This window comes from Apium graveolens, chromosome 6 (assembly GCF_009905375.1).
Source record: "Apium graveolens cultivar Ventura chromosome 6, ASM990537v1, whole genome shotgun sequence".
Taxonomy (NCBI): Eukaryota; Viridiplantae; Streptophyta; class Magnoliopsida; order Apiales; family Apiaceae; genus Apium; species Apium graveolens.
In genome coordinates, this window is record NC_133652.1 from 86,350,866 (window position 1) to 86,422,954 (window position 72,089).

At 36.0% G+C, this 72,089-nt stretch overlaps 3 protein-coding genes across 9 annotated transcripts; 1 reads left to right on the forward strand and 2 right to left on the reverse strand.

Moving 5' to 3' along the window:
* Window positions 1-1,351: 1,351 nt before the first annotated feature.
* Window positions 1,352-10,087, reverse strand: LOC141667013 (uncharacterized). Of its 7 annotated transcripts, none has more exons than XR_012552448.1 (10): window positions 9,380-10,087; window positions 9,176-9,274; window positions 8,808-9,010; window positions 7,990-8,183; window positions 7,714-7,822; window positions 7,292-7,602; window positions 6,014-6,376; window positions 5,512-5,593; window positions 3,801-5,390; window positions 1,352-1,850 (listed from the first exon to the last, which is right to left on the reverse strand). XR_012552448.1 is itself a non-coding variant. In XM_074473300.1 (9 exons), the coding sequence occupies exons 1-9, from the start codon at window positions 9,454-9,456 to the stop codon at window positions 4,072-4,074; spliced, it is 2,721 nt and encodes a 906-aa protein (XP_074329401.1). In that variant the 5' UTR covers window positions 9,457-10,087; the 3' UTR covers window positions 3,020-4,071. The 7 variants fall into 7 exon arrangements, 5 of the variants coding, with proteins under 5 accessions (XP_074329401.1, XP_074329400.1, XP_074329404.1 ...); XR_012552447.1 differs by having other exon boundaries at window positions 1,352-1,854; XM_074473300.1 differs by lacking the exon at window positions 1,352-1,850 and having other exon boundaries at window positions 3,020-5,390; window positions 6,014-6,340.
* Window positions 10,088-31,601: 21,514 nt separating this feature from the next.
* LOC141667177 (large ribosomal subunit protein uL5c) lies at window positions 31,602-33,922 on the forward strand. Its single transcript, XM_074473569.1, has 3 exons — window positions 31,602-31,907; window positions 32,505-32,705; window positions 33,423-33,922. Exons 1-3 carry the CDS (start codon window positions 31,674-31,676, stop codon window positions 33,762-33,764), a joined length of 777 nt encoding a protein of 258 aa, XP_074329670.1. The 5' UTR covers window positions 31,602-31,673; the 3' UTR covers window positions 33,765-33,922.
* A 1,161-nt stretch (window positions 33,923-35,083) lies between these two features.
* LOC141665288 (uncharacterized) lies at window positions 35,084-35,845 on the reverse strand. Its single transcript, XM_074471267.1, has one exon. The coding sequence runs from the start codon at window positions 35,843-35,845 to the stop codon at window positions 35,084-35,086; it is 762 nt and encodes a 253-aa protein (XP_074327368.1).
* Between the last annotated feature and the right edge of the window lie 36,244 nt (window positions 35,846-72,089).

Here is a 72,089-nt window from a genome sequence, read left to right on the forward strand (position 1 = left end):
TTCGATTAGGTTTGGATTCCTTTCCTTTAGGAATAAGCCATGTTGCTGATAAGTCAAAATCAGATTCCATAATCAGCCCTACTGTTTTCCAGACGGGTGCGCTTCTAGTGTGCATGCATAACATGACACCTAAAATATGATGAATCCCTAATTTATAATAAAAATCTTCATGAATCCATCCATATAATTATCTTGTAAATGTATGTTTTCTAGACGAGTGTAATTCTAGTGTGCATGCATAACAGGACACCTAAAATATGATGAATCCTTAATTTATAATAAAAATCTTCATGAATCCATCCATATAATTATCGTGTAAATTTAAGTAATTATTACGTTTAGAGCGATAGATTTCCATTTAAAAGTTATTCCTTGAAGATAGAATACATCCTCTTTTATTTTGGAAGGTACAAAATACTGATATCGTGATAAGGGGTACGCAGAAACACATGTACCTTATCGACCTCTAATTACAATACTTCTCCTGACCCTTCGAGGCTTATCCTAACACACATCTTCTGCATCTACCATGATCACGTATATTTTCGGTTGAATCCCTGTTAAGGAGCTCCGGTTTTATATATGCACCCCGAAATTTATACAACCGGTGGAACCCTAACTTATGGACCCCTGATTCATACACGAACCTCGACATGTTTCAATTAACTATTTTATAGGCCTAAATTATATTGAAATTATTCTCAATTAATAACAATTAAGTCCAAATTTTTCATGAGCCTTAGATCGAGTTCACGTGAGATTTTGGGCACAATAGTATTCAAAAGTCCATGATTTTATTTTATTTGATAAATTGGTGAATTTTGATAAATTTGATATTATTTTTAATTTTGAAATCTCTTTAATGCATGAGATTTTGATGCATATTTGAAAAATTTCACAAAATTATCAAAACTCTACTAATTTTTATATCAACTAGTCGAAATTCGCGAACTATTAAAATGAACTATTTTTTTAAATTCATGAATTATCATCAATGCTTGAGAATCTGAACTGAATATTTCTCCTAAAATATAATTAAATAACTTAATATGGCATGCACATCTTTTTTCTTAAATTACGCCATGCACGTATGCAGTATTAACAGCCCAAGATTATTTCAAAAAAACAAACAGCCCAAGATCAATAATTTGGCGCACTTTTAATAAATTTCTGAACTTAATTAAGATTTAGAATTAATCCATTAACACAGCAAATCCGTCCCACTCTTTTATTCTCTTAGGCAGCATTGTAGCAAAAAGGATGACTTGAAAGATCATCTAAACTCTAAACTAATAAAGTTATTTATTCTGACAGATAAATAAGAGAATAAACTCAGTCACAAAGTAAAATTTAGATTAAGACATAAACAGCTGTTACATTACATAATTCGAAGGAGATACTTAGTACACAGTATGTCTGTTCTGCAATGCTAGTATAAAACTCGACCAAACTTGCGTTTTGGCATCAGTTTCGATTTCTTCATCGTCTTCTTAACCTTGACCTTTGAACTCAGTGGCCTAGGTTTCGTATCTTCAATGTTCCCACACAAATCTTGCGACTCAATCACTTGAATCCTTTTTCTTTTTTATTCTCAATACTAATGTACGAATCTCTCATCTTCGTCCTCGCCATATCAAACTTTGTTTGCATGTATTCCCCAACATTCTCGAATTTAGTTCTGTCACTTATTTGCTTTCTATCCAAGCTCGCGTTATCATAGTTATGCTCAATTTTATCACTTTTATTTGAGCTGAAGCAATTCGAGATTTTTTCCTCGGGACAGATGCTTTCCTGCATACCTCTGACGGTTTTCAGTTGTTCCTCGTTCTTGATCATCTGCGATGATGTCTCTGACTTGAACATCGTTAAAAGGTCGTATTCAGTACACATGATTTTGAGTTAATCGGTAGAATTTGACGAGAATCCTGCAGTTAACTATCTATGCTTATATTTTACCTGGGCTGTGTAGTTGAATGTAGCGACCAACTTATCCGAGATATTTATATATATAGACAAACTTAAGTTTCTACTGCATGTGGGAACACTATGTATCCTGTTCTTGGTATAATAGGGAAATACTATTGTCAACGTCCTTAGCCTATTATTCAAAACCTAATCAATTATTAATAAGAAGACCGAGATGATGAGTGCGATATGTCAATTTCCCTTCCCCTTTATAATTTGTATCGCTACTCATTATTATATTCTATTTGCACAAATTATAATACTTGAAAAAAACTTAAATTTATTAGATCTTCTACAAATTTACATTGCTTGAACAAACTTATATACTGTACCTCAAAATCTCAGAACTCAAGCAAGGTGTTAATTTTTTTCAATATATGTAACTATAGTGTATGAATAATATATCCGCATAATGTGCAGTACTTTTCCAGGTCTTAATCCTTTTTCCCCAGGACCAGATGACATGGCTGCTATTTTTGCCGCAGCTCAAGCATGAAAATATGATAGTTCTCACTTCAGACGGTTCAGAGACTGCCTTGCACCATCACTAGGAACATATAAGTCTATGGAAGCTCTTCAGCTCCTGTCCCCCTCGAGGAAGTTTCGACTTATGGTGTGGGAAATTAATTAGCAAAAAAAAAATCTCTACTTGTACGGCTTGCACTTGCAGCAACTTTTTTTCCGGTGGTAGATTATTACGATTTTTAAAAAAAATGGGGATTTGATTAAAGGAATTTTTTTAGAAACAAGTATAGGTTTCTGGTTGGGGTTTTTTTCAGAAAGTTTCGGCTACTGTTTGGAATTTAAGGAATTGTAGGCGAGGACTATGCAGACTGTGGGAGCATATCATAGCAGCGAGAATATCTAGAGATTAGGGGATGGGGATCATTCAGAAAGCTCACTTAGGCTGGAAAATATTTGCAACAGACATGCTGACTAAAAGAATATGTGCATTATTATCTCAAGCTACAGGAACATCACTAGCATTTTTCGGCATTTGTTTTCGTTCTTTGGGCCTTCTATGGTCTACTTTCATTTGATAGCATGGGTCATGGGAAGAGCAAAAACACACTAGATTCTACTGTCAAACAAAACCTTATCACTTGCTTGCACGATTCCTCCACGAGCATTTATAACAAAATGTTGGGAGTTGTAATCTACAGTCAAGTATTAAACTAGCCACATAAAACGTTAATCATGATAACTATCTAAAAGGGGAACTCATATCTAGCTCATGATTAGACATTCCCTGACCATTAATTGCATGGTTCTGCATCTGTTTCAGATTTGCTCTGTGTTCAATGCTGATTAGCCTGTGGAGTGAGTCAGGACGATTGCTTCTTTCATAGACATCAGGCGCTCGAAAAAGAAGTGGCAAAAGAAGAATTAGTAAGCACAGTTGTGTGTTAAACAGGTCAAAGAACATTATCGCCCTAAAAATAAACATCGAGAGTTGCATAAGGTACAATATCCTCCGTGTAAAGATCACAAGTGAAAGTCAACAAGATAATACCAGCTATCTTGTTACATACTAGCTAATTTTTTGATTGATACAGAGTATCTAGTTAATAGTATAGAACATTATAACCTCAAATTTGTGCCAACATTAGCGATCCTATTTGTTTATTAACCATTTACATGGCACAGACCCCTTGTTTACATTCTACACGGAGATTAAGCACTTAATCGTTCAACATATTATCTTCCAAATTCATATTCACTTGAGAGTAATTAATATAATCTCGCAGTTAGAACTAAAAGTTTGTGATTACAAAACGTGAAGCAGGGAAAGATTTATTTATGCAAATATAAGAATTCATGTAATTAGACTTTACCAGGCAGTTGCATCCGTGGGCCACTAATATTTGGTCTCCGTTGACCAAAAGGGAATCCTTGCATCAGGTTTCTTTCCTGCATTAAAGCATTGAGCTGGTTGCTGAGGTGAGGAGGTACTGGTCCACCTCTGGGGTACTCATGCAGTGCATTTGGAGGAAAATTTTGTGGCACTTGCATCTGCTGTAGCATTTGATGATGCATCGAAAGATCAAATTCAATTGGAGCAGAGTGGTGCTGATGTAAGGGAGGACGAATCATATTTATAGGAAACTAATAATTGATGCGGCCATCATGGTCATGGCTGATACCTTCTGGAACCATAAATTTCATCTCGGAAGTCATGTGAATAGGATGATAATCTGGAGGAGTAAATATTGGTCTTCCATTACTCATTTGTGGGGAATGAAATTGTGGCGGAGATGCTTTGGCATGAAGATTCTGATACTGTATCTCAAACTCGGCAGGGTCACAAGGACCACGGTTTAAATGAGGTCCTTCTTGAGCTCTGAAAGACCGTTCATCTTTGTAACCAGCATTAAGAGCTGTCAATTTTTCTGCAATGCCAAATGATGTGTTGGATAAAATTTCACTGATATTCATATTCCCGTCAGGAATATATCTCGATTTACTGGGGTTCAGTTGATCACCAACAAAAAGTAAACTTTCCTCTTCAGGTAGCTGACTTTGAACTACCCCGTGCAACCCATGTTTAGCTCTGCCCTCATTTCGCATTCTCAAGGATTCTATATTAATATAAGGATCTGTATGCCCTAACCATTTTTGAATTTCTACCGGCTTGGTTTTCTGTTCTGGATTTGATGCCAGCCTTCTGTTTTCAAAATTTAACCGGTTGAATTCAATTTCATCTATAGTAGCAGGATGTGATCCATCATTTCCAACATGAAAAGATAGTCCACGAGGCTCATTATCATCATATTTTGCTGCCCCGGCTATGCTTCTGTGCTCAGACACCGGTGCTTCAACTGACTGCAGCTCCTTCATGAAAGCAGTTCCAAAAAGTGCTTCAAGGGTGCTATTTTTCCCGGAGTCTTGAAGAGGTTCTTCATCTGCCTTTCTTGACTTGTCAATCGCAGTACTAGTAATACGTACTTCAGTAGTACGCGGTTGTCCAGATAATCCAATCTCTTCATCAGGGGATGGGGTCATATCTTTCAGATTTTCATCTTTCTGTAACAGTGAAAGTAGATGCAGAGATGCATGACTGTCTACACTAATTTTTGGCTGCATCTCCGCAGCATCAGTGGCACTGTTGACATATACAGGTGGCTGCAAAACCGAACTGTTCTCACTATATTCAGATAAGATCTTTCCTTCAAGATCCTCACATGTAAGGACTGCAGGAACGGCCTCAATATTTTTTTGATTGTATGACTGCTCAAATATCCCAATTGTGGCAAAAGATATGCTATTAGATAGATTATTAAATTCAGAACTCCGGTGCATAAGTTCTGGTGGAATGCATTGTGTGGCTTCCACATCAGATGCTTGTACTCCAGCTTTCCCACCACTCACAATCAGTGAAAGCAAGTCATCGGGGCCAACGGATGTGTGTTGTTCTGGCGGCTTTTCTGCACGGAGAATTAAATGATAAAAAGAAAGCTTACAAAATGATCTTTATAAATAGATGCAAAACTCAGTTACAATTTTTTTTGCTTATTAGAGGGTAGTAACTTGTAGTTTAAAATATACCATCTTCAAGAAACCAGTGAGAAAATTTGGAAGATTGGACCATATTAGGGATCTGCTTGACATCAGGTTTGCCATCATAAAGCTACAAGGAAGCAACACACGAGTCAGATTCTAGCTTACGAATTAGATTAACCCATTGATCCACCTTTGCTCAAAAAACATAGAATATACACATAACCTAATTCAATTTCCCTTTTGCGAGTAAATTAAGCCAACTAACAAACACATTTTATTTTCTGATACCTGTATACCAAGAGGTAACATAGTTTTCCAAAGTGGAACTATTACCCACCAAAAACAATATAGAATTGAGTACTTTTGATTTTATTACCTAAAAAGAACACGTACGTGTGGGTTTATGTGCATAAGAAATACAATAGCTACATAAACCCATCGAGTTATTCTAACTAGATAAGAATCAAGACAAAATTTGAACAACGATGAATCATTAAGAACAAAGAGAAATAGGGTCAACAAAAAAATTCATCAAGAACAAATATACCTCTTTCAGATTTGCGGAAGTGTGTACTGTTTGGGAACTACTAAATAGCTTATCCAGGATTGACCTTGATTTATCCTCATTGTAATCGCAAATAGTGTTGTTCATTGTCACCTTGGTATTTGAATGAATCATTTCACCATCATCCAAAGATTTGTTGGTTTTCATAATACTAGAATTGCCATACATTTGATTTGTAACTTTTAAATCAGAAAATGGTTTAGCCATCAAGTCAACCTTAAGCTGTTGCTCATTCTTAACCAGCTCATGTATTACTCGTCTCTCTTCTTCCTTACTGGGAATTGCTTCTTGCACAGGTTTAGCTGTGGCCTGCAAAAAACTTTCATGAAGCTCCTGCTTACTAATCTGCATGTAAAGAAGCAAGATTTAAATCTCCGTCACAAACCATAAAGTTTGAAGTTATGTAAAATTTATTTGGCAGTGAACAAGCAGTCCGACCAACAGTATAGGGGAGAAAACAATGTAAGAATAAGGTGGAACTGTAGAAGTGTCCCTGAACAAAGGTGATTATTTAACCTCAGAGAGAATGTAGTTTAGAGCTGATAATCTATTGCTAGAAGTACAAATGTGCCGTGAGGAGAACAAGGGTTCTGCGACGTCCAGACCAATACTCAGGTCACTTGTTGTAAATTTATACTATAAACTATACCCAACGGTGTCCAATGTCAGATATCAATCCTTTGCATTGTTTCTGAATCTAGCTTCCTGCTGCAGTGTACTCTACCGTGTCTATTATATAATTTCTTCATTGTGCCAATGATAGATTACAACTTTTCTCTCCAGAAGCTCATTTAGATAATATTACAATCATCAAAAGGATGGGTGGAGTGGTTTCTCCTTCATGGCAGCAGATAGGAAGCCACATTATCAAGACTAGTCCGATGGATGGGTCTTGTGCGGTACTTCTCTGCTCAAGGAATTGATAAAATGCCAACCAAGCAACCAGCATCCACACTAATTTTCACTAAGAAGCTTGAACGAATTGGACATGAACTAATGATTAACTGACTGTATTGAAGTCCTCAAACATAACACGAAGAGGGAAAGTAAAAAAAAAAGATATCTATACGAGACTATGAGTTCAATGTCTATCATATATGGAGGTCTGCACACCCACCACACCAAAAAGATTAAAGTTATCTAACACAATAATATGACCAAGCCACCAAAATATTTTTTTATTACGCTGATACACAGGTTGCAATAAAAAGGCTTGGACAACAAAATCATTGTCTAAAATATTTTAAGGACAGGACTTACGACTTTCTCTTGTGCAGAAGTAATAACTTTTGGTCCGGAAAGTTTCTCCAAAGTTGTGCTTGCAAAACCAGGAGGTACAAGTGGTCTGGGTGCAGAAGTATTTGATAGAGAATTATTGCCAGAGTGAGTATTTGATAGAGGTTGACTTCCAGAGTCGCATTTACTGTCTTGCTTCAAAGCTCTACCCTCTGTGGTTTGTTCAAGAGAGGCAGCATAAGCTGTGAAAAAGTCATCTTTTTGCTTATCAACATGCATTTTCTGCTTCTCTTGTAAAACTTTTTGTTGTTCCTTCCTCATTAATTCAAAGGAAGCTGAGAAGAAAGTCATATTCAATTTCAGTCGATAGCAGATAATCCAGCCAAGAAAAAAGAAGGAATGAATATGTAAACAATTTGGAAAATTAATAATGACATTAAAAAAACCTTTGCGCTTCTGTTCCTCTTCTGCCCTGTCCTCACTTGTATAACCCGTAGAACCAAAAGTTTCATCATTGATTGAATCACTAATTTCTCGTCGAGTGTGAGGAACCGCCTGAGTACAAAACAAATATAATCTTTGGTAAAACCAGCATAAAATAACCTTCATTGAGGTGATAATCCCCATAGTTATGTAAATTGGTATCATGTGCAGAGTAGATAAAAAATTGAAGTAGGCCGCGACAAGATCATAGAAGGGAGAAATATTATAACAATTATTACCTTATAAGGACGAGGGGGATGATACGGCTCGTTACTTTTCTTGAGCTGAAAGTGATTATTTCCTTGAACCTTTGAAGCCATCATTCCAGTTGCATACCCAGAAGGTCTTGGTAAAGAACCACTTCCAAGAAGCCCATCATGATCAGTGCTTTGCCAAGAGCGTCGAGATGGGTTTCCCTGCTGCCTGCTCGACTCTGTAGAACAAATTAAATATTCTGGACATAAGTGAATGCTTTACCCACCAGAGCAATCCTGTCTCATAATTTTACAAGTTTGATTTACTATTTCATTATTTTCTTTAATTTAGGAAAGTTCAAGCAAGTAAGATTTCCAGGTAATACCAACCACTCAAATATGTAAACATTACTGGGGTTACCCCTAATGAGGGATTGGTAAACTAAATATTTCTATAAAATAAGAAACTATCATGAATCTGCCAATCTGGTAAGAATACATAAGTCTTGCAGCATATCATTAATTATTTTGTTGATATCATGATCACCATACGATTAACTTTGGAAAGTTGGCTTCTGCTGGTATAATTTATGCAAAAGAGGTTAGGGAAAATATACAATCCCGTTTAAGATTAGTATCCTAGGAAATTCATAACCAACTACATATATAATAAATTCGAGATTGAAATTTACAACCCATTCGGTAATTATCCGACTGGGAGTCCTCCAAAACATATATTACGCTATTCCTTGTAGTACTTGTTCAGGCTCGCAGAGGAAAAAGACAAAAAGGCTCTAAGATAGAAATTAGATGGTGGTGAATTAACTTAAAGAATATCGACTGACTACAGTACAAAAACCAACCTGAATCTCTATCAGACTGAGAGTCACTGTCTTTATCGCTTTGTCCAGAAGAACGACTTCCCCACTTTCCATATATTCCTCTAGAGTAATTACTTGAATCACCTCTAGTTGGTGGTGACGAACTGTAATCGCCACGTCTAGAACCTAGCAACTGGAAGCTACCAGGACTTGGGATTTTTTGTTTTGTGGTGTCCTCGGACTCACTGATATTAATTTTTAAAAACAAAGCAACAGTTAATGGCATGCACATAACCACTAGAGCAGGAGCAAACAAATGTTAATAAGTTGATGCCCTCACTATAACAGTGATCATAAAATGTGGAAATTTAATTGTACTTGTTGATAGCGAAATCAGATAAATTTCTTGCCCTAAAATTGACCGATCAAATCCTGTTGGCAAGTTTTTGCATATTTCCAACTGACTCAAAGATAAAAGAAACTTTCGCGTATAAGAAACCTCATTACACCTGCGACACAATTAAAGAAAAAAATTTGACCAGCTTTAAACACGTTCAAATTAAAGTAAAAAAATCTAGAAAAATTAGGTGAAGCAAATAAAGCCAGTGAATTACTTATGTGATTCATCACGAACTTGAGACGCATTTTCTTGTAAACTTTGATCCTCAAATTCAAAGCTCATTCTGTTCATTTTCTAGAAGAAATATACTACTTCCACAATCTCGCTACAACCAATGCAATCTCCCAGCCAAAGACAGCCTCAAACCCCACTAATAAAAACCGAAACCTCGAAAAGCTTAATACCCAAATCGCAAAAACAAACCTACATAACAATTCAGTTGAAAATACATGACCACAACAAAGCACCTCCCAAGGCTAATCAAATTAATTCCCTCATTTAACCACAACTAAAACTCCACGAAACGGTTAACACTCTATAGCTTATCGAATCTTGAAAATCGAAATAAATCTAAAGGCACTAAATTACAAGTGAAACAACTGATCCAGCTCTATCTAAACAATTGAAACAATCAAATTCCCTAATAATAAAAGTTGTCCAGTACAAAATTAAAGACCTAATAATATCATGCTACAAATATTCATTGACCAAGACTAACACTAATTATACAATAATGAAATGAAGTTAACTAGATCGAAAAATTAAAGTTAAAAGAATGATGAGAACTAGGAGAATTAAGGTTTGTTGAGTAGATCGTAGAGCTAGATGGATTGTAGATAGTTAAAATATTTAGAGCTTCAAAATTTTATGGAGACAGACATAATACAAGTATCAGAGAGATATAGACATAATACAAGTATCAGAGAGATATACAGATGCTATAAAGCAGCTTCTTCGACTTGGACTAATTATTTATTTATTTATTTATTTTATATTTGGACTTTAATTCTGATGTTATTGTAATTTGTTGCTAGGGTAAAATCAAAATTTGAAACTTAAAGTATCATCATATTGTCGTGTACAACCTATTTGTGAATGACTTTTCCTTTGCACAACTTTTCAAGTCCACAACCTTTTGTCTTTTCAAACTTTAGATCTTCCAAACCTTTGGTTTTTCATTATCTTGTAACTTATGATTAGATGGCCTATATAAAGGTTTGTTTGTACATTGTTTACATACATGAATAAGATGAAAATTATCCTCTCCAAAGTTTCTCTCTAATTTCTAGTATATCTATTATATAAATATAACACGTTATCAGCACGACGTTCTTATATTTAGCGTATCTGTTTTTCTGGTGGCCGGGAGTCGATCTTTTAAGGTACTTTATCTCCTTACTTCTTGTAACATGAAGTGCGTGCTAATAGTAAATGTTCTGAGCACGCATGCTGGTACTGGGTAGGCATCTTACGCCATAAGTTTCATGTTCTTTATATGATGGCTCACTTGTTTTCTGTAATGCATGTGTAATTACTTGTCCTTAGCATACAAATACATGACATGTGCGTCATGATTTTCTTGGCTTGTGAATCACAAGTGACATGTGGTGCTGTAGCTTTTAAACTTGTTCATTTAATTTTCTGTATATATGTTTTGGGGTCTTCCTTTTGCTTTTGACTACCAAAACCTATTGCCTTTTCCTTTAGTTGGTGGAGTTGGATTTAGATTTGGTAACTCATTCACTCTTATGTTTGTACTATGGACTCAACGATTATGGTTCATGCAGTTTTTATAGTCTTATTATTTCCTATTATTTTCTAACCGTGTTATGATAATTAAGGTGAATATATAATTTTATTATATGTTCTGTATAAAATATTTTATTCCACTTATTTATTAGTGTTCTTATCATCTTTGTTATAATTTGCTATTATTTCATATGATTTTTCTTTTAAATATAATTATTTTAAATATTTGTGATTTAAAAAAAAATATGTATTTGTAATAGATTAATGTGCACATACTTGTCCCGTATTTTTATGAACCAAGTGTATAACATATTTTTAGTATGTACATTATGTTTACTTGGTAATATATTTTAGTGACATGTTTGATCCTTTTATACCATGCATATAAATTCTGGTGTATTTTTAAATATTAAACCGAGGTTTATTAAAATTGTTATTCTCTTATTTTGATCTTTTCCTGCATAATATACCTTGTACGTAGCTTTTGCCATGTTAAGGATTTTATTTATATTCAATTGATATGCCTATTTTTAAACTTATACACGCATTTGGTTGTCAATTTTTTGTTATTTTGTGAATATATGCTTACTTCTTAACAACAATGGCTCGTGTATGAATGTGTATTCTTTAATACGTGTTTGCTTTCATGAATTTAATTTAATTATATTTTTGTAGAAAGAAAAATGTCAAATCTCACGAAACTTGAATTCAACGCACTTGATATCACCGGCAATAATTATTTAACGTGGATTCTTGATGCTGAAATCAACCTTAATGCTATGGGTCTTGGAGACACCATAAAGGAAGGAAATGTGAAAACTGAGCAAGAAAAGGCAAAAGCCATGATATTCCTTCGACATCACCTTCATGAAGGCTTGAAAACTGAATACTTGACTGTTAAGGATCCGTTAAACCTTTGGTATGATCTAAAAGAGAGATATGATCATCAAAAAACTGTGATACTCCATAAGGCTCGCTATGATTGGCTACACTTGCGCTTGCAAGATTATAAAAGTGTAAGCGAGTACAATTCAACAATGTTCAAAATCACTTATCAACTGAAATTATGCGGTGAAAATGTAACCGATAAAGATATGCTGGAAAAGACTTATTCCACTTTTCATGCCAACAATATGCTCCTGCAGCAGCAATATCGTGAACGAGGGTTCACGAAATATTCTGAACTTATTTCTGTCCTGCTTCTTGCTGAGCAAAATAATGAACTTTTGATGAAAAATCATCAAGCTCGTCCAACTGGTTCCACACCATTCCCTGAAGTGAATGTTGTTACTAATATTGATTTTGGACGAGGACGTGGATTTGGACGAGGCCGTGGACATGCCCGTGGACGTGGTTTTGGGCATGGTCGAGGTCATAAATATCGAAACTTCTCAAATTTTAAAAGGAAGCCTCACCACCAGAAGTGGACAAAGAATGATGAAAAGCCTAAGGGAAATATGATGGGTCAAAGGGTTGAAAGCATTTGTAATCGTTGTGGAATGAAAGGGCACTGGAGTAAAACATGTCGTACCTCCAAACACCTTGTTGATCTCTACCAAGCTTCTTTAAAAGGTGTTGAGACTAATTTTACTGAGCAACATGATCCTCTGGGTCTTTCCCAGCTTGAAACTCACCTTGGTGGAGATAATCAAATTGATCCACTCAACTCTACTCACATGGAAATGTCTGATTTCTTTGGAGATGGCAATATGGAGGTGGCCAAATTTGCAGGTGATGATGCCAATTAAATAAAAGGCCTTGTTTTATTTTATTAAGTGTTTATGTATTTACGGATGAACTATAAACTTTTTGTTTGATCTGTTGCTTAATTTCAAATCAATGGAATGTTATGAGATATTTTATTTTCTAATTTTGCTTTATTTTTTAGAAGAACGTGGCTAGCAGCCTCTCATCATATGTCATAAAAGATGAGGAATCACTTTGCTTAGCAGACAGTGCAACAACACACACAATCCTAAAAAATCAAAAATATTTTTCGCATCTAAAGTTAGCTAAAGCTAATGTGAACACCATATATGGTGCATCAGATCTTATTGATGGCTCTGGAAGAGCAAATATAGTGTTACCTAATGGAACACGACTTACTATTGATGATGCAATGTTTTCCATCAAATCAAAAAGAAATCTTTTGAGTTTCAAAGATATACGTAAAAATGGATATCACATAGAGACAACAAATGCAAATGATGAAGAATTTTTATATATCACATTAGTTATCTCAGGGGTGAAGCAGCTAATTGAAAAGCTCCCCTCATATAAATCTGGATTGTATTACACCTTCATAAATCCAGTTGAATCATATATGGTGGTGAACAAAAAATTAGAGGACCCAACTAATTTTATGATGTGGCATGATCGTTTAGGCCATCCGGGTTCAACAATTATGCGGAGAATTATAGAAAACTCAAATGGACATCCTCTCAAGAAAAAAATTGTTCCTTTATCTAAAGATGTCCCTTGTATTGCTTGTTTTCAAGGAAAATTGATAACTAGACCATCTCCTGTGAAAGTTTCAATTGAATGCCCAAAATTCTTGGAGCGAATACAAGGAGATATATGTGGACCAATTACCCCATCTAATGGGCCATTTCAGTACTTTATGGTACTCATTGATGCATCAACACGATGGTCGCATGTTAGTTTATTCTCCACTCGTAATGTTGCTTTTGCACGACTCCTTGCTCAAATAATTCGGTTAAGAGCACAATTCACTGATCATAATATAAAGAAAATAAGATTGGACAATGCAGGGGAATTTACATCCCAATCTTTTAATGATTATTGTATGTCGATTGGGATTGAAGTGGAACATTATGTTGCCCACGTACACACTCAAAATGGTCTGGCCGAATCTTTCATCAAAAGGCTACAACTGATTGCTAGACCTTTACTTATGAAAACGAATTTATCAAATTCTACTTGGGGACATGCGATTTTATATGCGGCTTCTTTGGTTCGGTTACGACCGACCTCTTATCATCAATATTCCCCTATGCAACTTGTAAATGGTACAGAACCGAATGTCTCTCATTTAAGAGTTTTTGGGTGCGCAGTTTATGTTCCGATATCCCCTCCCCAACGAATAAAAATGGGACCCCAAAGAAGATTAGGGGTATACGTTGGGTTTGACTCCCCCTCAATTATTAAATATTTGGAGCCCATGACTGGTGATTTATTCAAGGCAAGGTTTGCCGATTGTCAATTTGATGAGACAGTTTTTCCTGCATTAGGGGGAGATAAGATAAAATTTGAAAAAGAAAAGCAAGAAATTTTATGGAATGCAGCATCCCTTTCTCATTTTGATCCTCGTACAAATCAATGTGAACTTGAAGTTCAAAAGATTATCCACCTACAAGAAGTCGCAAATAGATTGCCTGATGCATTTACTGATGTCAAGAATGTGACAAAGTCACACATACCAGCTGTTAATGTTCCTTGTAAAATTATACTTCCTGAAGAAGATAATAAAATCATGCTAGCAAATGAGTCTAAAACACGCCAGAAACGTGGTAGACCTATTGGATCCAAGGATAAAACTCCAAGAAAAACAAGGAAACTTGATAAGGAAGTTGGTACATCAAATGACATCATAGAATTGATCACTGAAGAGACATCTTCTAAGGATGATCAAACACTTGAAATTGTTGACAATGAAGAGATCTCGATAAATTATGTCATTTCAGGAAAGTGGTGGAACAGAAAAGAAATTGTCATGGATGATATATTTGCATATGCAGCTGCACTTGACATTTCTGAAAAAATTAAGGATCATGAACCTAGATCGATCTATGAATGTAAAAGAAAAAATGATTGGCCAAAATGGAAAGAAGCTATTGAAGCAGAACTGAAATCACTTGAAAAATGCCAAGTTTTTGGACCTATTGTCCAAACACCTGCAGGTATAAAACCCGTCGGATATAGATGGGTATTTGTGCGTAAAAGAAATGAGAAAAATGAAATTGTGAGATACAAGGCACGCCTTGTTGCTCAAGGCTTCTCACAAAGGTCGGGAATCGATTATGAAGAAACTTATTCCCCGGTAATGGATGCAACAACATTCAGATTTTTAATAAGTTTATCAATTCTAGAAGAGCTCTGAATGAATTTAATGGATGTTGTAACTGCCTACTTATACGGGTCACTCGATAGTGACATTTACATGAAAATCCCTGATGGATTAAAAATGCCTGAAGCATATAGTTCAAGACCCCGAGAGATTTACTCAATTAAATTACAGAGATCATTATACGGATTGAAACAGTCGGGTCGTATGTGGTACAATCGTCTCAGTGAATATCTTTTGAAAGATGGATATACTAATAATGTAATATGTCCATGTGTTTTTATTAAAAGGACAAAATTGGGGTTTACTATCATTGCAGTATATGTTGATGATTTAAACATCATTGGAACCCCAGATGAACTTCATGAGATGATTGGATATTTGAAAAGAGAGTTTGAAATGAAGGACTTGGGTAAAACAAAACTCTGTCTTGGTTTTCAAGTTGAACATTTATCTAAAGGAATCTTTGTCCACCAGTCATCATATTCTGAAAAGATTCTTAAACGGTTTATTATGGATAAGGCATATCCTGTGAGTACACCTATGGTTGTACGATCCTTAGAAAAGAATAAGGATCCATTTCGCCCAAGAGAAAAGGGAGAAGAACTTCTTGGTCCTGAAGTACCATATCTTAGTGCCATTGGTGCACTAATGTATCTTGCCAATTGTACACGTCCTGATATTGCATTTTCTGTTAACCTTTTGGCAAGACATAGTTCTGCTCCAACTCGAAGACATTGGATTGGTGTGGAACAAATATTTAGATATCTTCGAGGAACAATGGATATGGGTTTTTTTTTATTGTAAAGTCTCAAAAGTGGAATTAGTTGGTTATGCAGATGCAGGATATCGGTCTGATCCACACAAAGGGAGATCTCAAACAGGTTATGTATTTACATATGGTTATACCGCAATATCTTGGCGGTCTACAAAGCAGACTCTTGCAGCAACCTCTTCAAATCATGTTAAATTATTGGCACTACATGAAGCTAGTCGGGAATGCGTGTGGCTAAGATCTTTGGTCCATCATATTCGGGAATCATGTGGTCTTTTAGTCAATAAAGGAAGCCCTACTATTTTATTTGAGGATAATGAAGCATGCATCACTCAGACTCGAGAAGGTTACATTAAAGGAGATCGAACAAAGTACATTGATCCAAAGTTCTTCTTCACCCATGAACTTCAGTAACGAGGTGAATTTGATGTTTGTCAGATTCGATCATGTGAAAATCCAGCAGATTTGTTCACGAAAGCACTTCCTACATCTTCCTTTGAGAAAATGATACACAAGATTGGAATGCGTAAACTTCGGGATATATTGAAATGAGAGGGAGATATGATATTTCTTTTACATTACATTATGTACAACACATGTACTACATGTACTCTTTTTCCTTCACTAGGATTTTTTTCCCACAGGGTTTTTCCTAGTAAAGGTTTTAATGAGGCATGTTGTTCGTATAAGTCATTCAAGGGGGAGTGTTATGTACAACCTATTTGTGAATGACTTTTGCTTTGCACAACTTTTCAAGTCCACAACCTTTTGCCTTTCCAAGTTTTAGATCTTCCAAACCTTTGGCTTTTCATTATCTTGTAACCTATGATTAGATGACCTATATAAAGGTTTGTTTATACATTGTTTACATACATGAATAAGATGAAGATTATCCTCTCCAAAGTTTCTCTCTAATTTCTAGTATATTTATTATATAAATATAACACACATTTCATAATAAATTGTGATAATTTATTATTTTTGGCATTAATAATTTTTTGTTTATCAAACATTAGTTTCTGTTTAGAAAAACATTTCAGAAATTTTGTATTTAACTAGCTATGGATGACGATTAGTTGTTACGTAACGAATTGAGTAAATAATCTGTCTATTACATATATATAATATAATAACAGGGATTTTGTAACCTAACGAATTGAGTAAATAATCTATTAGATATATAATATAATAACAGGGATTTGATTATTAATTTAATTAATATGACGATTATACCCCTATATTAATTTTAATATATTATTTATTTCACCTCATCATTTATTTATTAAGAAGTTATTAATTGATATATAATTAATATGTTCATACATACATTAATACATATATATATATACAATAAATATATACATATATATAAACTGATATATATATATGCATACATACACACATACATATGCATATATACACACATATCTACATAGATATATACTCGTATATTTTTATTTATTATCAATTTAACATCGTCTTCCAATATAATGAAATGACCAATTATTTTATTAAATAATATGAAATAAAAAATAAAATAGACTATTTATATACATATATTCGACTTATACTTCACTATTATTAATAATTATGTGACATATATCATGTACTTCCACCGTCCCATATATTGTTAACATCGTTAGAAGGTTTGTTGAACAAATTAATTTATATAACAATTATACCCATATATTAATATATATATATATATATAATATTTAATTCACCTCGTCATTCATTTATTAAAAATTATCAATTGTTGTATGATTAATATGTACATACATACATACCTACATATATACATACAATAAATATATACATACATATATATATATATAAATAAATTAATACAGGGACATATACACACACATATACTCGTATATTTTTATTTATCATCAATTTAACATCGTCATCCAACAACATTGTCCTCCAACATAATGAAATGGTGAAATATTATATTAAATTCAATGAAATAAAAAATATAATAAATTATTTGTACATATATGTATGATTTATACAACACTATTATCATTTTATGATATATATGATACACTCACATTGTTCCATAGGTTGTTAACATCGTTGTTTGTTAATATCGTTGTTACACGCAGAGATTAAAAAAATGAATTACGTTGAAGAAAAGTTAAGAAAGCAGGAGTAAAATTTGGAGCCATTATAAAAATAATATGTTATTTTAGCAAATATTAACAATCTGTGGGAACCTCTCAAAACAAAAATTATTAGGACGGAGAGTATCATATGTCATTTAGTGAGTAAACTTACAGTACTGACGTCAATTATCTATACAGTATATGTGACGCCCTCCAAACCCGGGGTCTAGATTTGGGGGTCACTCGCCAATAAACTAAAATAAAATAATCACAGCGGAATAATAAAATAAATACGACCCCTTTACCTGCACTGGATCGATCACAGGTTATAGTATGGAACAGGCACTACTACAAATCAAGTGTTATTACAAACCATAGTCTAATTAGTTTTACAGATTATTCAAATTATATTACAAACCGCTAGACTATCCAAGCGTCCCAAAACAGTCTACCTGGAAACACACCAACTATTTACAAACACACGACTTCTGGTCAAACTTGGAACTTAAGCTTGCTCTGGCCTAACTGAAAGAATCAAGATAAGAAACAAGTATGAGCGAAAGAAATGCTCAGCAAGTAGTAAATAGCTTATGATTTGGAATAACAACAGTATATCTGATGAACAAAACCAACTACAATAATTGAGCAGTATCAAAACTGATATAAATTTGATAATAAACAACATTTGCAATATATTATGTTTTGGGATTGGAATCCTCGAACGACGGTGTGTTGCCGCCGGTGATCAGCCGCGGAGCAACACCGGTATGCCGAAACATATCCAACTAAACAAAAGGTACCCAAGGCACATATTGGCCTAGCAAGGTGTTATATCCTGTATAACACATAGCTCACACTGGACCGCCGCCACGGCCTCTTACGCAACCATCCAACCCATAAAACCATTTTCCGTCAAAGGAGTCGAATCAAATGACATCCTTAACCACATAACTCCCCATTTCTCATGGTCCGGAGTTTTCTCAACAACCAATGGCGAAATAACCAGAACAATTAGTTATTCGCTAGTCTCAATTCAAAGCTTCACTGTATAGAGTAAGTTATAGCGAAATGTAAAAATATTTAACTATTCTGAACTTAGAATAGTAGAGAAATTAAAAGGATAAATTTAGAGTCAATAACACTTGAATGGCATGTGAACATATAAATATTTGCATAATAAGATTCAAAATAAACGTCACTGGAACAATAAGTGAAGTTAGGGTACTTGCCTGGTATGCTCAATAATCTTTTACTTTAACTCTGTTTCTATCTGCTGGCTACTATCTCCGTCTAACACTTGACTGCGCTCCTTGCTACTTGATTCTATAAACAAAAGGACTATCTTAATTGACAGATCTAAACTTAATCGACGTAACTATACGTCTTGACATCTACCCGATCGTTTATAACTAGCATGGCATTTTAAAACTGTAACAGACAACATGTATATCACGTATCACGTAATCATGGTATTCGTATAACACGTGCTCACATATTTCATATAATACATAAGTCAGATCATTATGAGATACATCTCAGTGCGTTCAGAATAAAATTTAGGTCATTATTAGCATTTACCGACCAAATACCGACTTAAACTGATACACAAATCAAATGACATTGCAATACAAAAGAAATTAGGTCTCAAAAGTATTTTTATTAAAAGCGCAATATTTTTCTGAATCTGTACGCGTTCGTTTCGTATTAAACGGACAAACGGTTGATTTATTATGAATTTTTGAACATTTTTCGGAATAAAACGGGTCTCCGAATCATTTAATAATTAAATAATAGGGCTCGAACACTCGAAAATAATTTTGTAAAAATTATCGAGTTTGGAAAATAATTTAAAATAATGTTTTAAAGCTCGAAACTATTTTTCGGAATTTTTAAATCAAAAATAAATAATTAAATCTAATTAAATAATCAATTAAAATTAATTAATAACTAATTAAATTAATTAATCAATTAACATTTAAATTAATTGACTAATTAAATAATTAATTATTCACTAAAATTAATTAATTAAATAATTTGGATTTATTTTTGAATTAAAATAAATTTTCAGAATTAAAATAATGATTTTTTAAAATAAAAATAAATTTTCAGAAATTAAAAATAGGATTTTTGAATTATTTGTAAAAAGAAAATCCAGAAACAGCTTTTGGTTTTGAAATAGCAGAAAACAAAATCAAAACCGGGTCAAACATCAAACCCATCGGGTCAAAAAAGAAAAAAAAACCGGGTCAACAAGAACCCTAGGAACAAGCCGGAATTTTTGCAGAATCCGGCGAGTTCCTTGAGTTCCGGCGAACCCCGACTAGCCGTCATATCCTCTCATTCCAGGCCGTTCTTTAGCTAATTCATCCAGAAATTAACTGGGCAACTCACAGTGAGTCACCACCGCAATAGACGAGCTCGAACTCGTCGATTCCGATCAAATCGCCATGGAAGCCGGCGAATACTCAAGGTTTTCCGGCGACTTCAAATCGGACACAATAAATTTAATCAAAAATACCATTAAACTCAGAGAAAGACGATCTATAATTCTGCGTAAACCAATTCAATAAACAAGTAACAATCAAGAAACCCCCAAATTCGGGTATAAACCCTAAATTACGGAATTAATAAATTACCCATCGTTTGAATGATTTGAGGGCATAAACAGAAAGAACATGAAAATCTGAACATTTTGGTTACTCATACTTCAAATTCTGAAATCTGCATCACCCTCAAATTTGGGTTTGATTCTCAGAAATCTTCAAGAACACCAAGAACACATATTCAAGAAATTTTCAGAAATTAAAACCTCAATTTCTATATGATACCGAACCCTATTTTTGAAGTATAATATACCAAATCGACCAGAAAAATATGCTCTTCAACATGGAAGCATCAAATCACATCAACAACATCAAGAACAAAAATTCATCATTTAATTATCAAATAATTCGATTATAAATAATTAAATAAGAAAATTACAGTGATTTCTGGGCAGAAACTGATGACTGATTCAGAAAGAAGATTTCGAGAGCTTCGTTTTGATATGCTGCACGCCCGAATCGGAGTTCGATAACGCCTTCGTTCGTGTGTTTGATTCTCGGGAACGTATTGGTTTTCTCGGGTTTTTCTCTGTATTTACGGTGTTTTTAACTGGTTGCAAATGAATAAACGGAATAAACGAAATAAAAAAATAGGCTATTTATATTTATGGAATATTGGATCGTTCTGGATCGTTTTGGATCATTTTGGATCATTAAATTAGTTGCTTAGCCGCTAAGTAACTGCAATAACGATCCGATTCAATACCAAAATTGGATAATTATCAAAACCGGGCTTTTTATAAAACACCATATATGAACATAACGTAAAAATATCCCGTCTTTCGAGATTACGGGTTTTATTGATTACCGAAATAACTATCGTATCGAAAATATTGCGCCGGGCCGCGCACGGGTCAAACCGTAATCCGGATCGAAAAAGTCAAAACACGGAAAATGTCCGGAATTACCAGATTAGGTTAGGAAGGAGTTTTCGGAAGAGTTTCGGGTTGTAAAAACGCAAAACGGTTGAAGTTTGGAAGATTCCCGGCTTTATAAAATAATTTTATAATTATTCTGAAAATAATTAATAATTCATAAATCATTATAAAATCATATAACACTCCAAAAATTACCAGAAAAATACCACAATTATCTATATTTTATTCTGGACATATAAAAATTCAAATATTCAAATAATGTCACATATAACATTCAGATATCTATTCTACTTTTCAGATAATTCACCAAAAATTTACATAAAATCACATAAACAATTCCAAATAATAATAATAATATTTGAAAATATATGGGATATTACAATCTACCCCCCTTAACAGGATTCTGTCCTCAGAATCAGCCTAGGAAAACAAATGAGGATACTTGGATTGCATTTCGCTTTCCAACTCCCAAGTCGACTCTTCAACCTTGGGATTCCTCCACAAGACTCGCACTAAAGATACAGACTTATTCCTAAGTACTCTTTCTTTCTTATCTAAAATCTGCACTGGTTGCTCTACAAAAGATAAATCTGGTTGGATCTCGATTGGCTCGTATTCTATCACATGGTTCGAATCAGGCAAATAATGCTTCAACATTGACACGTGGAACACGTTGTGAATATGTTGCATGTGAGGGGGTAACGCTAATTCGTAAGCAACCTTTCCTACACGCTTCAAAATCTCAAAAGGGCCAACATAACGCGGACTCAACTTTCCTTTTTTTCCAAATCTTGATAAACCTTTCCAAGGTGAGACCTTTAATAGTACTGCCTCTCCAACTTCAAATTCCATATCTTTTCTGGTAGGATCAGCATATTTGCGTTGACGATCTTGAGCTGCTGTTAATCTTTTCCGAATGAGTTCTATTTTCTCCTTCGTCTGTTGGATCAATTCTGGACCCAAAATCTTTCTTTCACCAACTTCTTCCCAACATATTGGAGATCTGCATCTTCTACCGTACAAAGCTTCATAAGGTGGCATTCCAATACTGGCATGATAGCTGTTGTTGTAGGAGAATTCAACTAATGGCAAATGCTCGTCCCAACTACCTTCAAAATCTAGTGCACATACCCTTAGCATATCTTCAATAGTCTGAATCGTTCTTTCACTTTGACCGTCTGTCTGCGGATGATACGCGGTACTCATGTTCAGCTTCGTTCCGAGACAATCTTGAAAACTTCTCCAAAATCTTGAGTTAAATCGAGGATCTCGGTCTGAAACTATGGATACTGGAACTCCGTGTCTTGTCACAATTTCTTTAAGATATAACCGTACCAATTTATCCATTGAGAATCTCTCGTTGATAGGAAGAAAATGCGCCGACTTCGTCAATCTGTCGATAATAACCCAAATAGCATCATGATTCGCCCTGGTCCTTGGTAATCCAACTACGAAATCCATCGCTATATGCTCCCATTTCCATTCTGGAATGTCCAATGGTTGTATCAGTCCACTGGGCCTTTGATGTTCCGCTTTGACTCGCTGGCAAGTGTAACACTTACTTACCCATTCTGCAATTTCCTTTTTCATGCTTGGCCACCAAAAGTTTTCTCTTAAGTCTCTATACATCTTCGTACTCCCGGGATGAATTGAATATCTAGAGTTGTGAGCGTCTCGAAGAATTTCATCTTTCAGCTCGGCTACATTGGGTATCCATATTCTGGAAGCGTAGGCTATCACCTTGTCATGCTGCATCAAAACACATCCCAGTCCTTTGTACGATGCGTCACTATAAATTACAAAATTTCCTTGATCATCTGGCAAGACTAGCACTGGAGAAGATACTAATCTATTCTTTAATTCCTGGAAACTTTCTTCGCATTTCTCATCCCATTCAAATTTCTGATTCTTCCTGGTGAGCTTTGTCAATGGCGTAGCTATCTTTGCAAAATCTTGCACAAATCTTCTGTAGTAACCTGCCAATCCCATGAAACTTCTTACTTCCGTTGGTGTTTTTGGCCTCTCCCAGTTGATTATGGCTTCAATCTTTGCTGGATCCACTTCCACTCCTTTATTGCTAATCACGTGCCCAAGAAATCGTACTTCTTTTAACCAAAATTCACACTTGGAAAACTTTGCGTATAACTTCTCTTGTCGCAGTATCTCCAGAACTATCCTCAAATGCTCTACATGCTCCTCTTCTGTTTTGGAATAGATCAAAATGTCGTCTATAAACACGATCACGAATTTATCCAAATACTTCTTAAATACTCGATTCATTAGATCCATGAAAGCTGCTGGTGCGTTGGTTAATCCAAATGCCATCACTAGAAACTCATAATGCCCATATCTGGTTCTAAATGCGGTCTTCGGAATGTCTTCAGGCTTGATCTTTAGCTGATGATATCCGGATCTTAAATCAATCTTAGAAAACCATACAGCGCCTCTCAATTGGTCAAACAAATCATCGATCCTTGGTAACGGATACTTGTTCTTAATGGTTAGCTTATTCAGTTCTCGATAGTCGATACACAATCGCATACTTCCGTCCTTCTTCTTGACAAACAGTACTGGTGCGCCCCATGGGGATACACTGGGTCTTATCACTCCTTTCTCTAAAAGATCTTGCAGCTGAGTTGCCAATTCTTTCATTTCCACTGGTGCCATCCGGTACGGAGCTTTAGAAACTGGTTCTGTTCCGGGTGCTAGATCAATTGCAAACTCAATTTCTCTGTCGGGAGGTAATCCTGGTAGATCGTCTGGAAAGACATCTGAAAATTCGTTGACAATTGGAATCGCTCCTAGTGTTGGAACTTCCTTACTGGTGTCTATCACATGGGCCAAATATGCTTCGCAATTCTGTCGTAATAACTTCTTCACTTGAGCGATCGTTAAGAACTTCTTCTCTTGCTTATTTCCTCGAAATATTACCTTCTTCTTACTATCCAGGGTCTGAAGTCTCACTTTCCTATTCTTACAATCAATCTGAGCGTTATTTTCTGACAACCAATCCATTCCTAAAATAACATCAAATTCTCCCAACTTAAAAGGTATTAAGTCGGCATAGAAATGATGTCCTCCTACCTCAATATTACACTTCGGGCACACTCGGTCGACGGAAACTTGATCCTTATTAGCTAACTCTATCATTAATGCTTGTTCTAACAATTTAACTTCACAATGCAGTTTATCGACAAAACTTTGAGAAATAAATGACCTCGTAGCTCCAGAGTCAAATAAAACTTTAGCATCTATGGAGTTGACTGGAAGCGTACCTGCCACCACGTCTGAACTCTGAACAGCATCCTTCATAGTCATATTGAATGTCCTAGCCTTCGGCTGGTCCTTTGTTGGTGGTCCTTCAATCCTTGGCACATTAGCAGTTGGTTCAATTGTCTGGCAGTCCCTGGCAATATGCCCCATCTTTCCACATTTAAAGCACACTGTCCCTGATCTCTGAGCTGTAGCCTGACTTCGACACTCATTAGCATAGTGTCCCTTCTGATTGCACTTATAACACAACACATTAGCCTTACAAATCCCAAAATGCCTTCTACCACAAAATTTGCACTCTGATGCAGGTGGACGATTGGGTCTCTGTTGATTTGAATTCTGAAAACGGTTGCCTTGTCCTCCATTTCCTGATTGTGGTCTCTTGAATCCCACATTCCTATTACCCTGAAATCCTGGCCTTTTGTTGAAATGGCCCTGAAAATTACTTGACTGCTGACCTCCCTCTGAGGTTTCCATTTTCCTTTTCTTCCCATCATTTCCTTTCTGAGACATATCACTCCTACTCTCAATCACCATTGCTTTCTGCACCATTGCCACATATGAAGTCAATTCAAACATGGCCACCCTATTCTGAATCCAAAATCTCAATCCCTGTTCAAACCTTCTTGCTTTCTTTTCATCCGTATCAACCTGGTCTGGCACGAACCTTGCTAACTCAGTAAACTTAGCCTCGTACTCAGCCACAGTAAGATCTCCCTGGGTCAAGTTCAAGAATTGGATCTCCATTTGATTCTTCATATACCTCGGGAAATACTTTTCCAGGAACAACTCTGTGAATCTCTCCCAAGTTATAAACTCACCTCCTTCCAATGCTCGCGTGGATTCCCACCAATAGTTCGCCTCGCCCTTCAGAAAGTAGCTTGCAAACTTGGTCTTCTGCTCACTTCCTGCTCCGACTAATTCAAAAGCCTTTTCCATTTCCTTGAGCCATGCATTGGCTTCCACAGGATCAGCACTTCCCTTGAACTCAGGTGGCTTCACTGCTTGAAACTGCTTAAAAGTCACTGCAGGTGGTGCTGCTCGCTGCTGCTGTTGCTGCTGCGTAAGATGTAACATCTGCTGCTGCATCAGTCCCAACATCTGGATAATCGCTGGATCTGTACGGCTCTCGGTACTACCCTCTCCTGAATTATTCCTTCTCTTTGGTGCCATTATTCTGGTAAGAAACAAGCAATATATATAATAATCTGTCAAGCATTGTGTCAAATATGTAGCAATTCCTTAGCATATTAAAGTTCGCAAACACTATCTCTTCTCAAAATATCATAAACTTGCTACCATATTAACACAAGCGACATGATTATCACATAATCCTGCTTATTATCTCGAGAATAATAACATAAAGAAAATTTACTCCGAATTATCCAAACCTTATAAATCCTTACTTAAAATCTCAACTAAACCAACAAAATAACAGGGCAATGACACAAGGCCTAAAGCTAAACGCAAAACAGGAAACCTAACAACTTAACTATAACCCAACCCAACATCCTAAATTTAATCCTATAAAAGCTAAACTACACGCGCCTATCTTATGTGATCTTCCTATGACTCATCTATGACAATCCTACGCCTGTTTCAGTGACTATAACTTGTAGCTCTGATACCAACCTGTGACGCCCTCCAAACCCGGGGTCTAGATTTGGGGGTCACTCGCCAATAAACTAAAATAAAATAATCACAGCGGAATAATAAAATAAATACGACCCCTTTACCTGCACTGGATCGATCACAGGTTATAGTATGGAACAGGCACTACTACAAATCAAGTGTTATTACAAACCATAGTCTAATTAGTTTTACAGATTATTCAAATTATATTACAAACCGCTAGACTATCCAAGCGTCCCAAAACAGTCTACCTGGAAACACACCAACTATTTACAAACACACGACTTCTGGTCAAACTTGGAACTTAAGCTTGCTCTGGCCTAACTGAAAGAATCAAGATAAGAAACAAGTATGAGCGAAAGAAATGCTCAGCAAGTAGTAAATAGCTTATGATTTGGAATAACAACAGTATATCTGATGAACAAAACCAACTACAATAATTGAGCAGTATCAAAACTGATATAAATTTGATAATAAACAACATTTGCAATATATTATGTTTTGGGATTGGAATCCTCGAACGACGGTGTGTTGCCGCCGGTGATCAGCCGCGGAGCAACACCGGTATGCCGAAACATATCCAACTAAACAAAAGGTACCCAAGGCACATATTGGCCTAGCAAGGTGTTATATCCTGTATAACACATAGCTCACACTGGACCGCCGCCACGGCCTCTTACGCAACCATCCAACCCATAAAACCATTTTCCGTCAAAGGAGTCGAATCAAATGACATCCTTAACCACATAACTCCCCATTTCTCATGGTCCGGAGTTTTCTCAACAACCAATGGCGAAATAACCAGAACAATTAGTTATTCGCTAGTCTCAATTCAAAGCTTCACTGTATAGAGTAAGTTATAGCGAAATGTAAAAATATTTAACTATTCTGAACTTAGAATAGTAGAGAAATTAAAAGGATAAATTTAGAGTCAATAACACTTGAATGGCATGTGAACATATAAATATTTGCATAATAAGATTCAAAATAAACGTCACTGGAACAATAAGTGAAGTTAGGGTACTTGCCTGGTATGCTCAATAATCTTTTACTTTAACTCTGTTTCTATCTGCTGGCTACTATCTCCGTCTAACACTTGACTGCGCTCCTTGCTACTTGATTCTATAAACAAAAGGACTATCTTAATTGACAGATCTAAACTTAATCGACGTAACTATACGTCTTGACATCTACCCGATCGTTTATAACTAGCATGGCATTTTAAAACTGTAACAGACAACATGTATATCACGTATCACGTAATCATGGTATTCGTATAACACGTGCTCACATATTTCATATAATACATAAGTCAGATCATTATGAGATACATCTCAGTGCGTTCAGAATAAAATTTAGGTCATTATTAGCATTTACCGACCAAATACCGACTTAAACTGATACACAAATCAAATGACATTGCAATACAAAAGAAATTAGGTCTCAAAAGTATTTTTATTAAAAGCGCAATATTTTTCTGAATCTGTACGCGTTCGTTTCGTATTAAACGGACAAACGGTTGATTTATTATGAATTTTTGAACATTTTTCGGAATAAAACGGGTCTCCGAATCATTTAATAATTAAATAATAGGGCTCGAACACTCGAAAATAATTTTGTAAAAATTATCGAGTTTGGAAAATAATTTAAAATAATGTTTTAAAGCTCGAAACTATTTTTCGGAATTTTTAAATCAAAAATAAATAATTAAATCTAATTAAATAATCAATTAAAATTAATTAATAACTAATTAAATTAATTAATCAATTAACATTTAAATTAATTGACTAATTAAATAATTAATTATTCACTAAAATTAATTAATTAAATAATTTGGATTTATTTTTGAATTAAAATAAATTTTCAGAATTAAAATAATGATTTTTTAAAATAAAAATAAATTTTCAGAAATTAAAAATAGGATTTTTGAATTATTTGTAAAAAGAAAATCCAGAAACAGCTTTTGGTTTTGAAATAGCAGAAAACAAAATCAAAACCGGGTCAAACATCAAACCCATCGGGTCAAAAAAGAAAAAAAAACCGGGTCAACAAGAACCCTAGGAACAAGCCGGAATTTTTGCAGAATCCGGCGAGTTCCTTGAGTTCCGGCGAACCCCGACTAGCCGTCATATCCTCTCATTCCAGGCCGTTCTTTAGCTAATTCATCCAGAAATTAACTGGGCAACTCACAGTGAGTCACCACCGCAATAGACGAGCTCGAACTCGTCGATTCCGATCAAATCGCCATGGAAGCCGGCGAATACTCAAGGTTTTCCGGCGACTTCAAATCGGACACAATAAATTTAATCAAAAATACCATTAAACTCAGAGAAAGACGATCTATAATTCTGCGTAAACCAATTCAATAAACAAGTAACAATCAAGAAACCCCCAAATTCGGGTATAAACCCTAAATTACGGAATTAATAAATTACCCATCGTTTGAATGATTTGAGGGCATAAACAGAAAGAACATGAAAATCTGAACATTTTGGTTACTCATACTTCAAATTCTGAAATCTGCATCACCCTCAAATTTGGGTTTGATTCTCAGAAATCTTCAAGAACACCAAGAACACATATTCAAGAAATTTTCAGAAATTAAAACCTCAATTTCTATATGATACCGAACCCTATTTTTGAAGTATAATATACCAAATCGACCAGAAAAATATGCTCTTCAACATGGAAGCATCAAATCACATCAACAACATCAAGAACAAAAATTCATCATTTAATTATCAAATAATTCGATTATAAATAATTAAATAAGAAAATTACAGTGATTTCTGGGCAGAAACTGATGACTGATTCAGAAAGAAGATTTCGAGAGCTTCGTTTTGATATGCTGCACGCCCGAATCGGAGTTCGATAACGCCTTCGTTCGTGTGTTTGATTCTCGGGAACGTATTGGTTTTCTCGGGTTTTTCTCTGTATTTACGGTGTTTTTAACTGGTTGCAAATGAATAAACGGAATAAACGAAATAAAAAAATAGGCTATTTATATTTATGGAATATTGGATCGTTCTGGATCGTTTTGGATCATTTTGGATCATTAAATTAGTTGCTTAGCCGCTAAGTAACTGCAATAACGATCCGATTCAATACCAAAATTGGATAATTATCAAAACCGGGCTTTTTATAAAACACCATATATGAACATAACGTAAAAATATCCCGTCTTTCGAGATTACGGGTTTTATTGATTACCGAAATAACTATCGTATCGAAAATATTGCGCCGGGCCGCGCACGGGTCAAACCGTAATCCGGATCGAAAAAGTCAAAACACGGAAAATGTCCGGAATTACCAGATTAGGTTAGGAAGGAGTTTTCGGAAGAGTTTCGGGTTGTAAAAACGCAAAACGGTTGAAGTTTGGAAGATTCCCGGCTTTATAAAATAATTTTATAATTATTCTGAAAATAATTAATAATTCATAAATCATTATAAAATCATATAACACTCCAAAAATTACCAGAAAAATACCACAATTATCTATATTTTATTCTGGACATATAAAAATTCAAATATTCAAATAATGTCACATATAACATTCAGATATCTATTCTACTTTTCAGATAATTCACCAAAAATTTACATAAAATCACATAAACAATTCCAAATAATAATAATAATATTTGAAAATATATGGGATATTACAGTATAACTCATCAATCACATTTCTAACACATGAATACATTTAAAAAATTAAAAAATAAATTAATAATTATTTTATATTTAGAGTGATTTATATACATAATCACTTGTATTTATTTTACTTTCTAAATATTAAAATATTACAAATACTATTTAATTATGAAGTGACAGAAAATGTATACTAACATAATTTATTATTTCCTGCAAATGCACCATTACAAACATATCTGTATCACTCGTGCTCATATGTATATATAAATAAATTATTTATCCATTAAATAACAATATATAAGTGTATGGTCAGTTTCAATTAACACAAAGGTCCGTTAATTACACCGTTTATACTAGGGTCGTTTGGTTCAGAAGTTGGTATGAGTTTGAAATCAGGAATCGGGTTAAGCAGGTGTGGGGACGAGGAATGATTTCTAATATTATGTGTTTGGTTCAGTGTTGGAATGAGTCTGTTTGATTTTTAAATATAATCGACATCTCAATTTTGAGTTTATAATTATATATGTAAGTACACATTGTACATTGAAATTAAGTTTCAACATAATTTACAAAAAAAAAATTAATAAAAAGTATATGATTACTAAAATTTAATTTAACCAGCTAAATAATAATTTAATATTTTTTAATAAATTAAATTTTACTAATTGGCATTAAATAAAAAAAATTATCATTTTATTAAAAATTAAATAATATATCAAATTTAAAATATGTCATTAAAATTATATTTAATTACAAAAATAAATATGAATAATAAAAATAAATCTGATATCTGATACCCCTTTTCCAGACCCACGTCCCCTAAGATATGATTTCCAGAGGGTTTCAACTAATAAAAATTAGAGTTAATTGCACTTTGCACCCTACTCTTATGTTTCAAAAACAAATTTGTACCAGAACTTTGGAAAATTCAGTTTGCACCCCTATACTTCAACTTTGGGATTTATTATGCACCCCTTTTCAGAATTTTGTTGAATTAGATAGGGGCAAAACCGGAAATTCAGCAAAAATATTAAGTAAATTAATTTCATATCTTTTAAAATAATGTTAAAAATTGAATTTTGATACAAATTGTAAGTTTTTAATTTTTTAAATGATAATAGTAATTTAAGTTTTGATTTCATTTTATATTATTAATTCTAGTATTTTGTAATTCTACAGAAAAATATTTTAACAATTAATTTTGATTATATAACTAAATTTAATTAAGTAGAGTTATAAAAATTTTGAAATTGATATTAAAAAAATGATAATCGAATGTAAGATTAATAGTGTTATTTGAAAATTAATTTTTTTTTTTATTTTATAGTTGCTATAAAATAATATACAATTTTTAATAATACTTGAACAAACTAAATTTTATTTTGATCAAGTATATTGTTGAATTTCCGGTTTTACCCCTACCCAATTCAACAAAATTTTGACAAGGGGTGCATAATGAATCCCAAAGTTGAAGTATGAGGGTGCAAACTGAATTTATTAAAGTTCTTGTATAAATTTGTTTTTGAAATATAGTAATAGGGTGTAAAGTGCAATTAATCCTAAAAATTATGAAACAAACATAAATATGAGTTTAAAATATTTTTACTGGTATTTTACTTTTACCCCTGGTGTCGTTTTGGGTCATTATCCTCATCATCTCCAATTGGCTCACTGCTACTACTTATCCACACTTTAATTTTGTTGTAAAAATCATCCATATATCAAAACACTACAATACTAATCATAAGCTCCCCAACAATGGCGTCTCCGGCGCTTCTCCACTCCTCTGCCTCCTCTTTTTACACCCACTTCCCCTCCAACCAATCTATCATCCGCTTACCTTGCCGGAACAGTTTCACGGTCAAGGCCGAAACAAACATAGTACTGGTCGACAAATCTCAGGCGGAGACAACCACTCGTTTGAAAAAATCTTATCTTGAAACCATTGTTCCCCTTCTTAAAGATGAGTTTTCTTACACTAACATTCATCAGGTACTTACTTGTTTGTTTTCTGTATGTTTGAGCTTCAATTTAGGACTTCAATTTCTCACTCTTCGTAATAATTTATGTAATATATTTGATATTTGACTGTCTTCAACTATCTGCTTTAATTAGGTGATAAATTAGGTTTTCTTTACCGTGTTTATCGAAATCAGTTGGTGGTTTTTAAAGTTGTGTAATTTTACTTACAATGTGGACATCGATGTTCGTATTTATGATTCGCTGACAAAGTGCAAATGTTGGAAACAAGTGACAACTTGTGGTTAAGTTGCTGACAAAATCTTAAGATTTAGAACTTGATAGGTTTTTTTGGCAAGTTCATCATGAACATGGAAAGCCTGATTGCAGTGCTGTTAAGGGGAGTATAGTCTATGATTGAAACAAGGGTTATGCTTGTACTTTTGTTGTATGCTTGACAGTCATATGTACAGATCCATATTAATTCCCTACCACCTGAATAAGTGATTTTACAGCTTTTTCAACCTGATAATTTGTTACACTTTTTTTTTTTAAATTGTAAGCTTTAGGTTCTTGTTACCTGCAAACTTTATACTTATTTACTTAACCTTGGTATTGGATTTGACATAGGTTCCTAAAGTTAAGAAGATTGTCATAAATTGTGGTATTGGAGATGCGGCACAGAACTCTAAGGGTCTGGATGCGGCAGTTAACGAACTGGCATTGATTACCGGACAGAGGCCTGTCAAGACACGTGCAAAGAATGCTATTGCTACTTTCAAGATCAGAGAAGACCAACCGTTGGGAATTGCTGTCACTTTGAGAGGAAATGTAAGAATTGTTTTTTTATATTCTTTTAAGGGCTTTCATTTCTTTTTTTCATGATATCTTTTAGTTAGTTATTGATTCAACGTGAGTTTTATGGAGTTCCCAAAGGGTTGAAATTATTCTTTACCTTGAGTTGGAACACAAGAATTGGTACTATTTGATGTCACATAAAGAAGAATGTTATATTTTTCTTTTAGATAAGTGGCGATTCATTCAAAGAGAAATCAAAATTGTAGGTGGATTTTTTTATGTAACAGCGCTTGAAATTTTGTATTGGTTATTGTTGTTAGACATAAGAGACACATTGAATGACAGATGTAAAACTTGCAAAGATGTGTGAACTATTAACTGTATTATTCAATATAACACTCCAATACCACCAGTGGTTGCTAAATATCTTAACTCAAATGTACCGATTCTAGTTGCATATACACTTATGGTTGCTACAGATGAGTATTTAAGGCTTTACATCTAGCCGCTCCTCTAATATATATATATGTGTGTGTGCGCGCGCACGCGCGCGCTCACGCATGTGTTTTCATGTTACACAATGATGTGAATCTTTTATACTGTATATTATCATAACTCACTCATCTTCAATGATTTGCTGCTAAGAATGAAACTTTCGAAGCTTTTTGTATAAACACATATTTCCTAAGTTTTTTAATTTTTTCAAGACAACTTATCTTATTCGTTGTCAATGGTGATTGATTATATCAGGTGATGTACTCATTTCTGGATAGGCTAATTAACTTGGGGCTTCCGAGGACAAGGGACTTCCAAGGTGTGAGCCCCAACAGCTTTGATGGCAACGGCAATTATAGCATAGGATTTCGCGAGCAAAGTGTGTTTCCCGAGATTAGTTACGATGCGCTAGGAAAGCCAAGAGGAATGGATGTTTGCATATCCACAACAGCTCCAACAGATAAAGAAGCTCATAGACTTCTGGCTCTTATGGGAATGCCATTCAGAGAAGGTGCTGTTTCCTCAAATGTGTTGCGCAAGAAGAAGTTGAAACGTCATCATTTCGACTCCAAGGCAAAGCAAAGGGCTAGGAGATAATAATCTCTTCACTAAATACATGTTTCCCTAAGAAATCTTACCTGTAATTTCTTAAATTTTGTTGGATTAATCTGATCAATTTACCATTTGTATGAGTATTGTAAGCTTGACTTTTTGATGTTTGAAAATGAAACTTGTAAGCTGCTAGAATCTGATAATTTGAGTTGCCAATGCTTGTTATGTGTCCCTGTGAAAAAATCGTAACTACAGTAGTCATTCCTCGTGGAATGATCAGAGAGGAGACCTAGAAATATTTTCATTATGCAATTCATATTGTGTATTACGGTGAGGTTTTCACCCCAAGATTGTGATGTTTATGCATGCCCTACCTGTCATAAGATTGTTTAACGGTGTCTAGTGTGAATGGTTCGATCTCCTACCGGGAAAATGAATTTTTTTGTCACCCAACAATAGTTGTGTATTTATAAACTTACCGCTCAATTATAATTTTTTTATATTACTCACTAAAGTTAGGTTCAGATTTTTTTTAGTTACTAACGTGAGGTTCAGATTTGATTATTAGTATTTTGTCAACTTTTTATAGCATTATTAAAATATAATGATAACTAATAAAAAAATGTACGCATGTATGTATATGCATTGTAAATAAACGCATAAAATCAGTTCATATACGTCTATTACTTTTTAGGTGAGGTACCCGTACTAAACTCAAAACCAAAATATTAGGAAGATGCATCCCAATCCGTACTAATTTTTTTTTTTTTCTAGAAAATTGAAAATTTCATTAAAACTTTAAATCACTTTTCAGAACACGATAGAATTCCGGGGAGACATTTCCCCTATTCCACGTACGATCAGCTATGGAACTGATTTGTCTCGCTAGAAAGTGAGCCAATTTGTTCGCTCAACGTTTTACAAAATGCAACGTGACTTGACGAGCTTTTAATTTGGACACTAATGATTTACACTTTTCTACCACTCGACCAAGGTAGGAAAGAGTAACAGAAGAACATCTGATCGCCTGAACAATGGCCAAGCAGTCTGTCTCGACCACAGTTGGTTGTGTGGAGTTTTCCTTAATCCAACTTATCGCTTCTTTTATGCCCAGTGCTTCAGCTAACTCAGGACTTACATTTCCTTGTCTGCAGCTAGATATAACAGTTATCAATTCCCCTGCATGATCGCGAGCTACCATGGACAGACAGTACGCGTTTGAACTTTCAAATAATGCAGCGTCGACATTGATCTTAACATTTCCTTCTTGTGGGTGTTCCCAATGCTCTTTGCCGTCCTCTTGGCTCATAAAACCTAGAGAATGATCAAACGACCTATCTTGAGCATAATCCATAGGTTAATAGTTAGTTTTGCCAACTTGCATACTTCTGAAAACTCTGATCCCTTCTGGTTCCATACATCTCGTTTCTATTATTCCAGATCATCCAGCACATCATGATGATTTCCTGGTATTTACGAGTGCTGTATTGTTGAGAGGCTGCAGATATCCAAGTACTGAAGCAGTTAAGATCATTGTTGTGCACTGTTATGTTTAGTTCCTTCCAGCATAGCCCTGTAAAAGGGCAAGACACCAACAAATGATATACTGTTTCTTTGCTTTCATTGCATACTGGACAATATTCAATCACTGGGACTCTTTTCATAGTTAGCTGATCTTTAGTTGGTAGTACATTTCGAACTGCCCTCCAAATGAAGTGCTGTACTCTTAGCGGTACTTTTAGGTTCCACATTCTTCTCCACCATTCAGCATCTGCTTCATGACTTGCATTTCTGTCTTCTTGAAGTAAAGCGTATGATGATTTCACAGTGTACTGACCCATTTTTTCCTTGTTCCAGAACCAAGTATCTACTTCTGTTGTGTTCAATGGGATTGATAGTATCAGCTGAATATCTCTGTCCTCAAAAATATCATGGATAAGGTCGATGTCCCAACCTGGATGATCCAGACTCATTAGTGAGTCAACTGTTTTACCTTGTAAGGCTTCGTAGACTATTTGAATGTAAGGTTCATGTACAGGAAGCCAATGATCCTTCACGATGTCAATTTCTGTTCCTTTACCCACTCTGCGAACTGCACCTTGTTTTAAAAGGACTTGAGATTCCATGATTGATCGCCATATGTAGCTCGGATTGTTACTCACTTTTGCTTGCAGAAAGGATCCATTTGGATAATATCGTGCTTTATATACCTTACTCACCATGCTATTCGTATTGACAATCAACCTCCATCCTTGCTTACCAAGTAACTTTTTATTGAAGTCCTGTAGTTTTCGAAAACCTAATCCTCCCAGGGATTTTTTTCATACACATTCTCTCCCAACTTAGCCAGTGTATCCCTCTATTATTCTTTGGTCCCTTCCACCAGAATTTATTCAGCATTTTCTTCATGTCTATACACAACTGTTGAGGTAACAGAAACATATTCATGGCATAGTTAGGTAGTGCTTGAGCTACAGTTTTAATCAGTATTTCTTTACCTCCTTTTGATATAATTTTTTTCTCCCATCCTTGAATTCTTTCTCGTAGACAGTCTTTCAAGTATCCCAAGACATCTGATTTCTTTTTGCCTAGCATGTTAGGGAGACCTAGGTACTTCGTGCCTGCATCAGCTTCTTTAAACTGTAACATATTACAGATTACTTGTCGAATTTCACGATCTGTATTTCGAATAAAGAAGATAGATGACTTGATGGCATTAATTTTCTGCCCTAAAGAGTTTTTAAATACCCTTAGCACGTCCTGGATATGATCTACTTCATTCTCTTTAGCTTTACAGAAGATGTAAGTATCATCAGCAAAGAAAATGTGGGTGATTTTAGGAGCCCCTCTTGTAACCTGTATTAGATTTCCTTCCCATTTCTATTAGATTTCCTTTTAGTTTCCTTTTTATCCTCAACCACTTTGAGCCTATTCTTTAACTGTTCTAAGGTCATGTGTCCTATATTCACCTTACTGAAATCTTTGGATGTGCTTGCTTCTTCTTTGACAAAGTTCTTGGAAGTTGAACCAAACTTTTTGTTGAGTTTCTTTAGATTTTCACTATTAGAAACATCTGCCTGTTTTAATTGAGGAACCTTCAACGGATGCTCCTTTTCTTCCTTCAACGGATAATTTTCATCATCTGTTGATTCCACATCCGTTGACAGCCCATCAATTAATTCCATTTTCTTTTTGTTTTTATCCCAGGCAGTTTCACAAAATGATTCAATTCCTTGGACCTTGACAATTTGAGCACTAACATCCCTAGATGTCTTCCAGACTTTAATCACCTCTTGCTCTCTCTCTAATTGATTAGAAAGTATTTCTACTTTCTTAACAGATTCAGCTAGTTCATTTTCAACAGATATACAATGTAGCTTAGTTTTCTCTAGGTCAATCAACTTATCTTCTAACACAGCATTTCTATTACTTAAAAAAAAATTGTTCTCTTTAATCCTACTATTTTCTTTAGCAAGAGATTTAAGAGACACACGCAAATGATACAGTTCAGTAGACATGTCATTAAAAGCATCATTGCACTCTTCTTTAGTAAGCTGTGTTAAATCAGTAGTGATTACCTGGTTGCTTGATGAACTAACTTCATTTTCCTCAGAATCAGCCATGAGAGCCAAGTTGACATATTCCACATCTTCATCCTCTTCTTCTCCATCAGCTGCCCAGTCTTTTTCTTGAGTAATGAAAGCCCTCTCCTTTTGCTTGAGCAGATCAAAATATTTCTTTTTGTAATCTACTTGGTCAAATTTCTTCTTTTCAGAAGTTGGCTTTCTGCACTCACTTGCAAAGTGTCCACTTATACCACAATTGAAACACTTGAACTTGGATTTGTCCACCATGTTCTTATGAGGTTTAGTGGCTCTAGTGTTTTTCCTAAATTTCATCTTTGCAAATCTTCTGGACAGAAATGCAAGATGCTCATCAATACCATCAGAGTCATCTTGGCTGGAGTTGTCTTCATTCTCAGCAACTTGCTCCTTACCCTTGCTTGATTCTGATTTGCTTGTGCCATCTTTGGAGTTTAATGTTGATCTCACAGTTTCTTGTCTGCATTCTTTCTCATTTTCAGCTACCAAGGCAACTGAACCTCCTTTCTTTCTTCCCTTCTCCAATACCTCATCCTGTTCCAGCTCTAGTTCATAAGTCTTCAAGATTCCATATAATCTTTCAAGAGTGAAGTCCTTATAATCTTGAGAGTTTCTCAAGGAGACAGTCATGGGTTTCCATTCCTTTGGCAAGGATCTTAAAAATTTAAGATTTGAATCCTTCACCTGGTACACTCTACCATACAGCTTCAGTCCATTCAACAGCTTTTGGAATCTATTGAATGTGTCATTTAAAGATTCATTTTCTTCAAAATGAAAATACTCATACTGTTGAATGAGAAGCTGCATTTTGTTTTCTTTTACTTGTTCTGTACCTTCACACAGTAGCTGAACTGTGTCCCAAACCTCTTTGGCAGTTGTGCAATTTATCACATTATCAAACATATCCTTGTCAAGACCATTAAACAAAATGTTCATAGCCTTCTTATCCTTGTGGACTTCTTCTGTGTCTTCCATTGTCCATTCTGCTCTAGGTTTTGGAATGGATTGACCAACAGCAATTGTGGCCGTAGCAACTGTGGCTACTTTGTGGGGAATGTGAGGACCATTCTCAATGCAGTTTACATAACCTTCATCTTGGGAGAGTAGATGAAGGTGCATTTTCACCTTCCAATGGTGATAACTGTCTTTGTCAAGAACTGGGATTTTTACTCCAATATCCTTCTTACTCATCTTTGTTAGTTTCCAAGATCTTTAAACTCTTTGTGTGTCAAGAGCTTGCTCTGATACCAATTGTTATTCCTAGTGGACTAACAATGAGATTTACAGAAGGGGGGTTGAATGTAAATCTCAAAACTTTTTCAAGTTTTGAGCAGTTTTAAAGGCTTTGTGTTCAAGATAAACAAGTGTGTGAATTGCTTTAAGCTAATACAGACAGATATATATTCAAGCACTAATGTAAAGAACACAACAGACCTTAAAAACTTTTCTGGTGGATTGTTGTTCCACCAGAGATGGTATTTCAGAAAATCTGTGATTCTGGATGTTGATCACAGCTGCGTCCTAGTACAAACTAGATAATTTTTCTCTCAAGATTTTTCTAAACAGCTCTGGAAAAATTCTCTTCTAATTACTAGCTACTACTTGGTTTATATATCACCAAGTTTACAAGTGAAGACAAAGATAAAAAGTACAATAATAAAATAAGTTCTCCACTTGTTTCTTCTCCATTTTACTCCAGTGCATTGTTGACTATTGCCTCTTTATACTAGAGTAGAACGGCTGCTTTTTCTGATGTTCCTGAAATAGGCTACCACATCTCAGTTGTCTCTGTCAACCCATGTGCCTCTGTTTGTAGGTACAACTACCACTTGTCAACTGCTATTTAACAGAACATCCGTTGAAGCCTTCATCCGTTGATGGCTTTATCCGTTGATGTGTTAGCAGTTGAAGCTCTATCCGTTGATGCACTCATCCGTTGAAGGATGTTATCCGTTGAAGCTTTAGAGACATCCGTTGAAGCTTTGTTTCTCATCCGTTGAAGGTCTTTAAGTTATCCGTTGACACCATTTCATTTATACAAAATTACAAGGCATGAAATACTTACAATTGGCCTTCCTATCTGCATATCCTCTAGTAGTCAACATGACTTATAATTTCCCTCAACATTTAAGAATTTATATCTCAAATTCAGAGACTGAAATGTGCTACAACACTAGACTTATTTCTAAGTAAAGCTACACCATCAACGGATAGCCAAAATGGTCTTATCCGTTGAGGCTACAAACACTAGATTTCTACTTAAGTGTTTTGTTAAACATATCATCAAACTAATGCACATATATTCCTAACAATCTCCCCCTAATTATGTCTATAAGAATTGTAGACATAAATTCAAGGTTAACTTGATGATAACAAAACACTTAAAAAATATATGAACTGAAACTAAGTAGAAATTCAAAAGTGCTGCAAAAGTGTATGTACTAGAAGGTAATTGAAGATTTACAGTATTTCCAAGGATGCTCCTCTAGCCTGAGCAAATCATCTTTTTCTTCTTTGATCTCTGGTTTTCTTTCCTAGCCCTTTGTCATTTTCCTCAATTTGGAGTTGGAGTTGTCTGAAGAATTCAGCTTCATCTTCATCTTCATCACTAATATCCAACTTAGATTGCATTTCTTTGAGAGTTTCATTGCTAGCAATCTTGAGTTGGTCTTCAAGTCTGAAAAATCTTCTGACTCCTTTATCATCTCTGAATTCCATCAACCAATGAGGTGATTTGTGAATTGTAGTTCCCCTTTCTTGAATGAGTAAGGTTCTGGGCAAGGCATTGGGCTCCCTCCAAGTTTTCCTTATGTTGGCAATCTTGTTGAGAATTTCAGTCTTGGCAGTCCTGGTAAAGCCAGAATCCTTTTGTATGGCTGAAAAGACTCTGATCAAGGTAGAGTAGCCTTCATTCAGAATCCTGTAGAGAGGCCATGTTCTTTCCCCAGCTCCTTTGTATCTGAACACCAATCTCTCTGGTAGCTGTCTGTAAGCAGTAATTCCCCTTACATCCTCCAGCTCATCCAGATAGAGTTCAATGTCTGAAATTTCTTTTATGTCACAGATGTGAACATAATCATCTTTAGAAATGGGTGGCTTAGGGTTAGGTTTATATTTTTGAGTGAATTTCTTAGAGTTTAGGGGAGGTGTAGATTTGGATTTTCTTTTCTGTTTCTTTGGTAGTGGAAGAGTGGTTAAAAAGGTAGGCAAATTGATGGTGTCCCAATCAATAGGTTCCTCTTTTGGGATGATTGGTTCACCATGGATGTTTATAGTGGGATCAGCAACAAAGGGTTCAGGTATGGAAGGTAGAAATTTAGTTTCTTCAGTGTTGCCTTCACTCCTTCTATGTACCTTGGCCTTTCTTCTGTTTCCCTTCTGCCATTCCTCATTTTCCTCCATACTTTCACCAAATATACTCCCAAAAACCTCATCTAAGTTTGCAATCTTGTCTTCACCCTTGACTTCAATTCCTTTCTCATTTTCAACTAGACTTGACTTTAGCTTTTGTTCAAGCTTTGCTTGTGCTCTTTTGTCAGCCTTGAGTTTTTCAGCTTCTTTCTTTAACCTTTTGGTTTCTTCCCTCTTGGCTATTGAGAATTTGGGATGTCCTTGCATCACACATATGCTCTTTCCCTCTCTAAAGATAATAGCCATGTTTCTCCTTACTGCCTCATCCATGGTCTCCTTGTGTTTTATGATGCTAGTACCCAAAACTTTGTCTTCATCAGGCTTTGGAAGAGGAAAGTCCACTTCTTTCATCTGAGCAAAGTCTAGAGGGTTCTTTGTGGAGTCCTTGCTGGATCTAGTGTTGGGCTTGAGAACCATAGGTTTTAGATTCTTGAAAGAAGTCTCTCCAACCTTATTTCTCCTTTCTGGCTTGTGCTCCATATTGATTGGTTCAACCTTTGTGCTATGTTTCACAGATATTGATTTATCTTGTGTAGAGCCAAACAGTTGTTGCATCCTTTCATCAATTCTCCTCCTTTGCCCTTTCACTTGAATTTCAGCTGCTGCTAGCTGGATTAAATCAATTCCATCAGGCTTTCCTTTGATTTGAATGATTGGAGAAGTAGTGATGGCAGGAACTAGCACTTTAGATATTTGGATTTTTGTAGATGGCTCTCCTTCCCCTTCCCTTTTACTCTTCCCCTTTTTGTTATCATCAAGGAGAGGGGTCAAGCCCTGTGCTTTTGCCAGCTGCATAAGTAGATTTGTTTGAGATTGTTGGTTGTGAAGAATGGTGGCCACAGAATCTTCAATAACTTGAACTCTGTCTTCCAATTTGGCCAGCCTCTTTTCAGTATGTGATTCCTTTTTCAATCTCAACAAAATGTCCTGCATTGTACCATAGGGCATGACTGAATCCAATTTTTCAGAATTGTAGGATTTCAAGTCAGCAATATCCTTTCTGAGTTCATCCACACTCAGATTCTGTCTTACTTGCTGCAACTTCATGAGATGCAGGGAGTCCAAGTGAGCTGTAAGGATAGCCTTTGTACCAGCATGAGAAGTTTTCTGAATGGCCTGTTTGATAGTACTGATTTGTTTGACTAAGGAGACATTGAATTGCCCTGTTGTAGACTCCTTTGTGAAGGCCCATTCAGGTAGATTTGGAATAGAACTAGGGCCTTCATCTCCCCCTAAGTTCATGCTTCCATCAGAAGAAACAAAGTCATCATCATCAGAATTTACTCCAAATTCTTCAAATGACTCACCAGCTGTTGAAGGCATCTTGTTAATAGCAGCTTTGTCCCTTTGAAGAGATGCTGTTGTATGTACTAGATGTAGTGTCTTTTCTGCCTCCACATTGCCCTGTGCAGCCAATAATTGATAGGCTGAAACAGGATGAGTAAAAGTGTCAGCATCCAAGGAAATGTTATCAATAATAGCTTTGTAATGTTGCTGAAATTGTCTTTCCTTTTCAGCATCATTCACAATCATTGACTCACTAGCAATGGCTGGATCCATCCTTATTTCTGCTGTACCTGCCTTTCTCTCATTTTCTCTATGTTCTTGCATCAGGGGCTCCCCCTGGCTCACACAACTCACTCCCTTACCTTCACCTACTAAGGTGGTACTCCTCTCACTTACTTTTGCCATGCTGAAAAAAATAGCATGCATGTTTGAGCTCTCAATCTCTCCTTTTGCCTGGGAGCAACCCAGCCTCTCACTCAAATTGTCACTCCCTTCCCTCAGTCCTAGAAGTGATTGTACAGTAATCAAGTCTTCTACACTTGGAATTGTTTCAGTTGTGTGTGTAGAGACTATCAACGGATGAGGAATAGCCGTTGAAGGTGAAACTGATGGTATCAACGGATAACTGCTGTTAAGCTTATCCGTTGAAGAACAACCACTTGTCAACGGATGAGTGATATCCGTTGAAGAAGGAAAAGAAGTAGAAATTGAAAGTGATATAACTGTTGAATCTATGTAGATTGATATGAGTTTTGGTGACACAGATCCTTCAATTACATCTGAAAGAATTTGCGGGTGATCCAACAAATCATCTAAAAGATGATGATCACCTGTATTTGAGTGGGGCTCCTCCCTGAGTTGTAAAGAGGGAGAATCAGGAATTGATGGGAATAACATATCCACATCTAGAGATGGTGAAGAAGTGTGTGGTGATTGATGTGTGTTAATTGTGAGAGAATGGGGCTGTGACTCCACATTTGTTGGAGCCACATCAAACTGAGTTTGAGAAGGCATATATACAGATGGATGTATCTGTGCAGTGTGTGCACCCTGTGTAGAAGATTGGGTTCTTGCTCTCTTTCTTCTAATAAAGGCTTTTGTTGGTGAGTGTTTGGCTTTAGTGTCCCTCCCTCGTTTGTTCTGTGTTCCTGGTTGGGAACTATTTTCAATAGTTACATCCTTTTGGGAGAATGCAGCTAGGGATGTGCTAGTAACCTTTTCAACCACCACAGCTTTTTGAGAAACTGTGGCTTGGCTAGCTTGGGAAGCACTTAACTCTCCTTCCTTATCCTGGGGGTTTCTTTGATGTTCACCCCTCCCCTCACCACTCACACCCTGTTCACTCCCTTCAAGGTTAATGGTAGATGTTACAACTGTTGTCTTTTGAGAAACAACAGAGGTAGTTTTCTTTGTCTTTGATTTTGAAAGTTTAGTTTTGGTGACCTTGGTAGGAATCTGTTGGGGCATTGTCACAGATTCCATGGCCACACTAGAAGATAAAGAAATAGAGGGGTTGGAAGAAGTAGGAGTTGTAGAAGCAATTACCTCACTTACCTGAGGTGCATTCATGATTGGTAAATATACCAATGGCACACTGTTGTTGAGATCCATTCTCAATAAATCTGCAAGAACTCTTTTCTCTTGTGCCCAGCACTTGAGTTTATTATTCTCATTGGTTATGACCAAACCTTCAGCAACATGGTTAGCCAATAACATAAAGAATCTAGCATAATAGATGTTATTAGATCTATTAGCTTTGTTACCTAATCTAGTACCCAATTCTAGCATAACATAGTTGCTAAAATTAAAATACCTATCAGAAACAAGCATATAGAGCATATTAACAAGAGATGAAGTTATGGCATCAAAATTGCTAATTTTCCCAGAGAAAACCTTGATAAAGGCATCCCCAAGAAAACTCCATTCTTTCATAAGGCCTTTTCTTTTAATACTCCCTAAACTAGCAGAGTTAAGAGAATAACCTATGGAATCTAACATGCTGGATACATCATTATCAGTGTGTGGTGTCATGGCATTGTTCTCAGGTAATTTAAAACATGCTAGTAAATCATCACAGTTAACACAGTGATTTTTACCTTTGAGAGTGAAAGAGATGGTCATATCTATGGAGTTGAACTCAGCAGTTGTCCAAATCTCCTCAACTACTTCACAGTAAATCGTTGGGGCTTCCAGCATTGCATAGCTAAGTTTACAGTTTTTGATGAAGTCCATCATTTTGTGATAATCTGAGTGGGCTTCATTCTTTGCTACCAAAGCTATGAAATTGTTCTTCTCATAGATGAACCCAGATTGAGACATAATCTTTACTACTGGTGCCATTGTTGTGAGTAGAATTTGCAGAGAATAACTTGAAGGTTTTGCAGAGAGAAAATGGTAAAAGCTTTGAAATTTCAAGAAAGCGTAAAGTAAAAAATGAAAAATCAGAAGGGCTTATATACTTTCTCAAATTAAAAAGCATAAATAAGAGATTAAACAATAAATATATATAAGTGAATTTCAGCCGTTTAAGAATAAACTGTAAGTATTCTAAAAACTACCTTTAAAACAAATACATACAGCTGTATGTATGAGTATCAACGGTTAAGACAATAGAATCAACGGCTGTGAAACACTTGAATCGACTGATGTGATATTTCAACGGATAAGGTAAACTGTCATCCGTTGAAGAGCACTTCAGTTTTATCCGTTGACGGATAAAAATTCCAGAAATGTATATGACTTTCAACGGATAATGAACATCCGTTGACATAACAATTTTGACTTTCAACGGATAGGGAATATCCGTTGATGGAATAATCTGTGTTAAAAATCAAATTTGTTCTTGCAGCTAATACATTTCAGGCTTCAATTCAAATTGCAATAAGGACATGAATTTTAAGAGTAATTAAGCATACCTAGCTCACTTACCAATCTTGTGAATGTTGATTCATCAAGTGGCTTGGTAAATATGTCTGCAATTTGTTGTTCACTTGGAACAAAATGAAGTTCCACTGTACCTTTCATCACATGTTCCCTAATGAAGTGGTACTTGATATCAATGTGCTTGGTTCTTGAGTGCTGCACTGGATTTTCAGTAATGGCAATGGCACTTGTGTTGTCACAAAATATTGGAATTTTGTCAACAGTCATACCATAGTCAAATAACTGGTTCCTCATCCATAGTATTTGTGCACAGCAACTACCAGCTGCAATGTACTCAGCTTCAGCTGTTGATGTGGAAACAGAATTCTGCTTCTTGCTGAACCATGATACAAGCTTGTTCCCTAGAAATTGACAGGTGCCTGTTGTGCTTTTCCTGTCTATTTTGCAACCTGCATAATCTGCATCTGAGTAACCAATTAGATCAAAACCAGACTCTCTAGGGTACCAAATTCCTAGATTTGGAGTCCCCTTGAGATATCTGAAAATTCTTTTAATGGCCACTAAGTGAGATTCTTTAGGGTCAGCTTGAAATCTAGCACAGAGACATGTAGAAAACATTATATCAGGTCTACTAGCAGTTAAATATAAAAGTGAGCCAACCATGCCTCTATAACTTGTAATATCCACAGACTTTTCAGCCTTGTTTAATTCAAGCTTAGTGGCAGTGGCCATGGGAGTTTTTGCAGGTGAACAATCCATTAAGTCAAACTTCTTTAAAAGATCATAAATATATTTAGTTTGACTAATGAAAATTCCACTACTAACTTGTTTTACTTGTAACCCAAGAAAGTAAGTTAGCTCTCCCATCATGCTCATTTCATATTTACTTTGCATTAATTTAGCAAACTTTTTACAAAGCTTATCATCTGTAGATCCAAATATAATATCATCTACATAAATTTGTACAAGTATCTTAGAGCCATTAACATTTCTAAAGAAGAGAGTTTTGTCAACAGTACCTCTTGTGAAATGATTATCTAGAAGGAACTTTGACAAAGTCTCATACCAGGCTCTAGGTGCTTGCTTTAGTCCATAGAGTGCTTTCAACAGATAATACACATGGTCTGGAAAATTTTGATCTTCAAAACCTGGAGGTTGGCTTACATAAACTTCTTCCTCCAATTCCCCATTTAGAAATGCACTCTTGACATCCATCTGATAGACTTTGAAATTGGCATTAGCTGCATAGGCTAGAAAGATTCTGATGGCTTCAAGTCTTGCAACTGGAGCAAATGTTTCATCAAAATCTATTCCCTCTTGTTGAGAATAGCCTTTAGCAACCAATCTGGCTTTATTCCTTATGACAATGCCATTTTCATCCATCTTGTTTCTGAATACCCATTTTGTGTCAATGGAACTCTTGTTCTTTGGCTTGGGTACCAGCTTCCAAACTTTGTTTCTCTCAAATTGGTTCAGCTCTTCCTGCATAGCTAATATCCAATCTGGATCCATTAAGGCTTCTTCCACTTTCTTAGGTTCCTCCTGAGATAGAAAACTACTATACAGACATTCATTTTGAGTAGCTTTTCTTATTTGCACTTTAGATGATGCATCACCAATGATCAGTTCAAAGGGATGATTCTTGGTCCATTTCCTTTGAGGTGGAAGATGTGCTCTAGATGAGGTGGCCTCAGTATTGTCGTGATGTGAGACAGAGTGTTGATCAGTTGAAACTCCCCCTGAGTTGTTGGTCCTTTGCAGGAAACTTGGAGTTCTATCAACTGATGATGTAAATCGATTATCCGTTGATGAACTATGATCAACGGATGCTTCATTATGTACTTCAACGGATGATGCACTATGTCTTTCAACGGATACTGCATTGCCTCTTTCAACGGATGCAGAATTCTGTGCATTATCCAAGGACATATCTTGAATCCCTTTTGAAGTGTCATCTCCATCAATCTCCTCTTCACTATCATCACAATATATCTCAATGTTGTCAAATTTGAGTCTTTCATGGTGTCCCTCATCTGTTAGTCCATCAATCTTTTTATCATCAAACACAACATGCACAGATTCCATAACAATGTTGGTTCTTAGATTGTAGACCCTATAAGATTTTCCAGCTGAGTAACCAACAAATATCCCTTCATCAGCCTTTGCATCAAACTTCCCTTTATGGTCAGATTGATTTCTCAGTATAAAGCATTTACATCCAAAGACATGAAGAAAGTTTAGAGTTGGTTTTCTTCTCTTGAACAACTGATAAGGAGTCATGCCTTTAGCTTGATTGATCAAAGAAATATTCTGAGTGTAGCAGGCACAATTAACAGCTTCAGCCCAGAAATATGTTGGTAACTTTGATTCTTCAAGCATTGTTCTAGCAGCCTCAATTAAAGATCTGTTCTTTCTTTCAACTACCCCATTTTGCTGAGGTGTTCTTGGAGCTGAGAACTCATGCATGATTCCATTTTCTTCACAGAACAGCCTCATTGTCAAATTCTTGAACTCAGTTCCATTGTCACTCCTGATATTCCTAACCTTCAAGTCAGGATGATTATTAACTTGCCTGATGTGATTGATAATGATTTCACTTGCTTCATCCTTTGATCCAAGAAAATAGACCCATGAAAACTTTGAGAAATCATCTACAATCACCAAGCAATATCTTTTTCTTGCAATTGATAATACATTGACTGGTCCAAACAAATCCATATGTAGCAGCTGTAATGGTTCATCAATTGTTGTTTCAAGCTTCTTTTTGAATGATGCTTTCCTTTGTTTGCCTTTCTGACAAGTATCACACAAACCATCCCTTGAGAATTCAACAAGAGGAATTCCTCTAACTAAGTCCTTTTTGACTAGATCATTCATTATCTTAAAATTCAAATGGGATAGCTTCTTGTGCCATAGCCAACTTTCAGCTGAACTTGCTTTGCTGAAGAGACAAGTAATAGATTCTGCATCTGTAGAGTTGAAGTCAGTTAAGTACACATTTCCTTTTCTAACTCCAGTTAGAACCACTTTGTTGTCTTTCTTACTGGTGACAACACAGGCTTCTGAATTGAAGGAAATTATATTCCCTCTATCACATAGTTGACTGATGCTCAGTAAGTTGTGCTTGAGACCATCAACTAATGCAACTTCATCAATTATGACATTCCTTGTTGAAATCAAGCCATATCCCATAGTAAACCCTTTGCTGTCATCTCCAAAGGTTATGCTAGGGCCAGCTCTCTCCTTAAACTCTGTGAGCAGGGAGAAATCTCCTGTCATGTGTCTTGAACAACCACTGTCCAAGTACCATAGATTTCTTCTTTTTCCCTGCACACCATAAAATCAATCAAGTTGATTTTGGTACCCAAGTTTCCTTGGGTCCATTCTTGTTAGCCTTTCTCCTAGACTTCATTCCTCCTGCATCTTTAGACTTAGGTAACTTTGAGTCAACCTTGATCTTAGATGTAGTTGGTTGAGGTGTAGGGTTAGTCACAGAATCATTTAGCACATTTGGAATTTGATAAGGCATGGATTGTGCAAGCATGTTATTCCATATTGGCATATTGTATGGCATTTGAGGCATACTAAATACAGCAAGATAAGGATTGTTAAAATATGGCATGTTTGCAAAATGTGCATAAGGATTCTGTTGAGACATAACAGGCATAGCATGCAGAGGTGATGCAGACATATTAGGCATGGAAGAGGGCACAGGTATGGGAGTTTTCTTAATAGATTGGCAATTAGCAGATAGATGATTAACAATACTACAATGCACACAGCTTTTTCTAGGAGCATACTTATCAGGTGTGTAATTGTTATATTTGTTAACCCCTACCTTCCCATTTCTATTAGATTTCCTTTTAGTTTCCTTTTTATCCTCAACCACTTTGAGCCTATTCTTTAACTGTTCTAAGGTCATGTGTCCTATATTCACCTTACTGAAATCTTTGGATGTGCTTGCTTCTTCTTTGACAAAGTTCTTGGAAGTTGAACCAAACTTTTTGTTGAGTTTCTTTAGATTTTCACTATTAGAAACATCTGCCTGTTTTAATTGAGGAACCTTCAACGGATGCTCCTTTTCTTCCTTCAACGGATAATTTTCATCATCCGTTGATTCCACATCCGTTGACAGCCCATCAATTAATTCCATTTTCTTTTTGTTTTTATCCCAGGCAGTTTCACAAAATGATTCAATTCCTTGGACCTTGACAATTTGAGCACTAACATCCCTAGATGTCTTCCAGGCTTTAATCACCTCTTGCTCTCTCTCTAATTGATTAGAAAGTATTTCTACTTTCTTAACAGATTCAGCTAGTTCATTTTCAACAGATATACAATGTAGCTTAGTTTTCTCTAGGTCAATCAACTTATCTTCTAACACAGCATTTCTATTACTTAAAAACAAATTATTCTCTTTAATCCTACTATTTTCTTTAGCAAGAGATTTAAGAGACACACGCAAATGATACAGTTCAGTAGACATGTCATTAAAAGCATCATTGCACTCTTCTTTAGTAAGCTGTGTTAAATCAGTAGTGATTACCTGGTTGCTTGATGAACTAACTTCATTTTCCTCAGAATCAGCCATGAGAGCCAAGTTGACATATTCCACATCTTCATCCTCTTCTTCTCCATCAGTTGCCCAGTCTTTTTCTTGAGTAATGAAAGCCCTCTCCTTTTGCTTGAGCAGATCAAAATATTTCTTTTTGTAATCTACTTGGTCAAATTTCTTCTTTTCAGAAGTTGGCTTTCTGCACTCACTTGCAAAGTGTCCACTTATACCACAATTGAAACACTTGAACTTGGATTTGTCCACCATGTTCTTATGAGGTTTAGTGGCTCTAGTGTTTTTCCTAAATTTCATCTTTGCAAATCTTCTGGACAGAAATGCAAGATGCTCATCAATACCATCAGAGTCATCTTGGCTGGAGTTGTCTTCATTCTCAGCAACTTGCTCCTTACCCTTGCTTGATTCTGATTTGCTTGTGCCATCTTTGGAGTTTAATGTTGATCTCACAGTTTCTTGTCTGCATTCTTTCTCATTTTCAGCTACCAAGGCAACTGAACCTCCTTTCTTTCTTCCCTTCTCCAATACCTCATCCTGTTCCAGCTCTAGTTCATAAGTCTTCAAGATTCCATATAATCTTTCAAGAGTGAAGTCCTTATAATCTTGAGAGTTTCTCAAGGAGACAGTCATGGGTTTCCATTCCTTTGGCAAGGATCTTAAAAATTTAAGATTTGAATCCTTCACCTGGTACACTCTACCATACAGCTTCAGTCCATTCAACAGCTTTTGGAATCTATTGAATGTGTCATTTAAAGATTCATTTTCTTCAAAATGAAAATACTCATACTGTTGAATGAGAAGCTGCATTTTGTTTTCTTTTACTTGTTCTGTACCTTCACACAGTAGCTGAACTGTGTCCCAAACCTCTTTGGCAGTTGTGCAATTTATCACATTATCAAACATATCCTTGTCAAGACCATTAAACAAAATGTTCATAGCTTTCTTATCCTTGTGGACTTCTTCTGTGTCTTCCATTGTCCATTCTGCTCTAGGTTTTGGAATGGATTGACCAACAGCAATTGTGGCCGTAGCAACTGTGGCTACTTTGTGGGGAATGTGAGGACCATTCTCAATGCAGTTTACATAACCTTCATCTTGGGAGAGTAGATGAAGGTGCATTTTCACCTTCCAATGGTGATAACTGTTTTTGTCAAGAACTGGGATTTTTACTCCAATATCCTTCTTACTCATCTTTGTTAGTTTCCAAGATCTTTAAACTCTTTGTGTGTCAAGAGCTTGCTCTGATACCAATTGTTATTCCTAGTGGACTAACAATGAGATTTACAGAAGGGGGGTTGAATGTAAATCTCAAAACTTTTTCAAGTTTTGAGCAGTTTTAAAGGCTTTGTGTTCAAGATAAACAAGTGTGTGAATTGCTTTAAGCTAATACAGACAGATATATATTCAAGCACTAATGTAAAGAACACAACAGACCTTAAAAACTTTTCTGGTGGATTGTTGTTCCACCAGAGATGGTATTTCAGAAAATCTGTGATTCTGGATGTTGATCACAGCTGCGTCCTAGTACAAAGTAGATAATTTTTCTCTCAAGATTTTTCTAAACAACTCTGGAAAAATTCTCTTCTAATTACTAGCTGCTACTTGGTTTATATATCACCAAGTTTACAAGTGAAGACAAAGATAAAAAGTACAATAATAAAATAAGTTCTCCACTTGTTTCTTCTCCATTTTACTCCAGTGCATTGTTGACTATTGCCTCTTTATACTAGAGTAGAATGGCTGCTTTTTCTGATGTTCCTGAAATAGGCTACCACATCTCAGTTGTCTCTGTCAACCCATGTGCCTCTGTTTGTAGGTACAACTACCACTTGTCAACTGCTATTTAACAGAACATCCGTTGAAGCCTTCATCCGTTGATGGCTTTATCCGTTGATGTGTTAGCAGTTGAAGCTCTATCCGTTGATGCACTCATCCGTTGAAGGATGTTATCCGTTGAAGCTTTAGAGACATCCGTTGAAGCTTTGTTTCTCATCCGTTGAAGGTCTTTAAGTTATCCGTTGACACCATTTCATTTATACAAAATTACAAGGCATGAAATACTTACAATTGGCCTTCCTATCTGCATATCCTCTAGTAGTCAACATGACTTATAATTTCCCTCAACATTTAAGAATTTATATCTCAAATTCAGAGACTGAAATGTGCTACAACACTAGACTTATTTCTAAGTAAAGCTACACCATCAACGGATAGCCAAAATGGTCTTATCCGTTGAGGCTACAAACACTAGATTTCTACTTAAGTGTTTTGTTAAACAAATCATCAAACTAATGCACATATATTCCTAACAATGCTTCCCTCAAAATATAGAATTCTCTTTACTCTTTCTACCACTTCCTACTTACATAATATTTCACACAAGAACACAATTTTGGGTTTCTTTTGGATGACTGTCTCCTTAAGGAATTGAACAGCCCGTGGGGTCCCAAGCCCACGGCAATTCCAGCTCAGTGTACTCATAATCCTTGGCGGACTCCCGTACCAGAGTCCGCCACCTTTACGTTTTTTGGATCTTTTGGTTCATGTTCCCTCTCATCAGTGTTTTCCTCATCCGAGTCCATCCACAATTTTGTATGTCCACTTGGCCCAATTTGTTGCTTAAGCCCATCATCAGTTCTTTTTTTTATTATCCACTATAAGCACTCCTTTTGTTATGGGATTTGATTTATTTAATTCAGCTTGATTGATCCCATTTTTTGAAATCGCCTGTTTCCCTCCCAAATCTTTATTTCGATATGCTGTCTCTCCTTGATTTTCTCTGGAAATATTATCCTGCGTATTTTGTGGGACCTGTTGATCATCTTGCTGTGACTTTCCTAAATTTTCGTCTTCCTTCCTCCTGTCATCTCCTCCATCGTTGCTACCATTACGAAGCCATCTCGATCCTACTAACTTTGTTTGCCTTCGCAATGGAGCTCTCATCCAAGCTCCGTATGGTTTTACTATCTCTTCTTCCGGAGTATCGAACAGGGTACTGCAGAATTTTTCAGAATGTCCAACTATACCGCAAATGAAGCAGAATGTTGGTACATTTTCGTACTTGAATGTAATCCATATCCATGCCCCTCCTGTTTTTCTAATCTTCATGCGCCTCTTAAGTGCTTTCGTGATATCAATCGTATCTCAGATCCTCATGTATTCTTTCCATACACCACTGAAATTCTTTGGACATGATTCAATAAACTCCCCCACATAATTGCTGACTTCTTTTAGAACTCTCTCAGACATGAAACCCACCTGCATATCATAAATTTGTACCCATAGATCAAGCTTGTTAAGGCTTACTCCTCTACGTATATCTTCTTCCTTCATCCTTGTTATCAGTAGTACCTTCCTGTTGAAAGTCCACGGGCTTCCTGATATAACCCTTTTAATGTCTAACTCATGGTAGAACTGAAAAATATATAGATTTACATCAAGTTCTTTCATATATACTCCTTTCCCTAGTCTCTATAGTGATGATACTGTATATTGCATCGCCATAAAATCAATCACACCTTCGTTGATGAATTTTCCTACCAAACACAGACGATTGTTAAATCCTTGTAGGCGCTCATTGTTGTCTGTTTCTTCAATATCATCAAAAGAAAAGCCACTATCTTCTTCATCTTCAAGAGTAATAGTGTTCATAGACTGAGTAATGTTATGTGTTGATGCCATTGCAGCGTACTAGAATAAAGATAGAGAGACAAAACGTACCACTAAAACTGTTGACTCGACACTCAGATAAACTGAACTTTCAAACCATGTTAATAGACAAGACTGTCTCGTACTAAAATTATTGGGAAACAAAAAAAATAAAAAATAATCAATACAATCAAATTAGCAAACTGATCATAAAGTACTAAAAATATTAAAAAATTACATATCAATATTTTACCAAACGACACTTTCAAAAACCCAATGAAATCATTAACCACAACTCCTTCATGCAACTCTTATCGACCCAAAATCAAAACTATAAACCCATCCATTCTAATAGAATCATGAAATAAGTATATATATAAACACAAAAATAGAATAATATTGTAATAATGTGAATTTGGTATTAAATCAAACAATTATCACAAGATATTTTTCTTACAAACATAGTTTTATAATTTTTTTTAAGATTTTCTTTTTGTATATAAAAATTTAAACGTTAAATTATTATTTAGAAGAAAATTATTTAAAATAATTTATGAAACTACATCTTTTAGGAGCCTTAAAATGTGTGTCAAACTCTCATTACCCAAGGTATATATATAAACCATTAAAATATTAAAGACTACCACCATGTTTTAATAATGCTACAAAAATTGACATAATGCTAATAATCAAATCCGAATCTAACGTTAGTGACTAAAAAAAATATGAACCTAACATTAGTGAGTAAAAGAAAAAAAATTATAGTTGAATGATAAGTTCCTAAAAACACGATAAGTTGGATGACGAAAAAATTCATTTTCCCATCTCCTACCACCTGCTGATCAATTAACAATTAGACTCGTAATAGGACACTTTTCGACAATTTTCCAAATTATCCGTACTCTAGAAGTTAGGATATTTAACAACTCAAAGTTGATTGTTCAAGTTTCAGTTGAAATAAATTGACCTCAGATGTATGGTTGAGTACAGAGGCAGATGTTCTTTCAAAATTTGTGTCATAACAAAATATTGAATTATTATTTATTATAATTTAACACAACATTCATGAGAGTTCAGTGGGAATACAACAACCATGGTATAACTTTTATTTCTCATATAACAGCTCTGACCAGCAAATGATCTAATCACTCATTACTAAATCATTCTCAATAATTATACTCCCTCCATCCCAATTTATCTGTCATGTTTGACTTTTTATCGTCAAATTGACCCAACTTTGACTGAAAATTTCACATAGTATAATATTGAAAATATTTATAAAATTTATATCCTTAGAAAGTATGTTTAATTTACTTTTATATGTATTTTTAATTTTTGAAAATAATGAAAGAATGAGTTTTTATTCATGGTCAAAGTTGAGTCAACTTAACTATCAAAAATCAAACAAGACTGATAAATTGAGACGGACGGAGTAAAATATACCAATATTTTAAATCGAGTCACTTATTATGGTACTCTGTGATTGTGCAGAAGTGAGAGTATATAATATATGGGAGGAAACTAAACATCGGGCTGATTATAATTATTACTCTAGTAGAATTATCATCAGCCAAAATAAGAATAAATAAATCATCAATTCAAAGATTTATGGTTTCTAGGAATTATGTGATGGAGCTGGGGCTTTCTATGCAATTTTAGAATTGTGTGGCGAGAAAATCTTGTTTATTTCACAGGCAGAGAAAAAAAATAAGAGTGAGTTCAGCTCTATGTAGTATAGTAATCCCTCCGTTTTAAAATAACTGTCAACTTTTGAAGAAAAAATTTGTTTCAAAATAATTATCCACTTACACTTTCAATGTCACTATTCAAATTATAAAATTCCGTTTATATTTTCAAGATGAATTTTATACCACACACAATTATTGTATTACTAGTTTATATTTGCAAGACTAACTCTCTACCATAAACAATGTTGTAGTTAATATAGTGAATGCAATAAATATGATAACTAAATAACTTTTTAAATAATGTTAGGATTTCTTAATATGCGTATTTTTTTTTTAAAGTGGATAGTTATATTGTAACGGAGGGAGTATGTGATAATTCTAGATCACCCCGAGGTTCTCTCCTTTTTTTACCCGGACTCAAACTCCATTTGAGCATAAATGACGGTGGTGCGTGGTGTAGCTGTAGGATAGGCTCCTGCAAAACAGATTCGGAGGGGGTGCCGTCCTCGCGGCACCTCCGGTGTGAGAATGAGAAGCGGTTTTAGAGAAGAAAGAGTAAAATAGGAATTACGCGTATGTATGTGGTGTGTGTATAGGTGTGTAGATGATAAAGATTAAGTAACCCTTAATACTCCTTTTGTTCAGCCTTTTATAGGCTTCCCATTAGGGTTTAGGGGTTTGTACTTTTGATCAGGGCCGTAGGTGTGTTCTGGACTGTAGGATGCGTGGACGTCTGTGATGAGCTAGTGTACTACTGGATCCGGACCGTTGAAAGGTTGCGGAACTGGTCCACCTGGGCGGTGTTGATGTTTCCACGTGTCCTGGGGTCTTCCAAGGTTTTTGCTAACCGGGTCCTAGGCTCCTCTTCCTGGGCCTTGGGCTCCTATTACTGGGCCTGAGCTAATATATGCTGTCATTTACCTCCAACTCCCTTATGCGGATTTCCCGGATGAGGGACTAGATTAATTATTGTTGTGTTATTGGGAAGAAATTTTTTGGGATTTTTCTATGATTTGTCGCCCCCTAACTCTGAAATGATATGAATATGAGACACCGGTGTTGACTTGTTCAGTCTCTTTGATTTGTTTCTAAAGTGGGGTTCCTTAAACCATTTGGAAGAAAAAATTCTGGGGTTTTTCTTTGATTTGTTGCCCCCTAACCTCAGAGTCCTATGAATATGAGACTCCGGGGTTGACTTGGCCAGTCTCTTTGATTTGTGTCCAATGTAGGGTTTCTCAAACTTTTTGGAAGAAAATTTTTGGGGTTTTTCTTTGATTTATTGCCCCTAATCCCGGGGTTTTATGAATATGAGACTCCGGGGTTGACTTGGTCAGTCTCTTTGATTTGTGTCCAAGGTGGGGTTCCTTGAATTATGATGAAGAAAAATTCTGGGGTTTTTCTTTGATTTGTTGCCCTCTAACACCGGGGTCTTATAAAAGTGAGACTCCGGGGTTGACTTGGTTAGTCTTTTTGATTTGAAATTTGAATTTAGGATAAGGTTGGATAGATAATGACAAGTTGTCCTTTCATTTGAACGGACTCTGGAAAGTAGGTGCGGAAAATCTGGGCTGTCAGAAGTCTGTTGGGATTCCAGCTGGGCTCACCGATATATAAGTATATGTATATATGTATATCTGAGTGTATGAAATATTTCCTTCCCCCTTTTTTTTATGAAAAGGTGCGCTATGCCATGATTACCGTGTGATAATTATGAGAATTTACAGCGGTGTAATAACTGTTATGACAGTTACCTTATCTGGGCCAATCAGAGGGCGCCACGTGGCCATATTGTCTTCTTTTTTTGTAAAAAAATGTTCGCCTTTTCCTTATTCTTCTATAAATTCCCTCCATCATCTCTTTTATTCTTTTTACACGAACATTCAGTCGAGAGCAAAAAGAAAGAAAACAGAGATTTTAACATAGATTTTCGGAGCTTTTGACTTGAAGCCTTTGCGTTTCTCCTGCTATTTGTAAGTTCCTTATTTCTTCTTGCTTTTCTCTTTGTTCTCTTTCATTTTTTTGCCATGCATGTCATTGTTTTGTGCGAGTTCTTACTTCGCTATTCTTTATTTTTTTTGTTCAATTTTTGTAATAGTTTTGTTGTGGGTTTGTAGTTTTTGGTGTTGTGATTGAATTATTGTGGGTTTGTAGTGTTTTGACATTGGTTTAGTGTTTGAATTGTGTAAACAACATCTATTTTGTTAGTTTTTTATGCAAAAATATGTGTTTTTGGTAGTGCAAAATATAGTTGGGCCTGGGTATGTTTTTAGTATATGTTTTTGGCCATAGGTGTATGTATATTGCATAGATCTTGTTTTTGAGATTTGATTGTGGTAGAATATGTTTCTGAATCTATATTGTTTTGTTTTTGTTTTTGTCTTTGGGTTCGGGTGTGGCATTGACTCCGGGGTAGGAGAGACCCTAAATATTTGAGCTTCTATTATCGTGATTTGTCTGAGGCTTATGGGGGCCCGTAAGGGTTAGATGGGAGGGAGCTGAGACTTCGGTCTGGAATATGAGGGAAGAGAACTGGAAGTTGAGGGAAGATTTGGCTGTGAGGCCAACTGCGGAAGAAGTCTTAGCCAACTTTCGGGGAACTCCGGCGTACTTCGAGGAGCTAAACGAGAAGGCTCTAGAAAAGATCCTGATATGCTGGAGGGTTACCTCCCGGTACCTTGCCGACAACCCCGGGGTACCATCGATGTCTTCCTTGAGAAGTACATTGAAGGGGAGATCCGGTTGGAGAACGAGCCAACGCCATCTTGGTCAGGGATTCCGGAGCTGGACCATTCATTAATGCGCCTCCTGTGCCCAAATCTCCGTAGCTCAACAGCTTCCTCTGCCTCAGGATGACCCAGAGCAGCCCCCTTCTCCTCCCTCCGAGCCTGCAACAGAAGATTAAATATTTGGCCTTTGTGGCATGTAATTCATATTTGATGTTTTTAAGTGATTCCCGAACTTAGCCTTTTGGCTACTTCAACTTGTATGTAATTTGAACGTACTTTTGTTTGTCCTCGGGGTAGATTTCCCCGGGTTTGTTTTACTGCATGTGTGTCTTGCTTGCAATTTATCGTCTTTGATTTGTATTCATATTTAGCAAATTTACTAAGTACACCCGGGCCGTTACTTATTTCTGACCCCGGGTTGGGGTAAATTCGAATTTAGAAAATTTATTAAGTACACATGGGTTGCGACTTATTTTTGACCCTGGGTTGGGGTGTAATTTCCAATTTTAAGAAATTTTTCCCAAGTACACATGGGTTGTGCTTTTTGACCCCATGCATGGGTAAAATTTCCAATTTTAAGAAATTTTTCTAAGTACATATGGGTTGTGTTTTCTGGCCCCGGGAGGTGGTAAAATTTCCAATTTTAAGAATTTTTTTAAGTACACATGGGTTGTGTTTTTTGGCCCCGGGCGGGGGTAAAATTTTTAATTTTAAGAAATATTTTTAAGTACACATGGGTTTATACAGTCACGCGTTTGGGTGCACATATAATGGTGTAATGGAACGATAGAAAAAAATTATTCTAAGCTATGGGATGCTCAAAATGAAGTTTTTCATTTAATAGAAATAAAGTAGAGATTATATTCTGGGGTGAATAGATACATCATTTAAATTATTTGATTGAGAGATAAAGATATCGTAGTTCAAACATAGAGATGATCCCAGAAGGTGCACCTTTCAATCATTGGTAGAATTTCCTTAACCGGGCCCCGTGCCAGGTATTCGGGACCTCGGTCTCATTGAGATAACACAGCTTATATATCCCCGGGCGTAACACCTCTTTAACCTTGTAAGGCCCATCCCATTTTGGTTGCAGTTTGCCTTGATTTGTTGGGTCTGAAGCTTCGGTGTCCCGGATTACCAGATCTCCCACTCCATATTCCCCGATCTTAGCCTTCTTTACAATATAGAGCTTTGTATTTTCCTTGTAGCTTTCCATCTTTTCCACAGCCCGGTCTCTCACTTTATCCAAGAGCTCCATGTTGGTTTTAAGGCCTTCAATATTTGAGACTTCATCAAAATTGATGACTCTGTGGGAGGGGGATCCGGTTTCAACTAGTAGTCGGGCCTCGGTGCCATAGGCAAGTTTGAAAGGAGTCTCTCCGGTGCCTGTCCTGGGGGTGGTCCTGTAGGACCACAAGAATTTCGGGAGCTCATCTGGCCAGATCTTCTTGGATTCCTCCAATCTTTTCTCTAGGCCTAGAGTATGGTCCTGTTGGTGACCTCTACCTGTCCGTTTCCCTGGGGGTGGGCCACAAATGCTCTTTTATGCTTGATGCAGAGCTCTTTCAGATATGATTCAAAATCTGAACCAACAAACTGTGGTCCATTATCGGAGATCAATATCATCGATATCCCGACCCTCATCACGATCGAATCCATAAATTTGATGCAATCCTGCTGATTGATGGTTCACATGGCTTTAGCTTCCGCCCAGTCATGTAGTTAATCGCTACTAGGACGTAGCGTAAATCTCCCTTGGCTCGGGGAAAGGGATCCATGATGTCAATACCCCAAATAGAAAAGGGAACCGGGGAGAGAACTGACCCTGGAAGGCTTGGGCTTTGCTTCAGCACATTGCTGAACTTTTGGCATTTGCTACACTTCTTCACATATGCCACCGCATCTGCGTGGATAGTTGGCCAGTATTATCCTTGTCTAATGACTTTTTAGGCTAGGGCTTTGGCAGCTAGATGATCTCCGCAAATTCTCTCATAAACTTCCCGGAGACAATAATCTGCCTCATCTGGATCAACGCATTTAAGAATAGGTGCCGAGAAGGTTCTCCAATATAGTTGATTATCTTCGAGGAAGAAACGGGAAGCTTTATATTTGAAGTAGTGTGCCTTATTCTGATCTTCTGACAGGGTTCCATCTCTCAAGTAGGCTATATAGGGAGTCATCCAGTTATTAGGGCTGCTGATGCATAAGATTTCGACCCGATCTGTGCTAGGTGCCCCGAGCTCCTTAAAATAGACCGAACTGCTTAGATCTGAAGTGTTCTGTGTTAGGTCACACACACACTGTAGAGGGGGTGAATACAGTGTATAGTACACTCAAATCGAACTTTAAGAACTTAAGTAACAGAAAACAAACTTTATTGAAACAATAAACTCTGTTACAGTATGGAACTGTTACCTCTCAGTGATGAACAAATATCACGAGAGCTGCTAGGGTTACAATGAATAATCTTCTCTAATAATGATAACACTTATAGTGTAAACCCTATATCTGTGTTTATATACTACACAGTTACAAGATAATCGCTAATTGATATGGAATATAATTCTGCTTCCTAAAATATATCAATCAGATATCTTTTCTTCCAAGTATTCCATTCTTCACGGAATTCCTTCTTCATGCATATCTCTTCTTATGTTTATCTTGATCTTCTTTCCTTTAATCAGCTACTGTCCTTATCTGATCGTCCTTCAGCACTTAAGTTCTGATATCTATCTTCTGACGATTATCTCCTGATAACATATGTACTGATATCCTTAAGTCCTGACTTCCAGTAGAAGTACTGATCAACAGTTAAGTACTGATTTATCCTGTTCAAGTAAGATCTGAAAGCTAAACATAAAACATATTAGCCATGACATTATCAAATATATCTAACAATCTCCCCCAACTTGTAAATTAACATAATATACAAGTTTAACAGATATTTGATGATGTCAAAAACATTAAGTACAAATGCATGAGAATTAGACTAGATAACTACAACTTACAGTCCTTAAAGCTTTTACCAATTTCAACTTCTGATAACAACTTCAGTCTGTATAAATATCAGAATTTAAGCAGTTGTAGATCTTCGACTTGGCTTCATCATTTTCTGATCTCTCTGATGTCAGGAGTTGTTCTGAGATAGTTCTTCAACAAACATTTCTCAGCATATCTGAGTTCATCAATCATTCTCCTTTTGACATCTTTAAGCTCTGCAGTATCTTCACCAGTTTGAAAGATTGCAGCTCTGAGATCATTGATCTTTGCTTTTCTCAACTCCTGATCTAGTCTTATGACATAAGCTTTGTCATACTCTAGATTGAATTCAAGTCCCTTAATACCAAGATATGTTCTGATCTGTGCAGTATTAGGCTTCATATCAACAATATCACCATTGTGATCTCTGTACTTTGGAACATATATGCTGTCAGACTTAACAGAATAAAGCCTTTTCTGTCTCTGAATCTGTTCTTTTAAGTAGTTTGCAGCAGTCTCTGTTATTCTGTCATCCACTTGAAGTAAGAAAAGTACATGCTCCAATTCTTCAAAATACTTTAATGGAATGGCATTTTGTCTTATATGATAAACCCTACCATCTGTCATGAAATACAACATGATGTATTCTTTCAAGTAGGTATGGTAAACCATCTGTACAGATTCCAGTTGATTCAATCTCTCAGGAGTTGCTCCAATACCTGGTTCACTCAAGGAAGTTAGATCATTGGTAGTGTTGTGTACTCTTCTTTCATCAGCACTTCCCAATCCAGTTTTATCTCTAGCTTCCTTTCCAGTAACTACTCTTGCTTCAAAACCACTTGCAGTAGTCTTCAAATATTGAGTCTGTTTTGCTTTAGTGAATCCTGGTAGGAGTGTCTTTGATCTATTTTCTGATATCAAGTTAACTTGAGCTCTGTCAGAGGTTACCTGCTTCTTCTGAATATCAGAACTTACAATTTCTTGACTCTGAACAACTTGAGCCATGTCAGAGGTTGTTTTAAGAACTTTTCTTGAAGTCAGAGCAAGATCATCTTTTTCATCAGTAATTTCTTCTTCCTCAGGAGGTACATAAACCTTGATAGGTTCACCAACCTTTTCTTTACCCTTGGATCTTGGATCTATCTGTGGTTGTGATCTAGCCAACGTTGTTTCAGTATGTGTCCTTTCTTTGATCACAATGCCTTTGAGTTTTGGAAGTGACTTTTTACCAGAAGCTTCAGATTTAGATGTGACTTTCTCTGATTTAAGTCTGGCTTCTTCTTCTTTTAAACTTTCCAAGTCCATTCCTGGATTTTCTTGAAGAAATAACTGTCTTGACATTTCCTCATCAAGATCTAGAAGTTCATCAGAACTTATCCTTTTACCAGTAGCAGAACTTATTCTTTTCCCAGTATCAGAACTTGTCCTGTGACTAGCTTGTCTTGATGTAAACCTTCTACCTTGACTATGACCGCTACCCATTCCAGAGTATCCTTGATCATCATTTCCATCATCCTTTCCTTGCAGTGTCTTGTTAGTGTTGCATTTGGACTTAATTACCTTCTCCCCCTTTTTGGCATCAGCAGGTAGTAAAAGAGAGATAAGTAATTCCACTGAGGATTGGATTTCAGTAAGTTGCGATTGCTGAGAAGCTTGATTTGTCAGAATGTCATCAATCTGAGCTTGTTGTTTCTCTTGAGTTTTCTCAATATAAGCAATCCTGTCAATGGTAGGTTGAAAGAACTTTTTCTTATCAATTTTCCAAACTTGTTCTTGTTTGATAAAGTTCTCCTGAATCTTGTGTAGCTCTGCATGAGTAGTTGAATGAAGACCTTGTAGATGTTTAATACTCAATGCAGTGACTTTAAGCTGGGTTTTTAAATCATCAGAATTTAAAATTTCATCAGCTTTAGTCAAGTGCTCAGCAAGATGTATTGCAGTTGGAACACATGAAACTGAGTTCCATTCCTTAGTCCACTCCTGACCTGCAGGAGTTTCACTCCAAGGTACTGGTGCATCCCCGATAACAAACTCCTTTACCAGTTCAGACTTAGGAAGAGTCTGTTGAGGAGTATGTCCTGAAGGACCTGCTTCATCAGCATCTACAGTTGGAGCAGCTTCACCAGTATCTCCAGCATTTGCAGCATCAGAACTTAAATAATCAGTATCTTCTGATAAGACAACAGTGTGAGTAGCAATGGAGGCTTCAGCATCCTCTAATTGCTGATCTGATACTAAGTTCTGATCAACAGCCATATCCTGATGCTCACCTAAAATCTGATCATCAGCATCTTGATGCAGAGAAGGTGTTATTGATAACTCTGGAGTTTGAACAGCATCAGTAACAGATGTTGTGGAAGGATTATTTGCTGTTGGAGCTTCTAAGAGAAATAATTCAGACACAACCAAGTGTTGAACATCAATATCAACACTTGTGCCTGGATCAACAAGAGACACAGATGGTGAGTTAGCCTTGTCAGATACAGCTTCCTGAGATGGAGTTGATGGAGAAGAAGTGACTGGAGCAAATTCCTTGTCTTGTGAGATCAGAGATTCCTGATCCCCTTCCTTAGCTGCTTCCTCTTCATCATCTGAAACTGGCCTTTGTGCCCTCTATTTCTTGTACTTCCTTGTTGATTTGGATTCCTTGGGAGTTTCAGGAACTATCATTCGTCTAAGCCTCTTGAGAAGCCTAGAACCCCCAATTTCAGAATCCTTCTGAGAAACCTCTTTCTCAGCTTCAGAAACAACAGGTTCTCTAGAAGAAACCTGTTTCTCAGAATCAGATTCATCTCTCAATACAATCCTCCTTCTCTTTTGTGATGTTTGAGGAACATTTTTTGTCCTCTTTGGCTTGGAAGATGAAGGCTTCACAGTAGGTGCTGAAGATGAAGGTTGAGCAGTCTGTGAAGTGGAGAGATAGGATTTGAGATATGTTCTGAGGGTAGGTTGAGTAGAATGAGAGGTAGGTACTGAGGTTGATAGATTTTGGGTGTTTGGAGTTGGTTGGACATCAAAGTAAACAGATCTATAAGTATCAGGATCAGCATTTACCAGGATCTGTTTTACAGACTTAGGAATCTGTAATGGTCTAACCACTTTTTTCTTAGTATCAGCATTTATCAGGTCATTAAAGTATCATTTTGCAACCTTAAAAGGTGGGGTTTGAGTGTTGACTAAATGAGGTTCATCAGTACAGTAAGTGTAAATAAGTTGACAGAATCTAGCAAAATAAACAACATCCCGATCCTCTGTCATCCTATCCCCAATAAAACCAATTAAATCAGTTGCAAAATCAAAATGAGTTTGATGAATAAGAGCATACCCTATGTGCTGACTCAGAATTGGGATAGCATCAAAATTTGAACATTTGTTCCCAAAAGCTTTGGTGATGCAATCAAAGAAGAAACTCCATTCTCTTCTGATATTAGCCCGTTTCAACTGTCCAAGTTTCGTCAGACTCTTTTCATAGCCCAATTCAGCCATTAACTCCCGAAGGGCTGAGTCCTCTGGAATTGAGAAAGTACAATCTTCTGGAAGATGTAAATCCCTACGTACTGTACCAGGAGTGACTACAAATGATGAATCACCCACTTGGAAGATAATACTGGGAGTTCCACGTTGACCACCATCATCAAAAAGTCCAGTCCTCCAAAACCTCAGAACTTGTTGGCTTGAAAAGAATTCAGGCTGTGTTAATGCATACCCAACCTCACTATGTGCAAGAAGATCTTGCACAAAGTGCAATTCAGATGGAGCTTCAGTGTGATCAAAAACTGCAGCATAGTTGTTGGGGACAAACTTAGCTCCATCAATGATTAAATCCTTTGGTGCCATGTGAAAAAAAATTGAGATTCAAGTATGCCTATTAGGTGTTTGAGATAATGTCTGTATGAAAAACCAACGTGAGAAAGAAAGAGAAAGAGAGTAAAAGTAAGGAGAGAGATAAAATATAAAGAAAATAAAAGATTAAAGAAATCTTCTCTCTGTTGTACTTATACTCTGAACAAAAATGTTACCGTTGGACACCTGTCAGACATGCAGTAATAACGGACAGTTACTGGGCTCGAGAAAACAGGAATCATTACTTACTCAGTTGCCTAGTTTCAAGGAAAAACCGTTCCATTTATCAAGGGAAACATTTTTAATTCAAAATTTAAACCGTTAGCACTGATTGAATTATTTTTCACTGCATCATTGATATTCTGAAAATACATCACATGAAAATGACCAAGATAAATTAGATAAGTAAGTGCTAAAAATGAATCAGAACTTAATATAAAACAAAATTTATATGGTCATCAGAATATCAATCAGGATTTATCAACACAAGATAAAATAACTCAGAGACAAAATCTTGAAGGAAAAACAACTTTCATTAATATATCAAGACAATACATTTATGAAATGGAAATTACATCAATACTTATACAAGATTTTCCCTAAGCTTCTAATCCTAACATCAACAGCCTTAGTCCTAGCTAAGAAGCCTGACAAAGCTGATGATGAAGAAAAACAGGAAGAAGACAAGATTAAGTCATCTTCTTCTTCCTACTCTCGATAAACAGAATGGCGAGTCGGATGATTCGCTCTTGCTGGCGGAGACGATGAAGATGAAGTTCTCTTCGAACGGCCACCATATCACGTTTGATAACCTCTGGAAATTGAATCCAGAGATTGTGAGGAATGTTGGTGATTGGGTATGGAGTTGGAATTCCATTCAAAAAGACATGAACAGTCTCATCACCATAATTGTAGAACCAGCCAAATTCAGCCATTTGTGATGATAAGTGAAAAACGAGAGTGAGTTTGTGATAAAAGTGTGATGGGAAGGCTGATGTGAAGTGGTTGCTTATATAGGCAAGAGAATGCCAGGAGACGCAAAGAAATTGAATGCTGACAGGTAGACTTAATTCTACCTCGTCCCCCTAGACTTTGAAAAAGAATAACATTCATTGGAAAGAGGAATCATGGTTTAAACCGCACAAGAAACAAGAAATAGTGGACTGTTCAAGTACGAATACCATTAATCCTAATCATAGTGACTATTAATCTTCCACTTCTACATATTCTAGTTTGAACTGAGACTGTTATCAAATTTTATTCACAGATAAGCCAAGTAAAGGATTAGACTGAGAAATCAGAACTTAGACCTATACCAGAACTTAACAGTCATCAGAACATAATTTATTAACTCGAAAAAGGAATGTCCATCTTAGTAAATCCTCATACAAGTTCTGAGTTATAGACTTCAGAACTTAATCATCAGAATGTATAACTAGAACTTGTCCTCAGAATTTGTGCAATAATGACACAATGACTGTTTATCTAAAATAACATAGACCACCACAGAAATTTTCATCATTCAGATGGAGTGATTAGTGTGTGCATTAAGCTAAATAACAGACAAAGAGTAAAGTCTGATTCACTTCAGTACATCTTAGAAATAAGGCATAACTAAAATTTTGCTAAAGAGCTGTCATTGTCCTGAAACCTACTGATGAATGAGTTCATGCATGAGTCCACCTCAACTGTTTTGTGCTAATTTTATGCATCTTTTGAAATTCTATTTTACAGTGGCTTCTCAGTGTAAGTGAGTCACGACTGTTTATCAGAATTTATGCTATTATCAGAGTATTTCTCCAGTAATCATAGAGTGTGAAAAGTCACCAAGAAAATATTTTGCTTTTCTAATGCATATTTACTTAATACCAGCAATGCACTTGGGTCGTCCCTTCCACATTTTTACTCTAGATCTCAAAGGAGTACCTGATTTTATTCTTTGATCTTTTTGCTTTTTCTTTTGATAAGTGAGGTTTATCAGCACTTAGTACATTCAGCAGTTTTACTAGTATCAGAACTTAACAGATGAGTAGCATTATTCTAATTTGTGACTTAGTAATAAGATATACAAAGTAAACTTAACTAAGCTCAATTATCAGAATTTGCTAGTGTCATAAGATTTCCACTGAAATAATTACTTCTTACATGGAATCATTTGTTTATTGAAGACTACCAGTTCAGTATCTAGCACAGTTATCCTCATAGGATTGAATAGGTACTTGAACAGACATATCACTTATCAGAGTTTAGAAACATATATCAGACAACAGTCAGTACTTAAAGACATTTATCAATTAAGCACATAATACACAATGAGATTAATTCTGTAAATACTGAGCATAAAGTCTGATAACACAGAACAAGACTAAGCAGATTTAGAGAAAGAACCTGAAACCATTCCAAGTTCATTTACCAATCTTGTAAAAGTAGCTTCACACAGTGGTTTTGTGAAGATATCTGCTAGTTGTTGATCTGTGGGAACAAAATGCAATTCCACTGTACCTTCATCCACATGTTCCTTGATGAAATGGTACCTGATGCTGATGTGCTTTGTCATTGAGTGTTGAACTGGATTACCTGTCATAGCAATAGCACTTTGATTATCACAGTAAATAGGGATTTTGAAATATGTTAACCCATAATCCAGTAACTGATTCTTCATCCAAAGAATCTGTGCACAACAGCTTCCTGCAGCAATATACTCTGCTTCTGCAGTTGATGTGGAAATTGACTTTTGTTTCTTGCTGTACCAAGAAACCAATCTGCCTCCAAGAAATTGGCAGCTTCCACTTGTGCTTTTCCTGTCAATTTTTGCAACCTGCAAAATCTGCATCTGAGTAACCTATTAGTTTAAAATCTGATTCTCTAGGATACCATAATCCCAGAGCAGCTGTTCCTTTAAGATACTTAAAGATTCTTTTTACAACTGTTAAGTGAGGTTCTCTTGGATCTGCTTGAAATCTTGCACAAAGACAGGTAGCATACATGATATCAGGTCTACTAGCAGTTAGATAGAGTAGAGAGCCAATCATACCTCTGTAGTCAGTAATATCTACTGATTTACCGGTATCCTTATCCAGTTTTGTTGCAGTGGCCATTGGAGTGGATGCACTTGAACAATCTTGCATTCCAAATTTCTTCAGCAAGTTTCTGGTGTACTTGGTTTGACAAATAAAAGTGCCTTCCTCATTCTGCTTGACTTGAAGGCCCAGAAAATAGCTAAGTTCCCCCATCATACTCATCTGATATCTTGACTGCATTAGCTTGGCAAACTTTTTGCAAAGTTTGTCATTTGTAGATCCAAAAATGATATCATCAATATAAATCTGGACCAGAAGTAAGTCCTTTCCACGGTTGAGGTAGAACAATGTTTTGTCTATTGTCCCTCTGTTGAATCCACTTTCCAGAAGAAACTGAGCTAAAGTCTCATACCATGCTCTAGGAGCTTGCTTAAGTCCATAAAGTGCTTTATCAAGCCTGTAGACATAATCTGGATGTTTGGTATCTACAAAACCTGGAGGTTGTTCAACATATACCTCCTCCTCCAATTCTCCATTGAGAAAAGCACTTTTCACATCCATTTGAAAGACAGTAAACTTTTTGTGAGCAGCATAAGCCAAGAATATCCTTATGGCTTCCAACCTAGCAACTGGTGCAAATGTTTCATCATAATCAATTCCCTCCTATTGAGAATATCCTTTTGCAACCAGCCTTGCCTTATTCCTTGTAATTATGCCATCACTGTCAGTTTTGTTTCTGAATACCCACTTTGTACCAACAACAGATCTATTCTTTGGTCTTGGCACTAGGGTCCAGACTTTGTTTCTTTCCAATTCATTCAACTCTTCCTGCATTGCTTGCACCCAATCAGCATCTTAAAGAGCTTCTTCAACTTTCTTTGGCTCAGTCTGAGAGAGAAAAGAATTGTAGACACATTCATTTGAAGTACCTGTTCTAGTTCTAACACCTGCATCAGGATTTCCAATTATCAAATCAGGTGTATGTGATTTTGTCCACTTCCTTGCAGATGGAAGGTTTTCTCTAGAACTGGATGCTCCCCCATTATCCATGCTATTTTCATTTTCATTTTCTGATGCTCCCCCTGAAACTATGCTCTCTGAGTTGGATTCTTCAGTATTTAAATTTTCAGCACTATCAGAACTTGGCTTATCAGAACTTGACGAATCAGAACTTGAAGAGCCAGATGCATGTTCTGATGTTTCTTGAGATGTGGTAGGATCTTGAGTATGCTCCCCCTGCATAGGTGCATCTTCCTTTGACGTAGTCTCCATAGTTTCAATAACATCAGAGTTTAATCCATCAGAGTTTACAGTATCAGGACTTAGACTGTCAGGATTTTCTGTATCAGAATTTGAGTCTTCATTTTCAAATCTCAGCTGATCATGGTCAATGAAATCTTCAAGACCAGTAATCTTTTTGTCATCAAAAGAGACATTGATAGATTCCATGACCACTTTTGTTCTCAAATTATAGACTCTGAAGGCTTTTGTGGAAAATGGATATCTAACAAAGATTCCTTCATCAGCTTTTAGATCAAACTTTGATAGTTGTTCAGGATGAGTCTTGAGAACAAAACACTTGCATCCAAATACATGAAAATATTTCAGATTTGGCTTCTTTTTCTTCACCATCTCATATGGTATTTTTCCATGCTTGTTAATGAGTGTTGCATTTTGAGTAAAATAAGCAGTCTGCACAGCTTCAGCCCAGAAATAGGTTGGAAGCTTTGCTTCTTCAAGCATTGTACGTGCAGCTTCAATGAGAGTTCTATTCTTCCTTTCAACAACTCCATTTTGCTATGGAGTTCCAGGAGCAGAAAATTCCTGCTTTATTCCATGGCTTTTACAGAACTCTTCCATTATCAAATTCTTGAACTCAGTGCCATTATCACTCCTTAAAATTTTCACAGAATCTTTGACCATTTTATCCAGCTGTTTGACATGATCAATCAAGATAGATGCAGTTTCACTTTTTGTGTGCAAGAAATACACCCAAGTGTATCTGGTGAACTCATCCACTATGACCAACGCATACTTCTTCTTTGCAATAGACATGACATTTACTGGACCAAATAGATCAACATGTAGTAGATGATAAGGCTCAAGAATTGATGATTCAGTCTTGCTCTTGAATGAAGATTTTCTTTGTTTGGCTTTCTAACATGAATCACAAAGACCATCAGGAGCAAATACTGTGTTTGGCAATCCTCTCACAAGATCTTTCTTGACCAGTTTATTTATATTGTTGAAATTTAAATGAGAGAGTTTTTTATGCCAATTCCAGCTTTCTTCAATTGATGCTCTACTCATTAGACAGATTGCAGAACCATCAGTACTTGTTTAAAGCTTAGCTTCATAAATGTTACCACCCCTGTATCCTTTCAGAACAACTTTGCCTTTAGATTTACTCACAATTTCACAGTGTTCTTCAAAGAAATCAACATGATAACCTTTGTCACAGATTTGACTTATACTCAGTAGGTTGTGTTTAAGTCCTGAGACTAGAGCTACTTGTTTAATTATGACATTTCTAAGATTGATATTGCCATATCCCAATGTTTTTCCAATGTTGCCATCTCCATAAGAAACACTTGGGCCAGCTTTCTCCACAAAGTCTGATAGCAGGGCCTTATTTCCAGTCATATATCCTGAACATCCACTGTTCAGAACTAGAATATTTTTCCTGTTGCCCTGCAATCACAAAGACCACTAATTATTAGTTTTAAGGACCCAGACTTGCTTGGATCCTTTGGCCTTATTAAGTTTGTTAACATTTGCAGCGGATTTAGCATCAGAGTTTATGTTAACATTTTTCTTATCAGAACTTACACTATCAGACTTTGAATCAGAATTTACACTAGAAGGAACAATGGAAAATTTCTTCAAAGAAGGTTTTATTTGATAATAATCATAGTACAAACTATGATATTCCTTACAAGTATGAATGGAATGCCATAAACTACCACAATGAAAACAAGGATTTTGTGGTTTGTATCTAACAGACTGACTCTTAACTCCTGATTTTGAAGGTAAGGAGTTAATATTCTTATTCTTCCTGCAAAAAGAAGCCAGATGGTTAGAACTTCCACAGTTATGACATGTTTTCCTAGGAGCATCAGGAACAGGTTTATAATCATTGCTTTTATTCACACCTTCCTTTCCATTCCTATTTTTCCTAGGTGATTTTACCTTGTTTGCATTCTTGACATCTTTCAGCTTATGCTTAAGCTGCTTCTTTGTCATTAAGCCTATGTTCACTTCAGCTGTCTTTTCCTGTTTTAGTTTATCAGAAGTTAATTTCTTTGTAACTTCTGATTTTTCATTTTCAGACTTTACAGTTACAAACTTAACAGGTTTTAACTTTGGCTTTTGTTTATCAACAGACTTAATTTCTTCAGTTCCTTTATCTTTCTTATCTTCTCCATAACCTAAGTCCTCTTTCCAGTTTCCACTACTTAGCAAATTTTGAGTTGTTTTGCCAGAGTTATTCCAAGTCCTGATAATCTCTCTTTCCTTTTCTAACTCAGTTTTTAGAGATTCATTTAATTTTAGCACTTCATTCCTAACATAAAAAGCATCATCTCTATCCTTCTGAGTTTGATGGAACATGACTAACTCTTTTTCTAAGAAATCATTTCTTTTCTTAAATGCAAGATTTTCAGAAGTTAATCTTTCACATGTTAAAGTTTGATCTCTATAGCTAACAAACATGGTTTTAAGATATCTTCTCAACTCATTAATATCATCAGTATGAAAAGCGTAAGTAGTCAGAGGTACCTTTGTTTCAGCAGCTTCAGAACTGCTCTCAGCACTTTCTTTATCAGCATTTGCCATCAATGCATAGTTTTCCTCACTTTCAGAGTCTGAGGTGTCTGTCCAATTTTTCTGCTTTATGACAAGAGCCTTGCCTTTGTCACCCTTTACTTTCTTGCAGTCAGGAGATATGCGGCATTTCTCACCACAGTTATAGCATTTAACATTGGTGTAATCTCCTATGTCAGACTTTCCTCCTCTGCCTTCAGATCTTCTGAAATTCTTCTTATCAGAACTTATGCCTTTCCTGGAAAACTTCTTTCCCTTCCTGAAGTTCCTGTATGCAATCTTTGTGATTCCTTTCACCATAAGAGCACACAGCTTCATCATCTCCTCATCAGCATCAGTCTCAGGCAAGCTTTCAGAATCTGAGTCATCATCACTCTCAGAACTTGATGACTTAGTATCAGACTTTATGAAAAGAGCTTTACCCTTGTCTTTCTTTGAGGAAGCTGCTTTGGGGAATTCTTCTTCAGCCTTAAGAGCAACTGTCCTTGACTTTCCTCCTTTCCTCTTGCTTCTTTGTTCCATCTCCAGCTCATGAGTCTTGAGCATTCCATAGATTTCGTCAAGAGTTGTTTCATCAAGATTGTAGTTGTCTCTTATTGTCGTTGCCTTCAAATCCCAGCATTCAGGAAGAGCTAACAGGAACTTAAGGTTTGAATCTTCAATATCATACTCTTTATTAACCAATGACAAATCATTCAAAAGTTTGACAAATCTATTATATAAATCATTCAATGACTCATTAGTCTTTGAGTCAAAGTGTTCATACTCTTGAGTGAGTATTGTCTTCCTGTTCTTCTTAATTGTGTCAGTTCCCTGACACCTTGTTTCCAGAGCATCCCATATCTCCTTAGCAGTCTTGCAGTTGATTACCCTGTTTGACATTACATT

What these genes read in the sequence shown, in the direction of transcription:
- LOC141667013 (XM_074473299.1), bottom strand. Translation starts at nt 9,456, where the DNA reads ATGAACAGAATGAGCTTTGAATTTGAGGATCAAAGTTTACAAGAAAAT. An exon ending in CTTCTGCACAAGAGAAAGTC is followed by an intron (nt 6,377 to 7,291) that starts GTAAGTCCTGTC and finishes CTTTACATGCAG; the next exon opens with ATTAGTAAGCAGGAGCTTCA. An exon ending in TCACTGGTTTCTTGAAGATG is followed by an intron (nt 5,391 to 5,511) that starts GTATATTTTAAA and finishes TTCTCCGTGCAG; the next exon opens with AAAAGCCGCCAGAACAACAC.
- LOC141667177 (XM_074473569.1), top strand. Translation starts at nt 31,674, where the DNA reads ATGGCGTCTCCGGCGCTTCTCCACTCCTCTGCCTCCTCTTTTTACACC. An exon ending in CTTACACTAACATTCATCAG is followed by an intron (nt 31,908 to 32,504) that starts GTACTTACTTGT and finishes GATTTGACATAG; the next exon opens with GTTCCTAAAGTTAAGAAGAT. An exon ending in CTGTCACTTTGAGAGGAAAT is followed by an intron (nt 32,706 to 33,422) that starts GTAAGAATTGTT and finishes TGATTATATCAG; the next exon opens with GTGATGTACTCATTTCTGGA.
- LOC141665288 (XM_074471267.1), bottom strand. Translation starts at nt 35,845, where the DNA reads ATGGAATCTCAAGTCCTTTTAAAACAAGGTGCAGTTCGCAGAGTGGGT.